This window comes from Macrosteles quadrilineatus, unplaced genomic scaffold, assembly GCF_028750875.1.
Source record: "Macrosteles quadrilineatus isolate MER2022 unplaced genomic scaffold, UCM_ALF_1.0 Scaffold_2__2_contigs__length_208266976, whole genome shotgun sequence".
NCBI classification, from domain to species: domain Eukaryota; kingdom Metazoa; phylum Arthropoda; class Insecta; order Hemiptera; family Cicadellidae; genus Macrosteles; species Macrosteles quadrilineatus.
In genome coordinates this window covers 41526947-41599035 of record NW_026542595.1, presented here as the reverse complement: position 1 = coordinate 41599035, position 72089 = coordinate 41526947, and positions in this window count along the sequence as shown.

The following is a 72089-nucleotide window of genomic DNA, read 5'->3' as shown; positions in this document are numbered from 1 at the left end:
GTCAAGACCCCCCCATCTAATATTTTTCCAAGTAAATATACAGAGATATCCTTTTGGGGGTCGTGCAATCTTAACAGGAAGTTTCATTTTATGATTTTGAAATTTTTGAGTCTCCCCCCAAAAGGGGGGATTTGGGGGGTAACTAAAATATTTTAAATGTAAACCCCCTTCAAGTGACACCTCATTTTAAAGTGTTTACAAAAACTTAAAGAATGGTGAAAACCAGAGTTCGCTATCTCTTCTCTATCCAAAATGGTAGCCCGTCAAATGTTGTGGAAAATCAATGGTAAAATTGGTTCGTAATTGTAATATTGGCTACCATTTTGGATAGAGAAGAGATAGCGAACTCTGGTTTTCACCATTCTTTAAGTTTTTGTAAACACTTCAAAATGAGGTGTCACTTGATAGGGTTTTACATGAAAAAGTTTTTAGTTGCCCACCCAATCCCCCCTTTTGAGGGGACACTCAAAAATTTTAAACGTAAACCCCCCTTTAGTGACACCTCATTTTGAAGTGTTTACAAAAACTTAAAGAATGGTGAAAACCAGAGTTCGCTATCTCTTCTCTATCCAAAATGGTAGCCAATATTACAATTACGAACCAATTTTACCATTGATTTTCCAAAACATTTGACGGGCTACCATTTTGGATAGAGAAGAGATAGCGAACTCTGGTTTTCACCATTCATTAAGTTGTTGTAAACACTTTAAAATGAGGTGTCACTTGAAGGGGGTTTACATTTAAAATATTTGAGTTACCCCCCAAATCCCCCCTTTTGGGGGGACACTCAAAAATTTCCAAATCATAAAAAGAAACTTCCTGCTAAGATTGCACGACCCCCATAAGGATATCTCTGTATATTTACTTGGAAAAATATTAGATAGGGGGGTCTTGACTTTTTATTCACCCTGTATGTAAATAATTTACGGGTGCGACTGCCCTCTTTACTAAATGGTAGTTTGTTAACTAAATATACATGCAAATATCATAGCAAAATGTTTGTTTAATGGTTTCTAAATAAATACTTAGCTGCCTTTTTTAGTTACATTTTGATGAGCAATAAAGTGTTTAACGACTTAAAAATAGACTTTAAATTTAAATTTACTAATTAATATGACCGTAAATTACAAGAATATGAGGTTCTTAAGAAATCACTGTGATCGTCTCCAAATATTTAATTGGGACTGGTCTGCTTTTGGAACATTTAAACTGTACATGCACATTTTGGAATTTGTAGTTGTCTATTAATCACAAATTGTTTGGCGTTTATCGTTTTGCAAACATGATTGTTTTAAGGGAATAAAAATACTTTGCTAAAGAAATGGTGAAACTTTAATTAATTACGTAGGGACTGTGTTCAATATGATATCATATTTACATTATTATTATGACTAAAATATTATAGTAAAGTACACTAACTAAACCTTGCGTGACACCTCACCCTCGTCACATAAATCACTCACCAGAGTGTTGACTCACTCAAGTCGTGCATGTTTGAACGTGTCATCTGCAAACCTGGCACATCTCACGAGATTACATCACCAAACAGCACTCAATATCTACATTCTCTACAGCACTTGCATGTAAATTATTTGTTTATAGCATCGATAATTAACACAATCTAGAGCCTAGTTTACGGGGGGTTAATTACTCTTATAAGGTTTGGAAAACATATGCAACGGTAAACTGTAAACTAATTTAATAATAAACAAACTAAAAACATTAATAACACATTATAATAGTAAATTGATTAATTAAAAACATTAAATATTCGAAGAAGGTCCTTAATGCTCTGTTTTTCTTTAAAATTGCGTTTTATTTACATTAAAATATTGTAAAATAATAGGCTTGAAAATTATACACATCATAAGGTTTATCATTGTTGTCGTTGCTTCTGTCGTATTGTTTTGTAGACTATAATGGAAGTTCCATTTACCATTTACCATTAACTATATTTTGGATGAGATCTGAAAAAAAGATACAGTTTTACCCTGAGTTAATGATGGGGTTCTTGTCACCGGAAATCGAGATCGTGTCACAGTTGGTCCAGCAGATCCACTATAGCTTCTATTGCAGCCATGCTGGGTCAACATGTTCAGAGTTCTTACTTAAAACTTTTAAACAATGTGACGAGATATGGCATAGAAACAAATTACATATCATATTTTTTATATCAATATTAATAATTAAATATAACATGTTGATGTTTGACGTGAAAAGTGTTGTCTCACAACCTTCCACAATAAACTCTTGTTTTGGGCTGTTAGTGATATCATTAGTCTCTCTCCCACTAACACCTCGCAATCTATTAGTATTGTTTGTTACTGTTAAGTGGGTCTTACTGCTCCATGCCGTAGAATAAACTTTTAATGATTTTCAAGTGATTCGTACAAAGTGTTTTTCACTCACTGTACTTCCAATACTAAATAAATTACAACATTTCATTCCTAATACTTTAGTGGATAATACCTTTCTCTTTGTAAAAAAAAAAACAAACAAGAAAAGATACATTTGTAAGAGCAATTTGATGTTTATAATGTGCTAAACCACGGTATGTATTTGCACCATTTCAAAATCTAAGGTATACCTACAGATGTAGTATTTTTCTATATAAACAGTTTATACCATTCGTGCATATATTTATATGGAAGCAAATGTATAAATTCGTTAAACATTTACGAATTTGCTCAGTACCAAAAATGCTATCCTCTGATTACTAGACGAGTGTTATAACCAATCGGCAGCTCATTTAGTTATAAAAGATTTGCTGATGATCCTAGAATATTGACCATCTTACTTGTAGAAATTTGTGTAAATCAGTAAAAAAGTCAGAGAAACGACACTCACAATAGCTTGCTTACATCAGATGTAATCACACAATTACAAACGATGTCACCATTCTCCACCACTAATTGCATGTTGTCAAAGGCCTCTAAAGATCATTGTTACACCTATGGGGGGTGATTGGCAACGATCAGGACATTGAACCCTGCTCTTCTTGTCCTGAATTGATATTATATTCGGTAGAGTATATTCATAGTAGATAAACACTTGTACATGGCTTTTATTCTTTTTTACAGCATGGGTTTGTTTATTTATGTCTTTTTAAGAGCTACTTTAATCTCTTTCCGATGATTGTATAAGGTCACACTAACAGAACCACCAACCTTTTTTTGTGTGTTGCAATTCTTGTGCGGTTTTGTTCTCTGTTGGTCAGTCTCTTTGTATATCTTGTCTGGTAATTAAGTATATCCACTATCTCTCCTGTAAAAATTGCGTTCACCTCATGTATCAAAAACTTCACGAATTTAATTTTAAATATTTAAATTAACCACTAATTCTTATTTATTACGGATATTTATAAACACCGTAGTTACTTTGTTGATTATAGTAAAAAACATGAGTGATTATTGCATCTAATTTGATATTTTTTAACGTTATTTCAAGATTATTTTTTTTTTTCATTTTGTGCAAATTGACCCTTAAGAAGTGTCTAAAATAAAATTACGTACTTAACAAATTTATGATTTATTAAAACAAAATCTATTTACTTAAACATAATCTACTAAATTTAGAGAGCCTAAAATAAAACAAAATTTACATATTCCTTTATTGTTTAATACCTTTCAAAAAGTTAATAAACTAAATACGGCTAATTTATGGGGCACTTCAAACGATTCCTGCTTCAGACTTGAGTCTACTCATTGAGTAGGCTGCAGAATTAACCCCAGGATGTCTTGACACCTCACATCATACACTTGAACAGACCCACGTGGAAGCAGCTCCCTTATATACAAGTTAGTTCACTTCTGGAACCTTCCATCCCTACCCCGGCCAGCACTTGCTCTGGACCAGGTGATAAGGAAGCTTCCAGACCATTCTTATCAACACGTCTTGTTCTTGCAGGCTACTCATAGTTATTCCGAATCTAATACTTAATTTCAATTCATTGAACCAAAATAAAATAATTTAATTTTCTCAAATTTTTATATCTAAAACGTAAACCATGTAACAATATAAATATGGCGATATTTTTTAAATTTTGATTTAGAATGTTGAGTTATGACGAGTTAGTTATTGAAAGTAAAACTAAGCGTTCAAGTAGTCATAAATAATCGCTACTTGTTAACTAAATTTATTGATAAGGTTTTGATATTTCTATGTTTTTTATCATATTTAAAAATTAAATCAATAAAGTTATTTACTGGTTATTGTAACGGTTCACAAAAAGCATTGTCAATTGCAAAAGCGGTGATGTTTATGAATATGGCGAATATCGTTAAAACTAATCCAAGCCATGCAATGTACTTTAGTTTTATTTGGTAAGTTTCCTGATAACACCATATAACCAAATATCTATATATATATGTAAACAAAGTATTGGTTGGTAATGCTTTGTTACATGCGGTATACAGGATATGGTTTCAGTCTAAACATACTGTGTCTGATACAGATCGTTTTGCTAAACATTATAATTGCCATATTGTTTGTTTATATGTACAGAATTTACCACAGTACAAAAATATTTATTTAATATTCTTTAATAGTGTTGTCAATAGTTATTGACTTTATCTATCAACTATAAGGCTGTTCATTTTATTTTTTCCAGACAAGACTAATTAAATATGAGACATTCGTCTAACTAGCAATCCAATTAATTTTGAGTGAGCAAAGGTTCCATATTCAACAATTAACTTGAAAAATTGTATGTGTTGTTCTGTAATAAGGCTAGTTTGTGTTGTAAACCTATCTATGCACATCACATAGCGTAAAAATCATATACATGGTTGACAAAAAATATGGCCATTTAAAAAAGGAATTACTCAATAACTAAACATAATTTAATATTACAAATTACACCAAAATATTTACACTGTATTGCTATTTTTACGTCAACATTGGCCTCTAATCTTTTCTGCATACTTGCTGTAATAGTTCACAACATTGTCTGAGGAATCGCAGCGATCACGTTCCTTATGCACTGCTCCAGTTCGACAATACTCTGGGCTTGAAAACAAAGACTTTACTATTCAGATAGCCGCACATCCAACAGTCACAAGAGGTCAAGTTCGGGGATCGCACTTTGAAAAATCACCATATCGGGTAATCAAATGTCCTAGGAAGAGTTGACGTAAAAAGGCCAACGACTCATCTGATGTGTGACATGTAGCACCATCCTGCTGAAACCAAACGGAGCGTCGGTTGGTTCCTAACTGACGAAATTGTGGTTTCATAAAATCTCTGAGCATGGATATATAGCGTTCTGTGTTAACAGTAACAGCCATTTGTCTATCGTTCTAAAGTAAAGCATGGACCAATAATACCAAACCTTAGTTGCCATTGGCTGTATGGGCTATTAATTAACAGAGGTCTGAGGAACATGTCGGGCTTATTCACTAACAAGACTACAAGATCGCACCACTCATCCTGCACTCATCCTTCATTTTTAGGTTAAAATACGCACATAGTGGCGTGCCCATCTTAAAATAATTGATCACATTAGATTGATTAAAACCGCACAACTCCACACCAAAGACTTACTCTTTGTAGATGAAGTGGTCGTAGGGATTTCGTAAAGGATGTGGATTTCTCTAGGATCTTCGGCAGAACAATACCAGAAATTGTGCTTATTAACTTTACCACAGAGTTCAAAATGAGCCTCGTCAAGACCATAATCAAGACTTGAAGCAGATTCCACAATATACAATAGTCTTTCACACATGGTAAGGCGTGCATAAAAATCCCTCTCATTAAGTTTCTGAGCCATTACTAATTTATAGGGATGCAAATTTAAATTTAAATGCAATATTCTGCAAACGGATGATTTCGACACTAAACCCATTGACTGTCTTCGAGCTGACCACTCAGGACTACGCAGCACACTCGAGCTAACGTTTAAACGTTTTCGGGTGTTCGAACAGTCCGAGGTCTCCACTATGTTTGATTTTAAATGCAGAAGCCGTGTTCCGGAGATGACCCCATCTTACCCATCTTTGATGTGTGACATCTTTGAATAGTTTTTCGGTTTTGGGTGACGGCCGCCATGACAGCCAACGTTGAAGTGAACTCGAAACTAGCGTTGGGTAAAAAAAGTAAAATGATTACTCTTATAAAAAGTCTCTATGACAAAGGCACGATGTTTGGTGTAACCATTGATGATCCATTCTAACTATACACCAAATGGCATCAAATACACATTCATTTACCGCAACAATGAACTCTCCAGCTGTTAAAACAGATAAGTAATAAATTTTTTTTAAATTCTCCCTGTTTTTTTGGCCACCCCGTATGTAACACTGTCAAATAGTGTTTTATTGATTATTTCCCTGCGTAACAGATATTACCTTAAAAAGTACAATTTTATATTATCAACATATCTCTAAAAAACAAAAACTAATTAAAAAACATAAACTGAAGGCAAATCAATCAATTGCTATTAGTATTGTAATCAATCGATTGCATTGCTTCCAGACAGTCATTAAAACAAGCATTGTTATGGGGTTGTTATCCAGTTAAGCCAATTAAATCTGTACGAGAATTATGAAATGTTTGCCTGTTTAATGGTAACAGCTGAAGAGCATTTTATATACAATTAAATGCTTTTAGCGATATTTCATGAACATGAACAATTAATTAACAATGATTGTTCCTAGAAAAGTTCATTGTAATTTCTCAATTTCTCCACATTTAATTGGTTGAAAACCAATATATTGTAGAAAATATGGATAAGTAACACATTATTTTTACAATTATAATATGTTAAATGAAAATAAACAATTATGTTTATGTACGTCATGAATTACAATACCCCCGCCGCAGCAAACCTGCAGACTAAGCGAATTTCCATTTGCCTGATTGGATTTACACTAAAATGTCTCCTTAAAAATATCACATTCCTTATTTAAATAGAATCAGTTTAACACATACTTAGGTTTGCTGCAACAGGGAGGGTAAAAGTGATTTTTTTATGTAAAATGTTAATAGTTAGTAAGAAATAAAAACATTTTCCAAATTTGGGCAAAATATGTTAATAAACAAGCAAACTACAACAGTTTAATTATTATCCATAAGAATAACATGGGAATTTTAAATTTAATTTTTTTTGGAATTTTCTCCGTAACCATTAGGTGCATTATAACGCTTCAATATACTAAATTATTTGTTTTTTTTTAAGCTCTACAAAATAGTTTGGAAAGAAATTGCAAAACGTTATGTATTTTGTGTCAAAAATGGGAAAACCGCATTTTTACCCCATAAAACCCCCCATAAACCCCAGTTCCCATGGTCCGATCATGCTGGTTCGCGAACTCGTTCGAATAAACTAATTCGAGATTGCACTAGGTTTACACGTTTGTACCAAATTTCATCAAAATCGGATCGTATATATATATATATATATGAATGGATGGTGTTTTTGGCCTCTAGGGACCTCAAAACGGAAAAAAAATCGGTCCCGGGTCCAGATCTTACCATGAGTACTACGGTAATAGCTTATTCCCTATATGGGAAATTCGCTAAAACGTAATGATTAAACGGTTTTACATCGTTCTATAAGTAGCAATATTTACTTAAGTATAAAAGAACAAAAAATCATACTTCGTTTTATCTGCCAATGACCAAATATGGCTGAGAAATTTTGAAATTTTGTGTGTTTCTTTGAAGCACCTAGTTTTTATTGATAAATTATTTAGCAAGGAAACCCTGCCTTTAGTAATAATGTAGCCTAATTCATATTACTATTATTCTAAATAAAAGTCCAGTTTTTTTAGTATTATTTACACTGGTCTCTTTGTAAAGAAATAAAATATAGCAAAATATACAGTTTAGACTGTTATGTAAAAAATATTATTAATCAAACGTTAATTTTGAGCGCATTTTAAATACGAGTATTATTGCTTCACTAAATTTTTGATGCTATTATTTTTTGTATTAAGTACTTTGGCACATACATTCTTAAACCTTTGTGTAGGCCTGACTCACCAAACGATTTAGTTTAAACGAGGGTCGAGGAGACAACAAATGGCTCTGCTCCGAGGTCTGTCTCGTTAGTGTCTTGTAGGGTTAGTGATTGCATTGTTGCGCAGTTAAATAATATTCGCTTCACTCGCCCTTTAGATTTGTAATAATAAATCGATATATGCATGACATACCATTGTTATTAAATACTGCTATCATTTTACTTTAAATAAATTCATTTCATATTAAAATGTATTCAATCAGAAAGATTAAAAAAGCATAAACACTATACAAGTTCAATGATAACCGTGTTGATATATTGATATATATAAAACTTGAAATAGACACTTATTTGGTATTTATTTTAAAATTGATATCCAAAGAATATTTAATTTTAGCCCCTTTTTTACCAGCTAAATCTAACGTGGGTACTTCACTCTTAAAAAAAAATTGCTTAGCCCTATCCTTGGTTAGACCATAACCATGTTATAATGTTATATTCATTAATGTTATATTACTTCAATATTGTTTAAAATATATGGATATATTCAAGAAAACGTGTTGAAATCTTCAATAACCGAAGAAATCTTGAGATAAATAAACACTTGAATATTTTGTAGTAAACCTAAACTGCCTGTATATAAAAATATACTGAAAATATCCCACTAATATTTGATTTGGAGTTTCAGTTATAGATCCTGTATTGCTTGGAATGTTTAATATTACTTAAAAATGAATAAGTAGAATGATGCTAAGGCTACGAACTGATACTTAATCTAAATTGAAACGTTCTATGATTCTCCATGAATCAGCTGAGTTAGAGTTTGGCCGGTAATTAGTTTCTATCAACTCCCACCACTTAGGGGAAACATTGAAAGCTAGGCTGTGTAGGACGGCTATAAACGGTTGGAAACTTAGTTTCAGCATAACAATGTATTGAGCATGTTCTTGCCTTTGAATGTTTTACGTAACCTATAACTGCATCTCAATTATTATTCCTTGAGGTAATAAACTGTACATTATTAACACACTTTGGATTAATTATACAGGGTGGCGCAGATGGATCGGGTGGTTTTAAAATACTTGTCAAACTGTCAATTTTAAAGGTATTGGATTGAAATAAAGTGCAAAACGTGAACTTACAATGGAAGTTTATTGCCAAAAAATTTGTAAAGTTCGTTTTTAAAAATTACATCCATCAAATGCCTGCCTTCTCGAGCGACGCATTCTTGGAGTCGGTCCTTGAGGTTCCGCATTGCTCGCTCAAGCACATCACCAGGAATTGATGTGATTTCGTTGTGAATTGCAGCCTTCAGATCCTGAATGGTCCGGGGTTTGTTCATGTAGACCCTTGCTTCAGGAGTTGAAGGCTACAATTCACAACGAAATCACATCAATTCCTGGTGATGTGCTTGAGCGAGCAATGCGGAACCTCAAGGACCGACTCCAAGAATGCGTCGCTCGAGAAGGAAGGCATTTGATGGATGTAATTTTTAAAAACGAACTTTACAAATTTTTGGCAATAAACTTCCATTGTAAGTACACGTTTTGCACTTTATTTCAATCCAATACCTTTAAAATTGACAGTTTGACAAGTATTTTAAAACCACCCGATCCATCTGCGCCACCCTGTATATATATATACAGTGTGTAAATTAAGTATGGAAACAAATCTGTATTTTTTAAACCAAAATAGATAGAAATATTGGGTTTGTGGCATTGACTGTTAACCAAGGTTCCGCAATTTTTTGCATCAGAAAAAAATTTTCACCCCCTCAGGGGGGGTAGGGGTAGGGGGTAACTTAATTTTTTTAAATAGCAACCCCTATTGAGTGACCTCTCATTTTGAAGGGTTTGTCAAAAGAAATACAATGCCGTAAACCCGAGGTCGATATCTTACCCCTAACCAGAATGGCGGCCATTTTAAATTTCGAGATGGGCAAACGAAATCCAGTGTGGATACCCATAATTTACCTTTTAAATGGGTTACATTGGGTAAGCCGAACTCCAGATACCATTATTAGATTGAAAAGTGGATGTTTTTATCGTATTCAAAATTTTGCCCCAGCCCCCAAAATAGAGGATTTTGGGGGCAGCCCCAAATTTTTAAACGCAACCCCCTATTGAGTGACCCCTCGTTTTGAAGGGTTTGTCAAGACAAAAGCAGTGGCACAAATCTTAGGTCGATATGTCATCCCTAGACGAAATGGCAGGCATTCAACATTTTTAATTGGTGAAATGGGCGCTTTTTTACCCAATCAAGTTTTTGAATGCCTGCCATTTCGTCTAGGGATGACATATCGACCTAAGATTTGTGCCACTGCTTTTGTCTTGACAAACCCTTCAAAACGAGGGGTCACTCAATAGGGGGTTGCGTTTAAAAATTTGGGGCTGCCTCCAAAATCCCCTATTTTGGGGGCTGGGGCAAAATTTTGTATACGATAAAAACATCCACTTTTCAATCTAATAATGGTATCTGGAGTTCGGCTTACCCAATGTAACCCATTTAAAAGGTAAATTATGGGTATCCACACAGGATTTCGTTTGCCCATCTCGAAATTTAAAATGGCCGCCATTCTGGTTAGGGGTAAGATATCGACCTCGGGTTTACGGCATTGTATTTCTTTTGACAAACCCTTCAAAATGAGAGGTCACTCAATAGGGGTTGCTATTTAAAAAAATTAAGTTACCCCCTACCCCTACCCCCCCTGAGGGGGTGAAAAATTTTTTCTGATGCAAAAAATTGCGGAACCTTGGTTAACAGTCAATGCCACAAACCCAATATTTCTATCTATTTTGGTTTAAAAAATACAGATTTGTTTCCATACTTAATTTACACACTGTATATATATATATATATTAACCAAGAATTAAATCTTTCTTCCAGTCTCCTACTTATCCAATGAGACATGAGACAATACATTGGCGTGTCTCTTATTATGTGTTGCTTTGCTAATGAAATGTGTTCCGTGGCAAAGGAAAATCCAAGAATGAATAAGTGTTTTTGACAGACACTTCATGCAACACTTTGAACACGAATATAGGGATTTGCCTTGCACACAGCATCAACCTCAACTACACGTCACCATTTTCCTTGAATTTTAAAAAGTGGTCTTAAGACGTGTTGGTATAAGTCACATTAGCAAATGCTATCAATCAATTCATCATACAGCATTCATAATAAAAATGCTTAATGTTTGTTTTCCTTCTCCTACACATGATTGGAGTAAATTTCATATTAAATGTTTGGACACATTATGCTGTGGAATATAACTCCGACTAGTATGAGATTCGAAATCCATCAAAGGAGACAGTCACAAATAGCATGTTTTGAAACGCTTCAGTGGGTCTGTTTATTTTTCCTACTCGGAACAGAAAGGCCTTACTCCAACATCATCTGATAAATCCTCTTAAACTGCCTTTCTTTTAACGGATGAGTCGACTTTTCCTCTCGTATAGCCTGTCTGGATTTCCAACACTCAACGGAGTTAGTATCGTTCTAAGTTAAAATAAAATAAATAATACTGTGATACAACATAATTAGGAAGTTTTTTTTTTATAATTTGTGTTTAATATAGTTCACAAAATGTAGCTGAAACATGCAACAATTCAATGCTACGTATAGCTTTGACTTTTATGTACTCCTCATTATTTATTCGATAACTCAATACAATTTCTAATATGAAGTTTTCAGAACTTCCATATCCTTTATTTTTTGAGTGTATAGTAAAAACCTATTTAAACCGCCCAGAAATTATTGATCTTGAATTGGTAAAACATACTTCGTAGAAACACATAATCCTAACAACTCAATTGACATTGTTCTAACGGCTTTTTAAATATAAATCAAATTAAATTAATTAAATATAAATAAATTAACGTCGAATTCAACACGAATGTAAGAGCACCATTATTTAACATAAACCCTCGTTGAAAAATTCTGCCTTTTTATATTTTTGTTCGTTATCAATGACGTTAAATATCGGATAACCTTTTGTACAGATTTTACTTTAAAAAATAATATTTTATTATCTATTGCAAGCGAAAATGTTTATTGCAATGCAAAATACACCTACATTACTGACCTTTTACATGTTCAAAGGGGGTGCCAATATTCCACATATGAGGAAATTGACTCACTAATAATATCAGTATACTCAACTGATAGGAACAAATTGTATTACAATCGTGTTTTATAGCCCCAATTTAAATTTCAAATTAGTTGATTTTGCTACCCACATAATTATAAATTACTAGTGGTCATCCAGTGGTCGAAAACTCGACCAAAAATGTGTAATGCACAAGCTTCTCAATTTTCACCCCGCGCTATAAATAGAACATGTGATTGTAATTTCTTCTATTTGTTTTGATTTTCTGTTTATATTTTGTTGTTATTCGTCGCCAGAATTACACCCATATACCCATTAGGTCCATGTAATTTTTTTTTATTTCATTTCATTTGTGTGCTTATTCTTGAGCCTATTTTAGTTCATAAAGGGATTCTGCACATCTACAGGAAAATATATTTCTAAGATTATGCGTAGATTTTCCCTGCGATGCACACGAGCTGAGAAAAAAGGTTTAAAAGAAACATGCTAGCCTATTAATATATAGATCAAAGAAGAAAATTAGATTGACTGAAACTGTTCGATCTGGTCAACAGGTAAAAGCACTGAAGCAAAATGAAATATGTCAGAGTTGTCGATTACAGTCTTTCAATATCTGATATCTAAGTATAAAAACATTAAGTTTTTATTACACAAAATTGTACGGATGGTTTTCAGAATTAAGACAAAACGTTACATTAAGTTTATGCATTTATGAAATATATATATGAATATAATGATATATTATATATACATCACATATAAGCCCTAGAGTGCTACACACTGCTATAACCACATGTTTAAATATGTGTGTTTATTTAAATTTGGTTAAATCTTACAAGTTATCGTGTCCAAATATATTGCATATATTAAATTACATTATTGTTTATTTACAAAAAATAAGGGGGTTTTCAATGATGTTTATAAAATGTTAAGATAGGAAGGATTTAAAAATATAACGTTTACCCCATAATTAAACAATGTTAAAAGTAATTTATTCACAACTAATATGTAAAATACATTTCTATAAAAAATGGATTCTTCAGTATTACCAACAATACATCTAAACGTACCTGGAATGTTAAGATCCCAATCTAATGGGACGGTGTACCACAGCCGATCCACTTTAACAGTTAAGTGTATGGATGATATTTTCATTGAAGAGTTAAGCTCATTTGTTATGGTTTAAAAAACCAATCGGTATCAATGCAGTTTATAAGATCCTATCTTCAGGGTATCTGTTTTTAAGCAGGATGAAAGGTTCGTCCTGTCCGTAAAAAAAAACACCTTCTTCTGGTATGTGGAAAGTCAATTTGTATCCTTGTCACCAATAAACTGCTAAACATGTTTTATTTTATATGTTTTCTAGCTTGTATTTAAAAAGACTATGTATAGTTTTATTTTTTTCGTATTATAGTGAAGAGTATCCGTATACGACGAATGAAATGCTCGAAGTAAACTTACGTGTTTGCTTGTGAAGGAGAAGGTGAAGAGGTCGGGGAAGTTGTTAGCAGTTAAGATATCGACTTGTCTTTTGTCTTCAAAACATGAGGACTCTCTGTAGATTAAAGACGCCTTGATGTGATTCATACAAAATCTGCAGCAGCTTTACAAAAGATACTTTTATCGTATTCTCAACACTTCTGTTATAAACCTATCATAAAAACGTGATGTGGGAGGCAGTTGAATTATAAAAGTTTTCAAAGAGTTGTTTCACATGTAATTAGAAACACAAATCTTCAAAGTTTTTTTTTGCATTGTATTAATTAACACTTTATTAGTCCAGGCAGGTGTAGCTGCAGTAAGTATTGCAATACATTTAAATTAAGGTTCAGGTGTATTCTTGTCAAATAAAAGTGTTACAATGATACTAGTTTCGAGCACACAACCAACATACTTTACTGTGTCTTTGTCCAAGTCATCCATCACGAGATTTACACGTCCATGTGTGACATGAGTCTCACAAGACGACCTTATCTATGTCAATCATAACTTCAGATACAACACACTTGATACAATCAATGCTAAGCTATTGTGTAACAAAAAATAAATAAATAAATAAATGTGTCAAGCAACATTGTATAGGAGTAAATGTGAGGATGCTCTTTCCCATATTAATAGAAATAATACCTTTAAATACACAAAAGCTATACATCATGATATGTAATCCTCAAATAAACATATTCATACAGTTACAAAACATCATAGTGCTGAATTGGTAGTGTTTGATCAATGCACGCATTAAAAGATTAATCATATCCAATTATACATTATCTATCAAGTAATGACCCGTTTCAGTCCTTTGATTGCAGCTCGTAATTAGTGTAATGTTGCCGTTCATAAGCCATTTAAAGCTTTGATAATGTGAATGTTTAATTTCACAAGGAGAATTTAAAGCACATAACAGTAAAGAAAAAATTTCATTAAACAAACAGCTAGCACGATATGTCTTAACACTCTTGTAAACCTAATTATATGACAGCGTCCAGTAACAGTTACAAACTTGTCAATCACACTGGGTAGAAGAATTGCAAGGTGACTTTTTAAATGGATGTTAGGTAGATTAAAACGGTAATTTTGGGGTTTCTGGTCAGTTAAAATAATAAATTGTCTGATTCAGCAGTATTATATGAAAAACTAAGTTTCGTCGAATGAGAGTTTTGGAGATCGTTGTTTGAAAGCTGTCCAATTTAAATAGTGAAAATTTTAATTTGTTAAATATCCTTCGACTGAATGTCCTACTTTATAAAGTAGGACATATAGTAGAAGGAATGGAAGAGGTAGAAATAATGACAACATAAAAACGCCGAATCTTTGGCCATTTTATAACCTATTTTTTTCAAGCGATAGGAATAGGAATATGTTAGGTTTAGTACCAGGATAGTCAGTCTGGTGTCGTGGGTTTTATCTTGTATGTAATTTTGTGGTGTGAAATATAGATTCATCCTATTAAGTCCAATCCTCATCCTTATGATATTGATTATTTCCCATCTGTACGAGTCTGTACTGTGGTACCATGGAGCTAGTGTGCTGCTATTTTGTATGGATTTATACGCCTACTGGTATAAATTTACTTGGGTGAAGTTTTTAAGGTATTATTTCTTTGTTTCCATGTCCCCATCCTTTTGAAATGATCTCAAATCATTTATTGGTAAAGTTATGTTTTTTGTGTCATTTCCAGTTGATATTGCTTCCTTTGCTGCGATGTCGACTTTTTCATTACCTCTTAGTCCTACATGGCTGGGTACCCATTGAAGACAGACCATATTTTTGGAATCCATACGATTTTTCAAGATTGCTAAGCTCATACGGTTGGCATCATTTGATGTTCTGTTACATAGGTTTTTGATGGATAAAATTGTGGCAGGTGAATCACTACATACAGTATCAATACTTCATTGCTAGGAAATTCAGCCAGATTTTGAGTACACGTGAGTAGTGCAAACAATTCCACTGAATAAATTGATGTGTGCTTAGGTAGCTCATATTTTTTTTCTATTTTAAGTTGTGGGATGATGTATGCTGCTCCGGGTTTTTAATGGTTTTGGATCCATCAATAAATATTTTGTATGATTTCCTGTATGTTGTCTCTAATATTGTTTCCAACTGATGAAAAAAATTGGGTTTGATTGCTTTGATAAAAAAAAGGTTATTGCTGGCATGAATTTAAGGTGTCATTGATGTGAAACGTGTGTGTGAAATGTGGGTTAGTATTGGTGGTTTGTCCCAATCAGTGGTTCTTACTCTTTCCAGTTTATTCTCTAATAGGTTAGGTTAAAAGATTTCTATCGTTGATTTGTCTTCAATATATGGAGGGATTTTGTTTGTGTCTCCAGTACGGGTTTATTTTTGTTAAAAAATCAAGATAAAGGATTTTGTGTCTATTTCTATTATTATGGTCGGTGAGTTTTTTAAAGCAATTCTTTCCATGACATTTTGCGTGAGTTATTTCACTTGCTGCTTCGTTCTAGGGAGGGTAGCACCTATAGCACTTGCTGCGAATGACCGGTGGCTGACAGACCGCGACATGAAAGTTCGCCGCGGCGGGAAATTCAAACCAGCTTAGGCGCCAACCATTTCATTCATGGCAGTATTGAAACTGATTTAATTTGATCTGCTTATGTTTGAAATATAAATTATATAATGGTGATTTAAAAATAAGTCAGCTGTATACGTATTACTTTGCACTGTTAATATAATGTTAATGTTAATATATAATCATAATTATAATGTCAATCACCAATCACTGAGATATGGACGCCTCCTATGTGTGTATTTTAACCAAATTTTTTTTTTTTATAAAATTGTTTATTATTTTTCAACAGGGGATATGAACCAGCATGTCAAAATACAGAACGACATCCTCGTCCAGTTGAAATCTCTTAGTGGAGCCAGAAATGTCCTTCACCAACTGCAGATCACTATGGAAGACGTTGTCTCCCAACTTCAGACGGTCGTGCAAAGGCTAGATCAGGTGTCAAGAAGCCAGGTGCCTCGTCGTCCAGAAGATGGGCGAAGACAGCCACAGTGGAGGCCTTGCTGACTCGTTCAAAAATATTCCTTTGAGTGAGCTGGATGTGTTCAACAATTTTGAAGAAGAACTCTGCGACTGCAGCATAGCAAAACTGTTGATAGGTGTTCAGAATAGATCTAATGACACTAAAACTATATTATAACCATGGGATGTTCACGCTTAGGCTACCTATTAATCGATTGTCCATCACCCTTCAAAGTATTACACTATGTTAAAAACCACAAAAAACTTCCATTACATAATAAATAAAATAGCTGAAGAACGAAGACACTACAGCGTATAGAAATATTTTAAGACTTACAAGTGTTCAGTTTGATTACCTACTGGTAATGGTAGACATAAATTTGTCAAAGCAGAACACGACCATGAGGATGTCAATCCCAGTAACAACAAAATTAGAAATAACATTACGCAATTTAGCGACTGGTGATTCTTTTAAATCTTTATCAGCTTTGAATTGTCACTTTAGATTTGAACCAGAGTTTAGTGTAATATTACCCACAATGCACTTCCATTACGCTTACATTGGCTTGAAATTACAGCTTTTAAGTATCACGTTGGATTCGAATTGGAGTCGAGTGTAAGTTACCCATGAAGGTGATGAAATTATCAACGTGTGTTCTAATAGGCTGGTAGATGAGAGTCACATGGTACCCCCCAAGAAGCCAGTATCCGTCTCTTAAAAAGTTCCTGAAGAACAACGCAACACCAGGAAGTTCATGGGCAAAATATCCAGTGTCAATAATGTCATACTGTGTGTGTGTGAATTTAAAATGTGTGAATTTAAAATTCCTATGTTATTTTATGATGAGTAAATTAACTTTACTATTGTATGAAAGGTAAAGCAAGGCAAAAGTCTGGTGTAGATCTGTAACGTATTTTGCTTGGGGACGATAATATTTATTTATAATAAGAGCCAGCTTTCATTGGCATATTAGTTTTTCAGATACTTTTGAGAAAGCTGAAGAAAAACTGAGGAAGGCGTGCGAAACCTCCGATTTGGAGAATTCAGATAAAGAGGAGGCAAGAAGATATAGATGCATCAGAAAGAGGAAAAATCTCTCTAAAGACTTCGATTTTCTGTTCGGCTCTTCAGGAGAAGATGGTCCTCCAGCGAAAAAGATTTTAACACACATTGCCCTTCTTGACAGCCCACCTTATCCATCCCTTTCTTCATTCTCTTCCTCGGCCCTCTTAAGCCCAGTGACATCCTATCCCCCAATATCCCATCTTCTCCCGCCCTAGTACCTAGTAATTCTAAACCAACAACCCCAGCAACCCCTACTACCTCTTTTTCCTCCATAAATAAAGACCGAATACAGACCCCAGTTCATGGTAGGTTCTTGTTTAACTTTTGTTCAAGTTATGATTTAGTGAACTTAGTACTAGGTTGTCCTTGACATTTGAAATCTTTTAAGAGCTACCATTCATGTTAAATCATTTAACATTTTCACAATGTAGTGCCTCTGATTGGGTACATTACAAAAGCACAAAAGATGGTTTTTGTGTGTTAGAGTTCTTTCTGTACTACAAAGAAGCACTAGTTGCACTAAAGTTCACTGGGTTTTAGAAGTACTCTTTTGACTGTTACTGTTTATGTTTTTGTTGTTTATTTTCTTTAATTACAGGTTGCAGTTAGGTCGATTTCGAGCATCAGGTTATTTAGTTTAAAGTAACTCAGTTTTTAAATTTGAACATTGGCCATCTAAAAAATGACGACGTAAATGTAAACAAAAAAAGAATCATAGCATATGTTTAAAATCAAGGCAATGGTATGACCTAAACACAGTACTAAGTATAAACATTCGGATGATGAGCACTGATCAAATAATACAGAGAAAGTATTAAATGCCGTTTGGTAACTACCACTGATCGAATAAGTTAAGTATTTCACAGATTTTATTTCCATAATCTGAAATAGGTTTTAACAAATAATATTTATCTTGTGTGAGTGATAATTAAAACAGCTACATGAATCATCAATTTTAAATAACTAGGTATTATCATAGATAAAACATACTCCCTTAGTAGATTTCCCATCCTTATGGAACAGCTGAAGCCAATTTTATTGTTAGTTCTGTCCGGTTTTCTGTAGAGGTCGTGTTTTGTTTACAATTTGTTTCCCGTTATTACAGCCATTTAAAACCACGTTTAACCAAATAATTTGATCTAATTATAAACAATAACTTGTCCCCTAGTTATATAACCAAACAGTAAAGCACAAATCAAGAAATTAACCCTAAAACAATAGAAACAAAGTTTCGTCGACACTAGTGCCTTTGTGTCACGTACATGAACTAGACACGAAAAACGAGCTTCAAAATTTACAATGGGATGAGAAGTCTACTTGTGTTGGTTAGTCTATGGTATTATCAAATTATTATTCTTTCTCCTATTTAGAATAGGCTATTAGAATAGAATAGAATAGAATAGAAAAGTGCTTTATTGAATACAGTACATACTATGTACAGTAGGATACATGAAATGGGTGCGATAATTTATACATGCACATACAACAATGGTCATACGACCGTCTGCTGGGTTGGCATTAATGTCCATTCAATATTAATGAAATAAAATTGTCCCACCTAAATCAACATACTGAACACTAAAACAAAATAAAATAACACTTCTTTATGCACACATATACATAGATATATACACATACACATGTATGCATATATACACATATATTTATACTCTAAACATATTGCAATACAAAATTTTAAAAATTAAATTCCCTAACTAGCTCCCATCTACGTTTCCATGCAATTTTTAAAAAACTTCGAAGGCCCCGCCAATCCTTCCCATTCAAATAATCCACAAACTCCTCATATTGTATTTTTTGTATTATGAAGATGCGGTCTTATTATTCCTTTCAACAGTGCAAGTAAACCTTTTATCCTATAGTGAGATTTAATGTGGAAACGTTCATGCCGACTAAACATAACAACAAGTGTTTGATAGCAAAGATATGATATTGATCTTATGTAAATAAGAGTTTAATAAACACTTTTAATAATAAGTGTTATTTTGTAGTAAAGCATATTGTTACATTATTGATTATGTAAGGCGGCTATTATCAACAAAACATGCGGTCTACCACTGAGTTTAAACAACGTATTCTTATTTCCCATCCTATTGTAAAATTTGAAATACTTTTAATGTTTATATTATAGAATAACCAACACAAGGAGAATATTTTATCTATGATAGTATCGTGTTGGCAACATTGATCGTTGTTCTGTTTGGATGTTGGTTTGGATGTTGGATGTTGGCAACCAAGCGAGGTGTATACAGTAAAAGGTGTATCTTAGTTGGCAACGCTTGGGGTATAAAATTGTCCAACTAAGTAAGCCGAAAGTATAAGTCAAATGTAAAAAAAAACATATAAGATATGGTGAAAATGATTCGTGAAATTCTCTCGAGCAGGCAAGTCTTTATAAATTACGTCTGCTAATCATATGGATCCATACAGGATTATTTCCGCCTGATATGCCAAATCTGATCAAGATGGGAAGATGTCGATTGGTCGTTTTCAACCAGATGACATTACCAAGCAAACATATAACAATTACCGATACAAAGGATATGTATGTTATGTCCACATCTTTACAAACAAAACTTGTTATAGGTGATGTTGATAGTTCTGTAAAAAAAGATAAATAACATTCATGAAATCATTGTTTTATATTTATAAACATGGTTTGAATTTATTGCTCTAATAAAAAAAAAAATTTGAAAAGTGATCGCTCCGCTCAACATGCTTTCACTGCTATGAAAGCAATCCTAGTAATTTTATTGTAAGCATATAAATATGACGACTACACCGATGTCTAATTCTGTTTAACAATAAACAATGTTTTCATAAATTACTGTAAAATCATAGTGAAGAATGATTTATAATCATTTGACAAAAATGCACCTTTGACCTGAACAATACACAGTTCTATCAGAAGACTTAAGTCTGCCTCATATGTCTTTGATAGGCAGTAATTCGTCAAGGGTAAAATAGCTGCCTCTCGTACTGACTGTTTTCTGTGAAAATCCACTGCTGAACATCTGAGGAATTTTTCAGCTTCTGTGTTGCCCAAATGTATTGTCATGTGATGTCCATCCCGAGCCAAGACCAGCAGCTTGAACTTGAACGTCAACATGCCTTTTAACACCTGTTCTAAAGCAATCAGGACAAGAAGGCACATTGAAGCTGCCTTATTTGCTACAATGTATTGCAGAATACAAAGTAAACCTCTTACAACAGTCGCTGCAATGACCACTGATCATATCTATAGAACATTTTGGTAAGTTAGGTTTAACTTCGAGCAACAAAGCTTGGATCCTATACTTATTTGAATATGAGAGATTGGTCTTATTAGTCCTGGGAAGAGAAACAAATTCGTAAACAGCTTCATCTTCCTTGGTAAGATCCTCTTGAGGGCTAACCAAAGAGAGCCCGTCAAACCAGCTTTCAACCTTGTTATTACAATCATTAGCCATTATGCTGAGTGTAGATTGACATGCTGATTCTGTTAAGCTACTATTTAAGCCCAAACAAATAGCAGAAATAGCAAATAGTAGTCTTCTACTGTTTTCACTTGGTCAGTAACTATTTTAACTGTGTATTCTGCAATACATTGTAGCAAGTAAGGCAGCTTCAATGTGCCTACAAGTTCAAGATGCTGGTCTTGGCTCGGGATGGACATCACATGACAATACATTTGTGCCACACAGAAGCTGAAAAATTCCTCAGATGTTCAGCAGTGGATTTCCTCAGAAAACAGTCAGTACGAGAGGCAGCTATTTTACCCTTGACGAATTACTCCGTATCAAAGACATATGAGGCAAATTTAGTCTGCTGATAGAACTGTGTATAGTTCCGGCCATAGGTGTATTCTTTGACAAATGATTATAAATCATTCTTCATTATGATTTCACAATTTATAAAAACATTGTTTATTGTTAAACAGAATTATACATCGGTGTAGTCGTCATACTTATATGCTTACAATAAAATAACTAGGATTTCTTTTATAGCAGTGAAATCAAGTTAAGCGGAGCGATCGCGTTTCATGGTTTTTTTTTTATTAGAGCAATAAATTAAAACAATATTTATAAATATAATCAAACGATTTCATGAATTTAATTTTTTTTTATTTAACTATCAACATCACCTATAACAAGTTTCATTTGTAAAGATATTGACATTACATACATATCCTTTGTATTGGTATTTTTTATATGTTTGCTTGGTAATGCCATCTGGTTGAACCCGACCAATCGACATTTTCCCATCTTGACCAGATTTTAAACCCAATATCCTAGGCCTAGAAAATAGATAAGAAATATATATTTACAGCTAAGCCCAAATACATTAACAACTTTTAAAACTTACTACAGAGGCATTTTAGTGAATGCAAAAACATAAATATGATAAAGAAAATTGAGTTGTTCAACACTTTGATATGCAATTTTGCAGTAATGAATTCTTATTTTGGGCAAATTGATGCCGTGGATTGCTCAAAAAAGGCGCAATCTTGGAATCCAAAATCAACCCTGGTTTTTGGACTGATATTTTCAGTAATGGTAATAACTTAGAGATTAGCCTATTAGATTTAACGACGTTAATGTAAAATTAATTTAGTTTCAGAAAGATTCGCTCCCTTAAAGTGCCACACCGGTTTGGTTACCATAAATGTATTGTTTTAATAATATTTACGAGGTGTTAGCCCGTCCTACGTACGGGAATTCAGTAGTCAGTTAAAACCGTGTACAATTTATTCAGATCAGCTAGTTTAAAAAAGACAAAGTTTCTTGCAGTTTTAATGTGAAAAATCATCTTTAAACAAATGTTGTGCGACCAAATATGTTTTATGCATTTTAAATCTGATAATTTTACAATAAAACAGCAATTCTGCAATTTTTACGATGTGAAAAGCGTTGAAGTGAGATTTGCAGCCGATTCGCACAGACGCACACTGATTATAAGTAGCATACAGTAGAGAGAGTAATAGCTTTGACTATTAATACAACACTTCTTTATCTTATACAACTTCTGTATCCAATAGTCAAAGGTCAATTGAGAAGTGTATAGACCTAGTCAACGATACTACCTTCCATAGCATACCTGCCTCTTCCATAATTATTATCACCACAATACAACTAACTTACTATACACAATTTCCAGTAGGTCTGAATAGAAACGACCTAAAATAAAACGATAATATCCAATAAAAATCACCGTACACATAATTTAACTTTGGTGTCCTAACATCAAAACTAATCGTCACACCTATCCTTTGTATAAATTTCACTGCATTATTACTAAAAAAATAAGTCTAAACAAAGAAAAATAAAAACAATAACAATTTGTTTTGAAACAGCTGTTTGGTTCAAATAACATTCATTTGAAAAAAAGAACTGGTCACATGTAGCAGGAATATAAAAAGTAAACACGCTAGTAAAGCTAATGACGTAATTGTCAATGTTTATTATCCATACCGTTAGCAGTTCTATCCTTGATAATTACCCACCCTCATTGAATAAATGTACATCGTAATTTACCATATTAGTTAATTTAAACAACAATATATTCATAGTTTAAATAAAAGTGATATTTTCAAGTTTGGGGGCGCTGATATAGGCACCCCCAAACGTAACCACAACTGAACACGATTTCATAAAACATGTAAACATTGTTATTTTTCTATTCTTTCCTTGAAAAGTGCAGCAGTAAAATAGTTTGCATTTATCCTTTTTTATTAAGACTCGTGTACAGAGCCTCGATTTGTACTGTGGTTTAATTAATTTTGGTCCAAACTATTTTAAACTGTGGTCTAATTATTTCTACTAATCTGACTTATTTCCTATAATCAATGACAAAATAAGAGTAAATAAAATAACCTCATAGTTCCATAATTTATATTTAACCAGCTGTTAGTTAAAACAAATTGTATGGCTCTAAAACAAATCAAAGATTACAAAGATTGCTTTAAAAAATATTTTGAACATCCTAGTATTTTACTATGTATATTTAATTAATCTGTCATCCTCTTACAGAAGAATTGATCGTATCAATGATAGCATTACACATAGTATAAATAAGTCAACGCTAAGTATGTCTTTACATTTTTATCCAAATGCTGAGTTTGTGACACAAAAGCTGAATGTTTACAGCTGTTATGTTAAGCAAATTATTTTACGCCGAAAGCTAGTTTAGAATCTTAGCGTCGGCTGCTAGACTTTTTAAAAATTAAAACTTAATTTCTAAAAAACTGGGACCCAAAACTAAAATTATGGCTTCGACATTCCCTAGTTCTCAAAATTATCTTTCTTTCAACACAAAAATCATGTAAATCCGTCGAGTGGTTGATTCAGAATCGTGAAATAAAAAAACACTGTTTCGTTTTAATATTATAGATTATGAACTTTCAGTTTTGTGTAAAAATATTTTAAACTAATTTCAACGTGTTTTAGGCATTGCAAGTAATTTATTGTGAAAATCAAAGTCAATGAGCCTTAAATTAACATTTTATTACCAACATGACACTTAAATAAATACAATATGGGTCTTTAAAAGCCTATTGCAATATTAGACGCGCTTTAAAATTTCTTTACGTAAAATATATGCAACTAATATTTCAGTGGTGAAGGATGAGGTGACAAGCCATGCTTTATTGGGTCATTAATTATGTCACAAGATTAAATCTCGTATTGATCCCAATGTAGAATGTCACTCACAAGCTCTTGTTTGGGGAAAACCTATATTTCTACTTTTATAAAGCATATACTTTTAATTGTGTGAACTCTAACGTTTTTATTACGCCTTAAAACCACTTTGTATCGCTTCAAAAATGTATAATGTTGTCGGTAACCTATTTAACACCTAAAATACTTTCCATATATACAAACAAGTATTTGTTTAAGTTGTTAAATTAAAAGATGAGAAAGAGGATTCGTTAAATAGTTACTGCAGCTCAAGACAAAACTTTAAGTTAGTATTTTATTTATAGGAAATGTTAAGCCACGCCAACACCGAACACGATTTTGAGAATCATCAAAGTCCCTGAACGACGTAATTAACGCACATAGCGTTGTTATCTCGAGATGTAGGCGTAAGAGCGGTGCTTAGGCTCAAACACAAAACACTATTGTGCTTCGACGCGTATCAAAATCGTCAATCAGATTCTGAGAAAAGCTTTCACATTAACTTAATTGACGGATTACTCATAGCAAGAAATGTTTTCAAAATTTTATAGAAATCCATACAAATCTGGACATTGGTGTTAATATCCCCCTCCCCTTATGTGTAAAGAGAAAGTATTGTTGTCCTGAACTCATAAAGTTAAACTAACGTTTTTCAAAATAATATGCACACACTGCTGATTTGCTGTTTGACCGATGGCGAAGTTATTTTTTTTTACTTAAACGTTAAATTAAATCTTTATTTTTATGTATTAATATGTAATGATATCTTGAATTCATATTATTTCACTAGTAAAAATCTCTACACCGTAACTAACTTTGAACCATAATTTAATTTCCTAGTCATGAAGATCAATCATAGTATATTCAATGATAAACCATGCAAAACATTAATTTTACCATTATATAGTTAATGTATAAATAGTTAATGTTTTTGCCACATAACCTCAAATTGTTTGAATATTACATACATCTATGGCTCGGGAAAAAGAATTAATACAATATAACTAATTTTCATTGTATATACCTTGTGGCTTACTTGTTGGGGCTGAGCTATTTTCTTGATTATAGATATTCATAATTCTGAAGCAGCTATTTATAATTTAAACAATTCGATAATGGACGAAGAAAACTTGGAAGTTTAATGAAGTATTTTCTTCCGGACAATAGCTCAACAATTACAAATTGTAACGATTTTTTTCCAATAGAACAACTATGACCTCTTTTCTAAACCGGAACCTAGTATACTTTTTGCTTTGGTTAAAATACATTTTTAATTATTTCAAATTAATGGCTTGCATGTCATTTTTATTTGACAAAATAGGGAGCAATAATTTTTTATAAAAAAATCATAGCTTCAAATCTATGTTACGATTACAGAATTCTCGTTTGATGTAGACGACGCTTTGCAGTAATTTGTTCGTCTTTGAAAGCTTGGATCCAAAATTTCATTCATTGATAGTATTGAATACTTTTAAGATTTTCTTTACTGTATTTTATATGTATGTACCATAAAATACAAAATTAAGAGCAAAAACCGAAATTAATTATTATTTAATATTCTTGAAAGAATACAACTAATGAGTTTACCAAGGAACAATATTATTTAAAAAAAAATCAAGCTAACTATATCATTGTTGAGTCTCTTTAATGTTTTAGTAAAAAAACTGCTTACAATAAACTGCGAATATTAAAAATTCCCATTGTCCATAGTAGAAATTTGAGTGTTATATATTACTATTTTGCATTTTTTAAACTTGAAATAGACACATGTTTTGTATTTATTTTTTTATTGATATCCAAATTAGATTTAATTTTTAGCCCCATTTTATACCAAGCTAAATCTAACGTGGGTACTTCACTCTTTGGGGAAAATGTGCTTAGACCAATTCTTGATTTGACAATAACCATGTTAAAATGTTATATTCATTAACGTAGCTTTACATTAAATTCTTTGAAATATATGAAGATATTCAAGAAAACGTGTTGAAATCTTCAATAACCGAAGAAATGTTGAGATAAATAAACACTTGAATATTTTGTAAAAAACCTAAACTACCTGTATATATAAATATACTGAAAATATCCCACTAATATTTTATTTGGAGCTTCGGTTATAGATCCTGTATTGCTTGGAATGTTTAATATTACTTAAAAATGAATAAGTAGAATGATGCTAAGGCTACAAACTAATACTTAAACTAAATTGAACCGTTCCATGAATCAGCTGAGTTAAGAGTTTGGCCGGTAATTAGTTTCTATCAACTCCCACCACTTAGGGGAAACATTGAAAGCTAGGCTGTGTAGGACGGCTATGAACGGTTTGGAAACTTAGTTTCAGCATAACAATGTATTGAGCATGTTCTTGCCTTTGAGTGTTTTACGTAACCTATAACTGCATCACAATTATTATTCCTTGAGGTAATAAACTGTACATTATTAACACACTTTGGATGAATTATATATATATATATATATATATATATATATATATTTTAACCAAGAATGAAATCTTTCTTCAAGTCTCCTACTTATCCAATGAGACATGAGGCAATACATTGGCGTGTCTCTTATTATGTGTTGCTTTGCTAATGAAATGTGTTCCGTGGCAAAGGAAAATCCGAGTTTGAATAAGTGTTTTTGACACACTTCATGCAACACTTTGAACACGTTTATAGGGATTTGCCTTGCACAAAGCATCAACTTCAACTACACGTCACCATTTTCCTTGTTTTTTCAAAAGTGGTCTTAGGACGTGTTGGTATAAGTCACATTGGCAATCAATCAATTCATCATACAGCATTCATAATAAAAATGCTTAATGTTTGTTTTCCTTCTCCTACACCTGATTGGAGTAAATTTCATATTAAATGTTTGGACACATTCTGCTGTGGAATATAACTCCGACTAGTATGAGATTTGAAAACCATCAAAGGAGACAGTCACAAATAGCATGTTTTGAAACGCTTCAGTGGGTCTGTTTATTTTTCCTACTCGGAACAGAAAGGCCTTACTCCAACATCATCTGATAAATCCTCTTAAACTGCCTTTCTTTTAACGGATGAGCCGACTTTTCCTCTCGTATAGTCTGTTTGGATATCCAACACTCAACGGAGTTAGTATCGTTCTAAGTTTAAATAAAATAAATAATACTGTGATACAACCTAATTAGAAAGTTTTTTTTTATAATTTGTGTTTTATATAGTTCACAAAATGTAGTTGAAACATGCAACGATTCAATGCTACTTATAGCTTTAACTTTTAAGTACTCCTCATTATATATTTGATAACTCAATGCAATTTCTAATACGTAGTTTTCAGAACGTCCATATCCTTTATTTTTTGAGTGTATAGTAAAAACCTATTTAAACATCCCAGAAATTAATGATCTTGAATTGGTAAAACATACTTCGCAGAAAAACAAAATCCTAACAACTCAATTGCCATCGTTCTAACAGGTTTTTTAATATAAATCAAATTAAATTAATTGAATACAAATAAAATAACGTCGAATTCAAAACGAATGTAAGACCACCATTATTTAACATAAACCCTCGTTGAAAAAATCTGCCTTTTTATATTTTTGTTCGTTATCAATGACGTTAAATATCGGATAACCTTTTTTACAGATTTTACTTTAAAAAATAATATTTTATTATCTATTGCAAGCGAAAATGTTTATTGCAATGCAAAATACACCTACATTACTGACCTTTTACATGTTCAAAGGGGGTGCCAATATTCCACATATGAGGAAATTGACTCACTAATAATATCAGTATACTCAACTGATAGGAACAAATTGTATTACAATCGTGTTTTATAGCCCCAATTTAAATTTCAAATTAGTTGATTTTGCTACCCACATAATTATAAATTACTAGTGGTCATCCAGTGGTCGAAAACTCGACCAAAAATGTGTAATGCACAAGCTTCTCAATTTTCACCCCGCGCTATAAATAGAACATGTGATTGTAATTTCTTCTATTTGTTTTGATTTTCTGTTTATATTTTGTTGTTATTCGTCGCCAGAATTACACCCATATACCCATTAGGTCCATGTAATTTTTTTTTATTTCATTTCATTTGTGTGCTTATTCTTGAGCCTATTTTAGTTCATAAAGGGATTCTGCACATCTACAGGAAAATATATTTCTAAGATTATGCGTAGATTTTCCCTGCGATGCACAAGAGCTGAGAAAAAAGGTTTAAAAGAAACATGCTAGCCTATTAATATAGAGATCAAAGAAGAAAATTAGATTGACTGAAACTGTTCGATCTGGTCAACAGGTAAAAGCACTGAAGCAAAATGAAACGACAAGTTATCGTGTCCAAATATATTGCATATCTTAAATTACATTATTGTTTATTTACAAAAAATAAGGGGGTTTTCAATGATGTTTATAAAATGTTAAGAGAGGAAGGATTTAAAAATATAACGTTTACCCCATAATTAAACAATGTTAAAAGTAATTTAACTATAACAAATATGTAAAATACATTTCTATAAAAAATGGATTCTTCAGTATTACCAACAATACATCTAAACGTACCTGGAATGTTAAGATCCCAATCTAATGGGACGGTGTACCACAGCCGATCCACTTTAACAGTTAAGTGTATGGATGATATTTTCATTGAAGAGTTAAGCTAATTTGTTATGGTTTAAAAAACCAATCGGTATCAATGCAGTTTATAAGATCCTATCTTCAGGGTAACTGTTTTTAAGCAGGATGAAAGGTTCGTCCTGTCCGTAAAAAAAACACCTTCTTCTGGTATGTGGAAAGTCAATTTGTATCCTTGTCACCAATAAACTGCTAAACATGTTTTATTTTATATGTTTTCTAGCTTGTATTTAAAAAGACTATGTATAGTTTTATTTTTTTCGTATTATAGTGAAGAGTATCCGTATACGACGAATGAAATGCTCGAAGTAAACTTACGTGTTTGCTTGTGAAGGAGAAGGTGAAGAGATCGGGGAAGTTGTTAGCAGTTAAGATATCGACTTGTCTTTTGTCTTCAAAACATGAGGACTCTCTGTAGGTTAAAGACGTCTTGATGTGATTCATACAAAATCTGCAGCAGCTTTACAAAAGATACTTTTATCATATTCTCAACACTTCTGTTATAAACCATCATAAAAACGTGATGTGGGAGGCAGTTGAATTATAAAAGTTTTCAAAGAGTTGTTTCAAATGTAATTAGAAACACAAATCTTCAAAGTTTTTTTTTGCATTGTATTAATTAACACTTTATTAGTCCAGGCAGGTGTAGCTGCAGTAAGTATTGCAATACATTTAAATTAAGGTTCAGGTGTATTCTTGTCAAATAAAAGTGTTACAATGATACTAGTTTCGAGCACACAACCAACATACTTTACTGTGTCTTTGTCCAAGTCATCCATCACGAGATTTACACGTCCATGTGTTACATGAGTCTCACAAGACAACCTTATCTATGTCAATCATAACTTCAGATACAACACACTTGATACAATCAATGCTAAGCTATTGTGTAACAAAAAATAAATAAATAAATAAATAAATAAATGTGTCAAGCAACATTGTATAAGAGTAAATGTGAGAATGCTCTTTCCCATATTAATAGAAATAATACCTTTAAATACACAAAAGCTATACATCATGATATGTAATCCTCAAATAAACATATTCATACAGTTACAAAACATCATAGTGCTGAATTGGTAGTGTTTGATCAATGCACGCATTAAAAGATTAATCATATCCAATTATACATTATCTATCAAGTAATGCACCGTTTCAGTCCTTTGATTGCAGCTCGTAATTAGTGTAATGTTGCCGTTCATAAGCCATTTAAAGCTTTGATAATGTGAATGTTTAATTTCACAAGGAGAATTTAAAGCACATAACAGTAAAGAAAAAATTTCATTAAACAAACAGCTAGCACGATATGTCTTAACACTCTTGTAAACCTAATTATATGACAGCGTCCAGTAACAGTTACAAACTTGTCAATCACACTGGGTAGAAGAATTGCAAGGTGACTTTTTAAATGGATGTTAGGTAGATTAAAACGGTAATTTTGGGGTTTCTGGTCAGTTAAAATAATAAATTGTCTGATTCAGCAGTATTATATGAAAAACTAGGTTTCGTCGAATGAGAGTTTTGGAGATCGTTGTTTGAAAGCTGTCCAATTTAAATAGTTAAAATTTTAATTTGTTAAATATCCTTCTACTGAATGTCCTACTTTATAAAGTAGGACATATAGTAGAAGGAATGGAAGAGGTAGAAATAATGACAACATAAAAACGCCGAATCTTTGGCCATTTTATAACCTATTTTTTTCAAGCGATAGGAATAGGAATATGTTAGGTTTTGTACCAGGACAGTCAGTCTGTTGTCGTGGGTTTTATCTTGCATGTAATTTTGTGGTGTGAAATATAGATTCATCCTTTAAGTCCAATCCTCATCCTTATGATATTGATTATTTCCCATCTGTACGAGTCTGTACTGTGGTACCATGGAGCTAGTGTGCTGCTATTTTGTATGGATTTATACCAGTAGGCCTTGGGTGAAGTTTTTAAGGTATTATTTCTTTGTTTCCATGTCCCATATCCTTTTGAAATGATCTCAAATCATTTATTGGTAAAGTTATGTTTTTTGTGTCATTTCCAGTTGTTATTGCTTCCTTTGCTGCGATGTCGTCTTTTTCATTACCTCTTAGTCCTACATGGCTGGGTACCCATTGAAGATAGACCATATTTTTGGAATCCATACGATTTTTCAAGATTGCTAAGCTCATACGGTTGGCATCATTTGATGTTCTGTTACATAGGTTTTTGATGGATAAAATTGTGGCAGGTGAATCACTACATACAGTATCAATACTTCATTGCTAGGAAATTCAGCCAGATTTTGAGTACACGTGAGTAGTGCAAACAATTCCACTGAATAAATTGATGTGTGCTTAGGTAGCTCATATTTTTTTTCTATTTTAAGTTGTGGGATGATGTATGCTGCTCCGGTTTTTTAATGGTTTTGGATCCATCAATAAATATTTTGTATGATTTCCTGTATGTTGTCTCTAATATTGTTTCCAACTGATGAAAAAAATTGGGTTTGATTGCTTTGATAAAAAAAAGGTTATTGCTGGCATGAATTTAAGGTGTCATTGATGTGAAACGTGTGTGTGAAATGTGGGTTAGTATTGGTGGTTTGTCCCAATCAGTGGTTCTTACTCTTTCCAGTTTATTCTCTAATAGGTTAGGTTAAAAGATTTCTATCGTTGATTTGTCTTCAATATATGGAGGGATTTTGTTTGTGTCTCCAGTACGGGTTTATTTTTGTTAAAAAATCAAGATAAAGGATTTTGTGTCTATTTCTATTATTATGGTCGGTGAGTGTTTTAAAGACAATTCTTTCCGTGACATTTTGCGTGAGTTAATTCACTTGCTGCTTCGTTCTAGGGAGGGTAGCACCTGTAGCACTTACTGCGAATGACCGGTGGCTGACAGGCCGCGACATGAAAGTTCGCCGCGGCAGGAAATTCAAACCAACCTACGCGCCAACCATTTCATTCATGGCAGTATTGGAATTGATTAAATTTGATCTTCTTATGTTTGAAATATAAATTATATAATGGTGATTTAAAAATAAGTCAGCTGTATACGTATTACTTTGCACTGTTAATATAATGTTAATGTTAATATATAATCATAATTATAATGTCAATCACCAATCACTGAGATAGGGACGCCTCCTATGTGTGTATTTTAACCAAATTTTTTTTATTAAATTTTTTATTAGTTTTCAACAGGGGATATGAACCAGCATGTCAAAATACAGAACGACATCCTCGTCCAGTTGAAATCTCTTAGTGGAGCCAGAAATGTCCTTCACCAACTGCAGATCACTATGGAAGACGTTGTCTCCCAACTTCAGACGGTCGTGCAAAGGCTAGATCAGGTGTCAAGAAGCCAGGTGCCTCGTCGTCCAGAAGATGGGCGAAGACAGCCACAGTGGAGGCCGAGTCAGCCAGCCTTGCTGACTCGTTCAAAAATCTTCCCATGAGTGAGCTGGATGTGTTCAACAATTTTGAAGAAGAACTCAACGACTGCAACATAGCAAAACTGTTGATAGGTGTTCAGAATAGATCTAATGACACTAAAACTATATTATAACCATGGGATGTTCACGCTTAGGCTACCTATTAATCGATTGTCCATCACCCTTCAAAGTATTACACTATGTTAAAAACCACAAAAAACTTCCATTACATAATAAATAAAATAGCTGAAGAACGAAGACACTACAGCGTATAGAAATATTTTAAGACTTACAAGTGTTCAGTTTGATGACCTACTTGTAATGGTAGACATAAATTTGTCAAAGCAGAACACGACCATGAGGATGTCAATCCCAGTAACAACAAAATTAGAAATAACATTACGCAATTTAGCGACTGGTGATTCTTTTAAATCTTTATCAGCTTTGAATTGTCACTTTAGATTTGAACCAGAGTTTAGTGTAATATTACCCACAATGCACTTCCATTACGCTTACATTGGCTTGAAATTACAGCTTTTAAGTATCACGTTGGATTCGAATTGGAGTCGAGTGTAAGTTACCCATGAAGGTGATGAAATTATCAACGTGTGTTCTAATAGGCTGGTAGATTAGAGTCACATGGTACCCCCCAAGAAGCCAGTATCCGTCTCTTAAAAAGTTCCTGAAGAACAACGCAACACCAGGAAGTTCATGGGCAAAATATCCAGTGTCAATAATGTCATACTGTGTGTGTGTGAATTTAAAATGTGTGAATTTAAAATTCCTATGTTATTTTATGATGAGTAAATTAACTTTACTATTGTATGAAAGGTAAAGCAAGGCAAAAGTCTGATGTAGATCTGCAACGTATTCCGCTTGGGAACTATAATATTTATTTATCCTAAGAGCCAGCTTTCATTGGCATATTGGTGTTTCAGATACTTTTGAGAAAGCTGAAGAAAAACTGAGGAAGGCGTGCGAAACCTCCGATTTGGAGAGTTCAGATGAAGAGGAGGCAAGAAGATACATCAGAAAGAGGAAAAATCTCTCTAAAGACTTCGATTTTCTGTTCGGCTCTTCAGGAGAAGAAGATGGTCCTCCAGCGAAAAAGATTTTAACACACATTGCCCTCTTGACAGCCCACCCTATCCATCCCTTTCTTCATTCTCTTCCTCGGCCCTCTTAAACCCAGTGACATCCTATCCCCCAATATCCCATCTTCTCCCGCCCTAGTACCTAGTAATTCTAAACCAACAACCCCAGCAACCCCTACTACCTCTTTTTCCTCCATAAATAAAGACCGAATACAGACCCCAGTTCATGGTAGGTTCTTGTTTAACTTTTGTTCAAGTTATGATTTAGTGAACTTAGTACTAGGTTGTCCTTGACATTTGAAATCTTTTAAGAGCTACCGATCATGTTAAATCATTTAACATTTTCACAATGTAGTGCCTCTGATTGGGTACATTACAAAAGCACAAAAGATGGTTTTTGTGTGTTAGAGTTCTTTCTGTACTACAAAGAAGCACTAGTTGCACTAAAGTTCACTGGGTTTTAGAAGTACTCTTTTGACTGTTACTGTTTATGTTTTTGTTGTTTATATCTTTAATTACAGGTTGCAGTTAGGTCGATTTCGAGCATCAGGTTATTTAGTTTAAAGTAACTCAGTTTTTAAATTTGAACATTGGCCATCTAAAAAATGACGACGTAAATGTAAACAAAAAAAAGAATCATAGCATATGTTTAAAATCAAGGCAATGGTATGACCTAAACACAGTACTAAGTATAAACATTCGGATGATGAGCACTGATCAAATAATACAGCGAAAGTATTAAATGCCGTTTGGTAACTACCACTGATCGAATAAGTTAAGTATTTCACAGATTTTATTTCCATAATCTGAAATAGGTTTTAACAAATAATATTTATCTTGTGTGAGTGATAATTAAAACAGCTACATGAATCATCAATTTTAAATGGAGTGGAGTGGATCAATTAGAGTGGAGTGGAGTGAGATAAAGTTGCATGACGTGTCCGATTTCGGTTGCCAGTATTTTTAATATTTTAGTGGGTTTATTCCAATTTTTGCACAAATAAGTTGCTGGATATGGTATTATAAAGCAAGAAGATCATTTTTGGAAACATTCAGATCATTTCGAAGTGGGTGAGTGGCAAATATCTATGCTGGAAGTGTGCACGAGAGAGCTATGGATGAAACTAGCGCACCATGTGCTGTTTGTGACGTCACGATTCCTAGTGATGGCGAGGGACTGTATTGTGATGGATTTTGTCACTCATGGTACCATCCCAGTTGTATGAATGGAAATAAAGACTCATATAAATGGATCAACAAGATGTCCAAAAATGTTAAATGGTTCTGTGATAAATGCTACATTCAAGTAGATAGGCTAATTAAGGGCACGAATAACATTGACGATTACATATCTTTGCATGAATCTTTTAATAAGTTATTGATTTTGGTTACTAGTATTGCTAGCAATAATGAAAAAACAGACATTCGACTAGATGAAGTCGAGAAATCTATTAAGACTATGACAAATCAAGCTGCTGCTAGCAGCCAAAGTAATAGTAATAGTAAGCAGACGACGCATGACGCTACTACTTGGAGTAAAATTGTAAAGGGGAACAAAGGAAATGGTTCAAAGGCAGAGGGGGACAGAGTGAAACGGAATGATGAATCTGCACAAAAATTGGACAGGCAGAGACAGGAAAATCAAAGTGGTAGTGGAAGTGAAGAGGAAGAGTTTGACAACGGCTTAAACCTAAGCAAAGCAAATGACGAATCTGGAAAGATGATGAAAAATGGAGAGTATGTTTCAAGTGAAATAAGAAGTGTTTCAGACGATGATCAAACTGTGATTGAAAATGAAAACTGGACGGAATATAGAAACAGACGACATAGGAGGCCTAATTACAACAATCATGGGAAGGACCAATCCACGTATAGGCCTAGTAATGGTGACGGTCATTCAAGTAGGCCTAGGCCTAGGCTGGATCACGTACAGAAAACTAGAAGCAACAAAGCCATTTATGGAAAAGCTAAAATTAGTGATGGGTTGGAAGTGGCCGAGAAATACTTATGGCTCTTTATATCAAGATTGAAGGCCACTGTAGATGTGGAATCTGTGAGCCTACATGCAAAAAGTGTGTGTAATGGTGAAGTTGAGGTCATCTGTGAGAAGCTGCCGACTAAGTACAATAGCTATTCATCATTTAAGGTAGGCTGTAAATCTAGTTATATTAATAAGCTACTTGATGCAGAAGTATGGCCAGAGGGGGTGATTGTCTGTCAGTATGTGCCAGCAAGAGGAAGTAGACAGTCTGACCTGGGTAGACCTAGGCCTAGGATTGGGAACTCTCAGCACTCAGAAAAAAACATGCCCTAGACTCTAACAAGTATATGGCGTTAGAGTCTAATGTAAATAGTTTAATTAAGGACTGTAATAAATGTAGGTTAAGTTTTTTAAATATTAGATCAGTAAATAAAAAAATGGATGAACTGGAGGTAGAATTAGAACAATTGTCACCGGAAATCGTTGCTTTTGCAGAAACATGGCTGAATCCTACAAAAAATCAACATTTTAAAATAGCTGGATACAAAGTAATCAACAACTCGTTCAGAACAAAATCGACTGGAGGAGGTGTTGCCATAATGATTAAAAATAATATAAGTTTTAAAGCTAAGCCTCTGGCTTTTGAAAACTCGATGGCCGAGGGAGTATTTGAGTCCAGTGCATGTGTTTTATCCCTAAATAACAATATTAGTTTTATGTTGTTGGTTGTGTATCGACCGCCATACGATAATAATTTTAATAAATTTATTGAATATCTAGAAAATGCATTGAACAAACTAACAGATTTCAACCTGCCCATAATTTTTTGTGGGGATATAAATATTGATGGGAAAACTGACTCACTTCAAAAACTTTATTTGTTTGATGTTCTCAGCTCACATAAATTAATAAATGTAGTTACCGATGACACAAGGGTGACTGACACCACTGCCAAACAAATTGACTATATTGCAGTCAACGAGGACATAAAGTTCACAGACCACGGAGTAATGGCAACACCTATGTCTGATCACCGGTGGCTTTTTGTAGATTTGACCTTAGATATTAAGAAGAATGTTAACTTAAAAATAGAAAAGCATAAATTTAACAAATCAAATATGAAGGAGTTTATTTTTAGATTGAACCAAGAAGAATGGATCAAGGAAAATGATGATAGGCCTAATAATTGTGACTTAGCTTTTAAGGATTTTTACGATAGTTTTATGTACTGCTTTATGGTTAGCTTCCCCTAAAAGGTAGTTAGGTTAAAAAATGAAAAGGACACAGCTAGGATAGATGATGAAGTGGTTGATTCCCGAGAGAATCTTGTAAATATTTATTGGCAAAGTAGGATAACACAGGATACTACAGTAAAAATGGAATATAGTAAAGCTAAGAAATTGCACACTCAACTTGTAGCAAATAGCAAGAAAAAGTTTTTAATAATAAAATAATTAATTAATCCAATGTGAGTAAAGAATCCTGGAAAATTGTGCATAGCCTAACAAAAGAAGTTGTAACTCATGATAACCTAACAATTAAATCCAATAACTTAGTTCAAGAAAACCCTATTGTGGTAGCTAACCTGTTTAATAATTATTTTTACGAAGAAGTAGACAAATTGGTTGGAGCCAATTCAGGTGGGCCTATATCCTCGGACCTTCCAAACTTCAATTTGGTAGATTTACCCAATCATGAAATATTAGAACTAAAACATACAAATGAAAAAGAAATAGTGGAAATTGTACAAAAAGTATGTCGTAAATCTAGTTCAGGTGTGGATGGGGTTCCGTGCAAGGTACTGTTGGCTTGCGTTGATGTAATCGCAAAACCATTATCTGTGATCATTAATAAGTCTTTTGACGAAGGAAAATTTCCAGACATAATCAAAACTTCAAAAATCGTTCCTATACACAAGAAGAATAGTAAAGAGGAGGTAAGCAATTATAGGCCAGTGGCCATACAGTCAGTTTTTTCAAAAATTTTTGAAGTGGCATATTTAAATAGATTAATACCATACTTGGAAAAAAAATGACATTTTAAATTCTAATCAATATGGATTCCGTAAAAATAAGTCAACAATTGATGCTGTGTTCTCGCTGATTAACCATGTACATGAAAAGGTAGATTGCTCGGAAGAAGTACTTGGACTATTTTATGATATGACTAAGGCTTTTGATTGCCTAAATCACTCGATCCTAAGATTAAAACTACAAAAATTGGGTATAGTAAATGCACCTTTAAATTGGATTATGTCATTTCTTGGAAATAGATCTCAGTTAGTAGCCGTAAATAACTTAGGTGCTGATAATGTCATAAGGCAATACAGATCAAAAATTCAGAATAACATCAACACTGGAGTCCCGCAGGGCTCAAATATGGGACCTGTGCTGTATTTGCTATATGTCAATGATTTACAAGAGACAATAGAAGAGGGAGCTCTTTGGCTTTTTGCGGATGATGTTTGCCATATAGTTAATAATAAAAACTCTGAGGAAACAATACGCAAGTCCCAGATAGGCGTTCATCAGATGGAAGAATGGTGCAACGACAACAAATTAGTACTAAATGAAAACAAAACATCAGTTTTAAATTTTTTCAACACAAAGGCACTTGACCATAGCCCTCTCTTAAAATTAAAAAATCAAAACTTAAAAATAAATGATAACGTAAACTATCTTGGAATCAAAATAAGCAATAACCTTAGATGGAATATCCACATTGATCATATAACCTCAAGACTTGTGGTAGTATGTTGTCTTATGCGCAGACTACAAAACATAGTGGATCATCATATCCTGATGAAAGTTTATTATGGCTGCTTTCATAGCGTATTGAGTTATGGCATCGTACTTTGGGGCAACAGCAGTGAAGCAAACAGAGTCTTTCTACTACAGGAGAGAATTATTAGAATAATTTGTAAAACCCATTTTTTAGAACATTGCAGACCACTTTTTATTAATCTTAAAGTTCCCACCCTTACCTCCGTTTATATATTGGAATCAGCTATGATGATATGGAAATTTCCGGATGTCTTCAAACGCAACCACGAAGTACATAATTACAACACCAGGCAACAAAACCATATACACCTGAATTGTCACCGAACATCATTAGTGACAGCTGGACCACATCACACTGCAAGTAAGATATATAATAAATTGCCGGAAGAAATAAGAAGCTGCCAAGACAAAAATTTATTCAAGAAAAACCTCAAAAATTATTTAATAGAAAAGGCCTATTACAAGCTGGAAGAATTTTTGGAAGATTAAGAGAAGATAGGCCCTACCTGAAAATTAAACAACTTTGACGACCACGGCTGGAAAGCTACTAGTGGGATCAACACAAGTATACAAGTATACAAGTAAGTAAGTAAAAAACTAGGTATTATCAAATTATTATTCTTTCTCCTATTTAGAATAGGCTATTATGAAGATGCGGTCTTCAACCTTTCAACAGTCCTTTCAACAGTGCAAGTAAACCTTTTATCCTATAGTGAGATTTAATGTGGAAACGTTAATGCCGACTAAACATAACAAATGTTTGATAGCAAAGATATAATATTGATCTTTTGTAAATGAGAGTTTAACTAACACTTTTAATAAGAAGTTTTATTTTCTAATAAAGCGTAATGTTACATTATTGATTATGTAAGGCGGCTATTATCAACAAAACATGCGGTCTACCACTGAGTTTAAACAACGTATTCTTATTTCCCATCCTATTGTAAAATTTGAAATATTTTTGATGTTTATATTATAGAATAACCAACACAAGGAGAATATTTTATCTATGATAGTATCGTGTTGGCAACATTGATCGTTGTTCTGTTTGGATGGGTTTAGATGTTGGTTTAGATGTTGGATGTTGGCAACCAAACGAGGTGTATACAGTAAAAGGTGTATCTTAGTTGGCAACGCTTGGGGTATAAAATTGTCCAACTAAGTAAGCCGAAAGTATAAGTCAAATGTAAAAAAAGCATATAAGGTATGGTGAAAATGATTCGTGAAATTCTCTCGAGCAGGCAAGTCTTTATAAATTACGTCTGCTAATCATATGGATCCATACAGGATTATTTCCGCCTGATATGCCAAATCTGGTCAAGATGGGAAGATGTCGATTGGTCGTTTTCAACCAGATGACATTACCAAGCAAACATATAACAATTACCGATACAAAGGATATGTATGTTATGTCCACATCTTTACAAACAAAACTTGTTATAGGTGATGTTGATAGTTCTGTAAAAAAGATAAATAAAATTCATGAAATCATTGTTTTATATTTATAAACATGGTTTGAATTTATTGCTCTAATAAAAAAAAAAACTTGAAACGTGATCGCTCCGCTCAACTTGCTTTCACTGCTATGAAAGCAATCCTAGTAATTTTATTGTAAGCATATAAATATGACGACTACACCGATGTCTAATTCTGTTTAACAATAAACAATGTTTTCATAAATTACTGTAAAATCATAGTGAAGAATGATTTATAATCATTTGACAAAAATGCACCTTTGACCTGAACAATACACAGTTCTATCAGAAGACTCAAGCCTGCCTCATATGTCTTTGATAGGGAGTAATTCGTCAAGGGTAAAATAGCTGCCTCTCGTACTGACCGTTTTCTGAGAAAATCCACTGCTGAACATTTGAGAAATTTTTCAGCTTCTGTGTGGCCCAAATGTATTGTCATGTGATGTCCATCCCGAGCCAAGACCAGCAGCTTGAACTTGAACGTCAAAATGCCTTTTAACACCTGTTCTAAAGCAATCAGGACAAGAAGGCACATTGAAGCTGCCTTATTTGCTACAATGTATTGCAGAATACAAAGTAAACCTCTTACAACAGTCGCTGCAATGACCACTGATCATATCTATAGAACATTTTGGTAAGTTAGATTTAACTTCGAGCAACAAAGCTTGGATCCTATACTTATTTGAATATGAGAGATTGGTCTTATTAGTCCTGGGAAGAGAAACAAATTCGTAAACAGCTTCATCTTCCTTGGTAAGATCCTCTTGAGGGCTAACCAAAGAGAGCCCGTCAAACCAGCTTTCAACCTTGTTATTATAATCATTAGCCATTATGCTGAGTGTAGATTGACATGCTGATTCTGTTTAGCTACTATTTTAGCCCAAACAAATAGCAGAAATAGCAAATAGTAGTCTTCTACTGTTTTCACTTTGTCAGTAACTATTTTAACTGTGTATTCTGCAATACATTGTAGCAAGTAAGGCAGCTTCAATGTGCCTACAAGTGCATGATGCTGGTCTTGGCTCGGGATGGACATCACATGACAATACATTTGTGCCACACAGAAGCTGAAAAATTCCTCAGATGTTCAGCAGTGGATTTTCTCAGAAAACAGTCAGTATGGGAGGCAGCTATTTTACCCTTGACGAATTACTCCCTATCAAAGACATATGAGGCAGGCTTGAGTCTTCTGATAGAACTGTGTATTGTTCAGGTCAAAGGTGCATTTTTGTCAAATGATTGTAAATCATTCTTCACTATGATTTTACAGTAATTTATGAAAACATTGTTTATTGTTAAACAGAATTAGACATCGGTGTAGTCGTCATATTTATATGCTTACAATAAAATTACTAGGATTGCTTTCATAGCAGTGAAAGCATGTTGAGCGGAGCGATCACGTTTCAAGTTTTTTTTTATTAGAGCAATAAATTAAAACAATGTTTATAAATATAACACAATGATTTCATAAATTTTATTTATCTTTTTTACAGAACTATCAACATTGCCTATTATAACAAGTTTCATTTGTAAAGATATGGACATTACATACATATCCTTTGTATCAGTATTTTTCATATGTTTGCTTGGTAATGCCATCCGTTTGAACCCGACCAATCGACATTTTCCCTTCTTGACCAGATTTTAAACCCACTATCCTACGCCTAGAAAATAGATAAAATAAATATATTTACAGCTAAGCCCAAATACATTAACAACTTTTAAAATTTACTACAGAGGTATTTTAGTAAAGCAAAAACATAAATATGATAAAGAAAACAAAGTTTTTCAACACTTTGATATGCAATTTTAGTAGTAATTCTTATTTTGGGCAAATTGATGCCGTGGAATACTCAAATAAAGCACAACCTTGGAGTCCAAAATCAACCCAGGACTGATATTTTCAGTAATGGTAATAAGTTAGAGATTATCCTATTAGATTTAACGACGTTAATGTAAAATTGATTTAGTTTCAGAAATATTCGCTCCCATAACGTGCCACACCGGTTTGGTGACCATAAATGTATTGTTTTATTAATATTTTTAACCATTCAGTTTTGTGAAAAAAATATTTTAAACTGATTTCAACTTGCTTTAAACCTTGCAAGTAATTTGTTGTGAAGATCAACTATAATGAGCTTTAAATTAACATTGTATTACCAACATAGCACTTAAATAACTAAATCTGGGTCTTTAGAAGCCTATATCACATTATTAGACGCCGTTCAAAATTTCTTTATGTAAAACATTTGCAAGTAATATTTCAGTGGTCATGAATTATGTCACAAGATTAAATCTCGTTTTGATCCCAATGAAGAATGTCACTCACAAGCTCTGGTTTTGTGAAAAACTTTATTTCTACTTTCATAAAGCATACTTTTAATTGTGTGAACTCTAACGTTTTTATTACGCCTTAAAACCGCTTTGTATCGCTTATCACTCAAAGATACATATGTACTGATGTATATTTAATTGATACAATAATATAGCGTTAGTATTATAAATTAATCTTAATTATTATTAGTGTTGTTAATTTGTGTTAGAAAACCAAGTATTCTAACATACAAGAAAGCAGCTGTAAGCTTAGAAGATTGGGTTTACACTATTTTATCGACCACCTTTTTTACTTTTTCTTGTTAAATTAAAATAGGGGAATGAGGATACGTTACATCGTAATATGTATAGTATGCATTTGCCAATAATCTCCGGATAGTTATAACCATTGAAATTTAAAAAAAATGGAAAAAAAACAGATTTAAAAAGAAATATTTTAATTTAAAGTAATCTTTTTCTGCAGCTCAAGGCAAAATTTAATGTTACCATTTACTTTATAGAAAATGTTAAGCCACGCCAACACCGAACACGATTTTGAGAATCATCAAAGTCCCTGAACGACGTACATTAACGCACATAGCGTTGTTATCTCGAGATGTAGGCGTAAGAGCGGTGCTTAGGCTCAAACACAAAACACTATTGTGCTTCGACGCGTATCAAAATCGTCAATCAGATTCTGAGAAAAGCTTTCACATTAACTTGTTTGACGGATTACTCATAGCAAGAAATGTTTTCAAAATTTTATAGAAATCCATACAAATCTGGACATTGGTGTTAATATCCCCCTCCCCTTATGTGTAAAGAGAAAGTATTGTTGTCTTAGCCAAAACTCTTTGCTTTTAGTTTTGAATCGTAAATGCAATTTTGTATCCCCCTGAAATTATAAAGTTAAACTAACGTTTCTCAAAATAATATGCACACACTGCTGATTTGCTGTTTGATCGATGGTGAAGTTATTTTTTTACTTAAACAGTAAATTTAATCTGTACTTTTATGTATTAATTGTAATGTTATCTTGAATCTATATAATTAATACGCTACATGAAACTTTGTCGGTTAAACTCCTCCGTCATTTCATAACCAATTTTATCCACTGACGTCTCATTGGAAAGAGTGTGTCGCGAAGATTTGCAAACTGACCTAACATTTTTGAAAAATAGCTCTGCCCCAGTGGCTGTTAAAGTTCCTATGTTATCCTTATGAAGAACATAATTGTTTACACTTTGATCAGCTGTAAAATGTAATTGCTGTTATTTATTTTTCAATTCAATAAAACGCATTGGGTACATTTACTGATTTTGTTGAATTAAATATTTTATATTTTAATTAACATTCGTACATATTGCAACGTAAAAAATCGATGAAGCCTGGACAATTTTATATATGTTACCAAATAAGAAAAATGAATTGACATAGAACGCCCCCAAGTAGAAGAAATAGAAATTTTAAAAGAATTACCATCGTTATCAACCTATATAATGAAGAACACCTACAGCTACAATATGAAGATTCCCACAAACAATGAACAAGGATGTTAGCCGAAGTGCTACTATTTTGTAGGGAACATGGACTTAACTTTATGATGATTGGTAAGTCTGAATTAAACTGGTACAGCAAGGACATTAATCATTAAATACTATAAGTTTTCATAAAAGTCAAGTGATTTTAAAAGAATGTGACACAACAACATCCAAGAAACCTTAATAAAACTTTCATTGAAGGATTTGTATTATTACAATTTAAGGGAAACAAAAAACCATTTGAACAGCATTAGGCCTTTCAATTCTGCAGTTTTGCAGGTTAATATAATTTACGATATAACAGTAACTAGCCAAATAAATGCCAATTGATACAAATAAAATTGCGACAGAAAGGTTATGCAGAAAATCAGGTAGTTTCTGGGTAGTTCTTAGTCATGTAAACAAAATGTTACCGCTATAAAAAATTGACCGAAATTTTTAAACGTACTGGCGACAATGGGTAGTACCATGCTGACTACATTATCATTAACGAAGATCAACACGGACAACCTAATATGGCTATAAGTGGGATACGTTTAAAAAACCAGATCAGCATTTGAGAAATGATCAAATATTTAAAGAAATTTTGATTATATGGAACTGTTAGGTACGTAATCTAAGAGTTGAGTCTTTTAAGCTCATCGGAAATTATGATGATTTTTTTTTTTTTTTAAATAACTAATTTACTTCTTTGCAATTGCTCGATTTCGAGCAACGTGTTTACTAGTTCATATTATTTCACTAATAAAAATCTCTACACCCTAACTTACTTTTAATCATGATTTAATTTCCTAGTCATGAAGATCAATCATAGTACACCGTGTCCCAAAAAAAACTGAACAATTTTAAATTGTTATATAATACGTCCAGGCATATCTAGTCTACTTTGAAGGTGATCATATGATAACTGAGCTCATGAAGTTTTGTTCAATATCAATTGTAACTATCAGCTGATTCATTGTTGTCGCTTGAAACTTGAAATTTAAAAATATTGCCCTGTCATTAAGCAGGCACCATGAACGCACGAGAGAAAGCGCAATGCGTTGAGTGGTACATTCAAAGTAAGTCAGATATTGCAGTGCAAAGAACATTTAGAAGACGCTATATGGTCGACGTCCTCCATCACGGAACAGCATTCGAGCCTGGTATGACAAATTTATATTAACTGGAAGCTTACAACATTTAAAAGGTAAAGGTAGGCCGAAAATCCAAAATAAATTGATTGAAAACGTGCAACAATTATTTCTTCACGACCTTCGAAAGTCTATTCGCTGTGCAGCATGTGAGTTTAAATTTCAAATTTGTCAAAATTATAAGTTTATAAGACAGAAGTTTCCGATGTCCGAGAATTGAGGCAAAGAATAAATGCAGCAACATTACTGACGAAATGCGCCATAGAGTGTGGGCTGAATTGGACAGCGTATTGACTTTTTTTTTGCCAACAATGGCAACCATGTTGAAATTCACTAACACATATGATACCAAACAAAACTTAGGAATATTTGTGTCAGTTAAAATGTAATTAGGTTATCGTGTGATTGTTAATAAACATTTTATAAGTAAATAAAATTGTTCAGTTTTTTTTGGGACACGGTGTATATTCAATGATAAACTATGAAAAACATCAAATTTACCATTATATAGTTAACGTAGATATAGTTAAGGTTTTTGCCACATAACCTCAAATTGTTTGAATATTACATAAATTATGGACCGGGAAAAATAATTAATACAATATAACTAATTTTCATTGTATATACCTTGTGGCTTACTTTTTGGTGCTGAGCACTTTTCCTGATTATAGATATTCAAAATTCTAAAGCAGCTATTTATAATTTAGAACATTTAGATATTATGCTATGGTTAAAATACATGTTTAATTATTTCAAATCAATGGCTGCATGTCATGTTTATTTGAAAAAATAGGGAGCAATATTTTTTTAATAAAAAATCATAGCTTCAAATCTATGTTACGATTACAGAATTCTCGTTTGATGTAGGAGACGCTTTGCAGTAATTCGTTCGTCTTTGAACGTTTGGATCCAAAGTTTCATTCATTGATAGTATTGAATACTTTTAAGATTTTCTTTACTGTATTTTATCTGTATGTACCATAAAATACAAAATTAAGAGCAAAAAACGAAATTAATTATTATTTAATATTCTTGAAAGAATACAACTAATGAGTTTACCAAGGAACAATATTATTAAACAAAAAATTCAAGCTAACTATATCATTGTTGAGTCTCTTTAATGTTTTAGTAAAAAAAACTGCTTACAATAAACTGCGAAAATTTAAAATTCCCATTTTCCATAATAGAAATTTGAGTGTTATAATATATTACTATTTAGCATTTTGAGTAACTTGAAATAGACAGATGTTTTGTATTTATTTTTTTATTGATGTCCAAATAAAATTTAATTTTTAGCCCCATTTTATACCAAGCTAAATCTAACGTGGGAACTTCACTCTTTGGGGAAAATGTGCTTAGACCTATCCTTGATTAGACCATAACCATGTTAAAATGTTATCTATATATTAATTTGAAACTGTTTTTCTTTGTGACAGCTAATTTGAGAGAACGGCTGGGCGTAGAAACTCAGTAGGGGTGTCTAAAGAAAGGTCTTGGTCTGTAGATGAGCCATCAAACGAGAAACGTGGTAAATTCCCACGAGGCTCTGCCCCAGTGGCTTTTAAATTCCCATCCCATGTTATTCTTATGGAGGAAAACCGGGGTTTTTGTCACAGCTAATTTGAGAGAACGGCTGAGTGTAGTAACTTGGTAGGGGTGACTAAAGAAAGGTATTGGTCTGTATGTGAGCCCTCAAAAGAGAAACGAGGTAAATTTCCTTGGGGCTCTGCCCCAGAGGCCTTTAAAGTTTACTCAGCAGTTTTGTTTACATTATGACCATATAGATAATTACACTACTTTTAATGAACCAGCTGTTAATATTAAAATTGTATTCAAAGGTATACTGAAACTGTCAAAATTAAATGTGTACATTATTATTTATGATTTTAAATAGATTCTCCACCGCATGGCAAGTTTTTCATAGTTTCAACAAAATAATGAATATATGATACGTTTTAAATGTTTTGTTCAAAAATCTATGCTTTATTGCTCTAAGAAAATTTTAAATTATGAAATAAGTGTGACATATCAATTTCAAAGGAACATATAACTATTTCTTATCGGGTTAGCTTATATATTGTAATGTTGGCACTTCTTTTTTTCCTACTTTCAATCACCATTTATTTTTAAATTCAAGAAAGAACACCTGAGATTCATTTATTGGTAAAAAAGTTTTTGATAATCGGGTTGAAAATTGTGTCATAGGTGAGTACTTTGAGGATGAGAGCTGTGTTCAAGTTTTGGAATAGACTAACTACGGAGTCTATGGTTTTGGTAAAGAAGGTGAACTAATGTCAAATCAGGTATTTAAAAAAAAATGTGTACACAGTTTTTACTTTGATGTACACATGTATCTAGGTCGAACAACGCATCTAAACCTCACTACATACAAAACATTCGGAAACACAACAGTGTCATCACATCTCATCGCATTTTCATAATTTGTTACCAAGGCTGGACTAGGTTATGGATTTGGTTCCGCAAATGTTCAAGATTTGTGATAAAATTTCCTACAATTATGGTTCATTCCAATCCACGAAATACATGCACAGCTTTATGTGATCTATATGGCCAAGGCAAAACTACCCCATAAGTTAATGAATTATCAAGTAAGAACAGGATGATTAAATACATGGGTCGATGTGGCAAGAGAAGGAATTAAAATTGCTGACATCGAAGTATGAATGTTACTGCTTTCTGGAGAATCAAATATTTTTATCAAACAAAAAAAAAACTTATGTAATATGCTGATAGAATTTTGTATTTTTATGACCAAAGATGAATATTACTTATAAATCCGGATACAATCTGAATGATTTTCCTAAAGCAGATGGAATTGGTGGTTAGTAATAAATATTGACTCTTTCCGTAACATGGTAGACTAATTATATGAACTCATTCTCCCATATAGTGAAAGTGGCTTTGGTATGAAAGAAACTCATGAACAAACAATTATAAGACTCCTAAAAACCTTTTGGGCAACCTAAAGCCGATAAAAAGGTAGGAAATATTGTGGTAAACGAATTCATCAATCACGTTTTTAGGGACCACAATCGTCATACTTATTATTGCTTATCTTCTCTTCATTTAACTAAGATTTTAACGACTTCACTCTATCCATCGCAGTTAGCTGAATTTACATAAAACCTCAAGATTAACCGTCGATTTCGACGGGGTTCCACTAGTACTCATTAATGTGGCTTTACATTAATATTGTTTAAAGTATATGATTATATTCAAGAAAACGTGTTGAAATCTTCAATAACCGAAGAAATGTTGAGATAAATAAACACTTGAATATTTTGTAAAAACCTAAACTACCTGTATATATAAATATATTGAAAATATCCCACTAATATTTTATTTGGAGCTTCGGTTATGGATCCTGTATTGCTTAGAATGTTTAATATTACTTAAAAATGAATAAGTAGAATGATGCTAAGGCTACAAACTAATACTTAAACTAAATTGAACCGTTCCATGATTCTCCATGAATCAGCTGAGTTAGAGTTTGGCCGGTAATTAGTTTCTATCAACTCCCACCACTTAGGGGAAACATTGAAAGCTAGGCTGTGTAGGACGGCTATAAACAGTTGGAAACTTAGTTTCAGCATAACAATGTATTGAGCATGTTCTTGCCTTTGAATGTTTTACAAACAAATTTTAAACAAATTATAAAACCTCAACATCTTAATGCATGGGAATCTTATTTTATAGAAAATACCCCCGCCGCAGCAAACCTACAGACTAAGCGAATTTCCATTTGACTGATTGGATTTACACTGAAATGTCTACTTAAAAATAAAACATTTATTCCCTATTTAAATAGAATTAGTTTAACAAGTACTTAGGTTTGCTGCATCAGGGAGGGTAAAACTGTTTGTTTGTTTTTTTTTTTTTTTTTGTAAAATGTTAATAGTTAGTAGGGAATAAAAACATTTTCCAAATTTGATCAAAATATGTTCATAAACAAGCAAACTACAACAGTTTACTTATTCTCCATAAGAATAACATGGGAATTTTAAATTTACAATTTTTTTGGAATTTTCTCCGTAACCATAAGGCACATAGTAACGCTTCAATATACTAAATTATTTGTTTTTTTAAGCTCTACAAAATGGTTTGGAAAGAAATTGCAAAATTTTATGTTTTTTGGGTCAAAAATGGGAAAACCCCATTTTTACCCCATAAAACCCCCCGTAAACCCCCGTTCCCATGGTCCGATCACGCTGGATTGCGAACTCGTTCGAATAAATGTAGGTTTACACGTTTGTACCAAATTTCATCAAAATCGGATCATTTTTGCTCGAGTTATCGTGCTAACGGACACATATATATATATATATATATATATATATATATATATATATCAACATTCAAGGAGAAGGAGGAGGAGAAAGAGAGCACGGAAAATTTGTGAATTTTCAAACTAGTTTTTCTTGGCTCAAACACAACCGTTTGTTAAATTCTTTTTTTTTTTTTGAGAATGAGTGCCCCTATCCAGTAGATGAATAATTATTTTAATAGCTTTTGTTACTTCAGAGCTATAGACGAGTAAAAAAGCCACTTTGTCACGTCACGTGTATATACACTGCAGCAGCTGTGTACCACTGGGGTACTTGGCGGGGCGGAACGCTGCCGCGTTCCTTAATAAAAATATACAAATATATATATATATATATATGAATTTTAACGGATGGTGTTTTTGGCCTCTAGGGACCTCAAAACGAAAAAAAAATAGGTCCCGCGTCCAGGTCTTACCATGAGTACTACGGTAATAGCTTATTCCCTATATGGGATACATTGGCGTGTCTCTTATTATGTGTTGCTTTGCTAATGAAATGTGTTCCGGGGCAAAGGAAAATCCAAGTTTGAATAAGTGTTTTTGACACACTTCATGCAACACTTTGAACACGTATATAGGGATTTGCCTTGCACAAAGCATCAACCTCAACTACACGTCACCATTTTCCTTGTATTTTAAAAAGTGGTCTTAGGACGTGTTGGTATAAGTCACATTAGCAAATGCTATCAATCAATTCATCATACGGTATTCATAATAAAAATTTTAATGTTTGTTTTCCTTCTCCTACACCTGATTGGAGTAAATTTCATATTAAATGTTTTGGCACATTCTGCTGTGGAATATAACTCCGACTAGTATGGAAATCTATCAAAGGAGACAGTCACAAATAGTATGTTTTGAAACGCTTCAGTCTGTTTATTTTTCCTACTGGGAATAGAAAGGCCTTACTCCAACATCATCTGATAAATCCTCTTAAACTGCCTTTCTTTTAAAGGATGAGCCGACTTTTCCTCTTGTATAGTCTGCCTGGATTTCCAACACGGAATTAGTTTCGTTCCAAGCTTAAATAAAATAAATAATTTTGAGATAAAACCTAATTTAAAAAAAATTACCTAATTAAAAAACCGGCGTTTGTTCGGAAAATCTGTGTTTAATATAGATGTAGCTAAGACATAAAACGGTTCAAAGCTACGTATAACCATGTATAACTTTGTCTTTTAAGTACTCCTCATTATCTATTTTATAGCTTAATACTATTTCTAATATAAAGTTGTCAGAACGCCCTCATCATTTATTTGCAAAATATGTAGTAAAAAACTAGTTAAGTCACCCAGAAATTGATGATCTTGAATTAGTAAAACATACTTCATAGAAAAACATAATCCTATCAACTCAAATGCCATTGTTCTATCCATTTTTAAATATTAATCAAATTAAATTAATTTAATATAAATTAATTAACGTTGAATTAAAAATAAATGTAAGGGCGCCATTATTTAACATAAGAACTCTTTGAAAGAATCTGCCTTTTTATATTTTTCTTCATTAAATGATGTCAAATATACATTTTTATGATTTTCACATTAACAAATAATTGTAATTATAATTTATTATCTATTGCAAGTGAAAATGTTTATTTCCATGCAAAACACACCTACATGCCTGACCTTTTATATGTTTAAAAGGGGTGCCAATATTTCACATATGAGAAAATTAACACACTAATAACATCAGTAGTCAACTGATAGGAAGAGATTTTATTAAAATATTGTATTTTATAGCACCGATTTGAATTTTAAATTAGTTGATTTTGCTGCCTACAAAATTATAAATTATTGAAGAAGAAAAATAGATTGATTGAAACTGTTCGATCTGGTCAACAGGTAAAAACACTAGAGCAAAATGAAATATATCAGAGTTGTCAATTACAGACTTTCCAAATCTAACGTCTAAGAATGAAAACATTAAGTCAGTAATACACAAAATTGTACGGATGGTATTTAGACTTGAGAAAAAACGTTACTTTAAGTTTGTCGTGTATTTATGAAATATGTACATTTCTAATTAAATTTGGTTATACCTTTCAAGTTTTTGTGTACAAATATATTGCATATTTAAAATTACATTATCCATATTATTTATAAAAACAAAAGTTTTTTTAATGATTTTTTTTAGTTTTAGGTTTAGGAAGGATCTAAAAATATAACATTTACCCCACAGTTAAGCAATGTTAAAAGTAATTTAACTGTAACAAATATGTAGAATACATTTCCATAAAGAATTGATTCTTTAATATTACCACCAATGCATCTAAACGTACCTGGATTGTTAAGATTCCAATCTAATCGGATGGTGTACCACAGCCGATCTACTATAACAGTTAAGTGTTGCGGATGATATTTTCATTGAGCTTTGCTTTTGTTATGGTTTTAAAATCTGAACGGTATCAATGCAGTTTATAATATGTGATCTTCAGGATAACTGTTTTTAAGCCGAATGAAAGGTTCGTTCTGTCCAAAAAATACACACCTTCTTCTGATTTGTTACAAGTCAAATTTTATCCTTGTCATTAAATAAATTGCTAAACATGTTTTATTTGGTAACTGTTTTCTGGCTTGTATCTAAAAAAGACTATATATAATTTTATTTTGTTCGTATTATAGTTAAGAGTATCCGTATACGACGAATAAAAACTCGAAGTACGTGTTTTCTTGTAAAGGAGAAGGGAAGAGGTCGGGGAAGTTGTTAGCAGTTAAGATATCGACTTGTCTTTTGTCTTCAAAACATGAGGACTCTCTGTAGGTTACAGTGGTCTTGATGTGATTCATACCAAGTCTGCTGCAGCTTTACACAAGATCCTTTTTTTCGAATTCTCAACACTTCTTTCATAATCTTAAACCTATCATAAGTTCGTGATGTGGAAGGTTGTTTAGTAGTAAAAGTTTTGAAAGAGTTGTTTCACATTTAAGTAGAAATAAAAATCTTCCTAGATCTTTCCAGTTTTTTTCTGGGTTGAATAAAGTGTTAATTAATGCGTTAACACTTTATTAGTTCAGGCATTTGGTATAGTTGCAGTACATATTGTAATACGTTTAAATTAAGGCTCAAGTGTGTTATTGTCAAATAAAAACGTTACAATGATACTAGTTTCGAGCACACAACCAACAAACTTTACTGTGTCTTTGTCCAAGTCATCCATCACGAGATTTACACGTCCATGTGTGACATGAGTCTCACAAGACGACCTTATCTATGTCAATCATAACTTCAGATACAACACACTTGATACAATCAATGCTAAGCTATTGTGTAACAAAAAAAATAAATAAATGTGACAAGCAACATTGTATAGGAGTAAATGTGAGAATGTTCTTTCCCATATTAATAGAAATAATACCTTTAAATACACAAAAGCTATACATCATGATATGTAATCCTCAAATAAACAAATTCATACAGTTACAAAACATCATAGTGCTGAATTGGTAGTGTTTGATCAATGCACGCATTAAAAGATTAATCATATCCAATTATACATTATCTATCAAGTAATGCACCGTTTCAGTCCTTTGATTGCAGCTAGTAATTAGTGTAATGTTGCCGTTCATAAGCCATTTAAAGCTCTGGTAATGTGTATGTTTAATTTCACAAGGAGAATTTAAAGCACATAACAGTAAAGCAAAAATTTGATTAAACAAACAGCTAGCACGATATGTCTTAACACTCTTGTGAACCTAATTATATGACAGCGTCCAGTAACGGTTACGAACTTGTCAATCAAACTGGGTAGAAGAATTGCTAGGTGACTTTTTAGGTGGATGTTAGGTAGATAAAAACGGTAATTTTGGGGTTTCTGGTCAGTGTGAATAATACATTGTCTGATTCAGCAGTATTATATGAAAAACAAGGTTTCGTCGAATGAGAGTTTTGGAGATCGTTGTTTGAAAGCTGTCCAATTTAACAAATTTTATCCTTCACTATAAAGTAGGACATATAGTAGAAGGAATGGAAGAGGTAGAAGGAATGACAACATAAAAACGCCGAATCTTTGGCCATTTTATAACCTATTTTTTCAAGCGATAGGAATATAAATATGTTAGGTTTAGTACCAGGACAGTCAGTCTGGTGTCGTGGGTTTTATCTTGTATGTAATTTTGTGGTGTGAAATATAGATTCATCCTATTAAGTGTTTTATTTAACATGGTGTGACCAATCCTCATCCTTATGATATTGATTATTTCCCATCTGTACGAGTCTGTACTGTGGTACCATGGAGCTAGTGTGCTGCTATTTTGTATGGATTTATACCAGTAGGCCTTGGGTAAAGTTTTTAAGGTATTATTTCTTTGTTTCCATGTCCCATATCCTTTTGAAATGATCTCAAATGATTTATTGGTAAAATTATGTTTTTTGTGTCATTTCCAGTTGTTATTGCTTCCTTTGCTGCGATGTCGACTTTTTCATTACCTCTTAATCCTACATGGCTGGGTACCCATTGAGGATAGACCATATTTTTGGAATCCATACGATTTTTCAAGATTGCTAAGCTCATACGGTTTGCATTATTTGATGTTCTGTTACATAGGTTTTTGATGGATAAAATTGTGGCAGGTGAATCACTACATACAGTATCAATACTTCATTGCTAGAAAATTCAGCCAGAATTTGAGTACACGTGAGTAGTGCAAACAATTCCACTGAATAAATTGATGTGTGCTTAGGTAGCTCATATCTTTTTTCTATTTTAAGTTGTGGGATGATGTATGCTGCTCCGGTTTTTTAATGGTTTTGGATCCATCAATAAATATTTTGTATGATTTCCTGTATGTTGTCTCTAATATTTCATTTGCCAACTGATGAAATAAATTGGGTTTGATTGCTTTGATAAAAAAAAAGGTTATTGCTGGCATGAATTTAAGGTGTCATTGATGTGAAACGTGTGTGTGAAATGTGGGTTAGTATTGGTGGTTTGTCCCAATCAGTGGTTCTTACTCTTTCCAGTTTATTCTCTAATAGGTTAGGTTAAAAGATTTCTATCGTTGATTTGTCTTCAATATATGGAGGGATTTTTTTTTGTGTCTCCAGTACGGGTTTATTTTTGTTAGAAGATCAAGATAAAGGATTTTGAGTCTATTTCTATTATTATGGTCGGTGAGTTTTTTAAAGACAATTCTTTCCATGACATTTTGCGTGAGTTATTTCACTTGCTGCTTCGTTCTAGGGAGGGTAGCACCTGTAGCACTTACTGCGAATGACCGGTGGCTGACAGGCCGCGACATGAAAGTTCGCCGCGGCGGGAAATTCAAACCAACTTACGCGCCAACCATTTCATTCATGGCAGTATTGGAATTGATTAAATTTGATCTGCTTATGTTTGAAATATAAATTATATTATGGTGATTTAAAAATAAGTCAGCTGTATACGTATTACTTTGCACTGTAAATATAATGTTAATGTTAATATATAATCATAATTATAATGTTAATATAATGTCTATCGCCAATCACTGAGATGCCGACGCCTCCTATGTGTGTATTTTAACCAAACATTTTTTTTAAATAAAATTGTTTATTAGTTTTCAGCAGGGGATATGAACCAGCATGTCAAAATACTGAACGACATCCTCGTCCAGTTGAAATCTCTTGGTGGAGACAGAAATGTCCTCCACCAACTGCAGATCACCATGGGAGACGTTGTCTCCCAACTTCAGACGGTCGTTCAAACGCTAGACCAGGTGTCAAGAAGCCAGGTGCCTCGTCGTCCATAAGATGGGCGAAGACAGCCACAGTGGAGGCCGAGTCAGCCAGCCTTGCTGACTCGTTCAAAAATATTCCCACGAGTGAGCTGGATGTGTTGAACAATTTTGAAGAAGAACTCGGCGACTGCAGCATAGCAAAACAGTTGGTAGGTGTTCAGAGTAGATCTAATGACACTAAAAACTATACTATAACCATGGGATGTTCACGCTTAGGCTACCTATCCCTATTAATCGATTTTCCACCACCCTTCAAAGTATTACCCTATGTTAAAAACCACAAAAAACTTTCATTACATAATAAATAAAAGAGCTGAAGAACGAAGACACTACAGCGTATAGAAATATTTTAAGACTTACAAGTGTTCAGTTTGATGACCAACTGGTAAAGGTAGACATAAAATTATCAAAGCAGAACACGACCATGAGGATGTCAATCCCAGTAACAACAAAATTAGAAATAACATTACGCTATTAAGCGACTGGTGATTCTTTTAAATCTTTATCAGCTTTGAATTGTCACTTTAGATTCAAACTCGAGTCAAGTGTCAACTTCGTGTAACACACTTGAATTACGCTTACAGTGGATTGAATTAACAGCTTTAAAATATCACATTAGATTCGAACCAGAGTTTAGTGTAATATTACCCACAATTCAATTCCATTGAGCTTACGTTGGCGTGAAATTACAGCTTTTAAGTATCACGTTGGATTCGAATTGGAGTCGAGTGTAAGTTACCCAATTCCGAGCGGGAACAACGCTCAACGGTGGGACCGGCAATTGGAGACGCCATCGGCCATATTGCTTTGTCTTTGTGTATTTAAGAATGAAGTACGGATAAGAGGGAGTCTACTGTATTTTTCACTCTAGCAGGCCTGTGCCATTAACAGTTATTCATTTGTATTTTGGCTTTGGCCTTACGACTTCACTATGAATAAAAACAATGTTCCTAATTCAACCTATTTTTAATATCATTCATGAACCTAATGTTAAAAATTATTTCTATCAGCTTTCTATTGAAAAAATATCCCATTACTTATATTCAATTTTGGATTGGTTTGTAAATTTTGTTACAAACCAATGTGTTAGGGTGAACTTGATATAATAACATATAAAGTTATTTTTTCAGATGACGAATGAATATGCAATTTGCTAGTTACCAGAAGAAGGTGATGAAATTATCAACGTGTGTTCTAATTAGCTGGTAGATAAGAGTCACATGGTACCCCCCAAGAAGCCAGTATCCGTCTCTTAAAAAGTTCCTGAAGAACAACGCAACACCAGGAAGTTCATAGGCAAAATATCCAGTGTCAATAATGTCATACTATGGTAAGTATCTTTTGTGTGGAGATTAAAAATTTTGCTCAGTACTTAATATTTGGTTTTATTCTCACAGATGTTTATAAAAGTTTAAATTCAGTTGTTTCGAAGCATGTTTCAAGTTTTGATCAAATAAAGGGAATCAGCTATCATTGTTGGTCTCATGGTAGGACGTAGACTCGGAACTTTCGTTTTTATATCACCTGAGTTTAAAAAAACATCTGTTCAAATATTTATTTATACATAAAAATGTGTGTGTGTGAATTTAAAATTTATATCTTATTTTATGATGAGTAAATTAACTTTATTATTGTATGAAAGGTAAAGAAAGGCAAAATTGTGATGTAGATCTGTAACGTATTCCGCTTGGGGACGATAATATTTATTTATAACTAGCAGAGTACTTGTCCTTTGTACGGGGTTGGCATGTAAGTATAAAGTGACATTAGCGTATGGTTTGACAGCTCCATTTAAGTAATGTTAAATAATGTTTACATTCAGGATAGTGACATCATTATTTTAAATATGATCCTTACCCTCTCTGTTCTAATATTCATGCAGTATTTAAATGAATGTTTGAACCAGCTGTATGGAATTGTGAAATCAAAATTAATTTGACAGTTAGTACTGCTTGTTTACATTTTTAAATTTTGTAGGTTTGTTCTTTGTTGTCATGGATACCATCAATCAAAATTTACTTTGAAATCTCTCACCTCCGATTTTTGAAAGCCCACGGGGCAGAGCCCTAGGACAATATTGATGCGGGAATAGTTCTATATGTATCCTCGGAACTGTAGCTTCATGTGTGTGCAATTTGAGCCCAATAGGTTCAGTAGTTTTTAAGATTAGCCCATACAAACACACACACACACACACAGACACCACCTCTTCTTTATAATAGTATAGATAAGAGCCGGCTTTCATTGGCATATTAGTTTTTCAGATACTTTTGAGAAAGCTGAAGAAAAACTGAGGAAGGCGTACGAAACCTCCGATTTGGAGAGTTCTGATGAAGAGGAGGCAAGAAGATCTAGAAACATCAGAAAGAGGAAAAATCTCATATGAACATATGAAGTTATATTTTCAGATGACGAATGAATATGCAATTTGCTAGTTACCAGAAGAAGGTGATGAAATAATCAACGTGTGTTCTAATTAGCTGGTAGATGAGAGTCACATGGTACCCCCCAAGAAGCCAGTATCCGTCTCTTAAAAAGTTCCTGAAGAACAACGCAACACCAGGAAGTTCATGGGCAAAATATCCAGTGTCAATAATGTCATACTATGGTAGGTATCTTTTGTGTGGAGATTTAAAATGTTGCTCAGTACTTAATATTTGATTTTATTCTCACAGATGTTTATAAAAGTTTCAATTCAGTTGTTTCGAAGCATGTTTCAAGTTTTGATCATATTCCTCTTAAAGGGAATCAGCTATCATTGTAGGCCTCATGGTAGGACGTAGTCTCGGAACTTTTCGTTTTTATATCACCTGAGTTTAAAAAACTATCTGTTCAAATATTTATTTATACATAAAAATGTGTGTGTGTGAATTTTAAATTCCTATGTTATTTTATGATGAGTAAATTAACTTTACTATTGTATGAAAGGTAAAGCAAGGCAAAAGTGTGATGTAGATCTGTAACGTATTTTGCTTAGGGACGATAATATTTATTTATAATAAGAGCCAGCTTTCATTGGCATATTAGTTTTCAAGATACTTTTGAGAACGCTGAAGAAAAACTGAGGACGGCTTGCGAAACCTCCGATTTGGAGAGTTCAGATGAAGAGGAGGCAAGAAGATACATCAGAAAGAGGAAAAATCTCTCTAAAGACTTTGATTTTCTGTTCGGCTCTTCAGGAGAAGATGGTCCTCCAGCGAAAAAGATTTTAACACACATTGCCCTCTTGACAGCCCACCCTATCCATCCCTTTCTTCTTTCTCTTTCTCGGCCCTCTTAAACCCAGTGACCATCCTATCCCCCAATATCCCATCTTCTCTCGCCCTAGTACCTAGTAATTCTAAACCAACCCCAGCAACTCCTACTACCTCTTTTTCCTCTATAAATAAAGACCAAATATAGACCCCAGTTCAAGGTAGGTTCTTGTTTAACTTTTGTTCAAGTTATGATTTAGTGAACTTAGTACTAGGTTGTCCTTGACATTTGAAATCTTTTAAGAGCTATCATTCATGTTAAATCATTTAACATTTTAACAATGTAGTGCCTCTGATTGGGCACCAAAGATGGGTTTTGTGTGTTAGAGTTCTTTCTGGACTACATAGAAGCACTACTTTGCACTAAATCTTGTTCAAGTTCACTAGGTTTTAGAAGTACTCTTTTGACTGTTACATATGAATATAACTCTGTTTATCAATCACCAATCACTGGGATGGGGACGCCTCTTATGTGGGTATTTTAACCATTTTTTTTAACATTGTTTATTAGTTTTCAGCAGGGGATATGAACCAGCATGTCAAAATACTGAACGACATCCTCGTCCAGTTGAAATCTCTTGGTGGAGACAGAAATGTCCTCCACCAACTGTAGATCACCATGGGAGACGTTGTCTCCCAATTTCAGACGGTCGTGCAAAGGCTAGACCAGGTGTCATGAAGCCAGGTGCCTCGTCGTCCAGAAGATGGGCGAAGACAGCCACAGTGGAGGCCGAGTCAGCCTTGCTGACTCGTTCAAAAATCTTCCCATGAGTGAACTAGATGTGTTCAACAATTTTGAAGAAGAACTCAGCGACTGCAGTAAAACAGTTAGGTGTTCAGAGTAGATCTAATGACACTAAAAACAATATTATAACCTGTAATATATTGGAATGAGCTGATAAATTGGATGTTTATTTTGAAATTGTAAACAAACAATGTTATGTTTTCTTCTGTGATTAAACTCATTTAATCCCTCAAAAAGGTATCTAACTTTATTTTACCTAGGAAAATTTATAAAATACCAATGACTGAACTGCTTGATACATTTCAGTGCGTTTTTAAACCTAGTAAAACGATCTTTGCAGCGAGACTAGACTTCGAAAAATGTGTGAGTGGAAATTATGAGTTTTTCAAATTTCGTTTTACGTTTAAAAGAGTTAGCCTCCTACTGCAAATACGACAGGTATTTTGAGGAAAGAGTAAGGGATAGATTTGCTTGTGGCGTCAACGTTCCACAGTTTGAAGTTGAAATCAGGCAAAGGTGGCCACAAGGCATAAATAAAAATGGTTCACGTTTAACTTTAAATGAGTTGGTAGATTTAGCTGAAGCGATGGATAGAGCGGGAAATGAATATTTTAGAAGAAGCTATGCCTGTAATTAACAAGGTACATAACTATGATAAGAAAAATATATCTTTGGCAAAGGAAACATACGGCCATTCTACAAAAGATTGTAATCAGTGCGGACTAGTACACAGTGGAGAATTTTGTCCAGATCAAAATGTGATGAGTTTCAGTTAGTTTTTGATTTTATTTCATAACCATAGGATGTTCAAGCTTATGCTACCTATACCTATGACTTATTGTCATATTAAACGATTTTACATCACCATTCATACTATTCTATGTTAAAAACCACAAAAAACTTTCATTACATAATAAATTACAAAAACACACGCTAAAAGATATTGCACTAACTGTTGAGTCACTCTGACTAAATATGACACCATAGTATTACCTTAATACAATCTTTAAATTCATAGAGGTTTTGTTTGAGATTAATTATTGAGTTTTTATGCGAATTAAGACCACGTGTAGGATGATAATGAAGAATTTGAGTATGAATGAAGAAATAGCAGTATTAGCTTTTGTACAAATAAATTCATCATAATATCGTCATGCAAGTACTAAGTCATAAGTTATAAGTTATTATCGTCATAAGTTATTTATGCCTAGTCCTATGTAAAAAATATAAATAAATTAATAAAACAAATAAATTCTTTACAGCACTTGAGTTTAATTTGTTTGTTTCTACATTTCTTATCTAAGGAAGTATGTACAAAAACAATTATTTACAATAAGCTCAACTGACATTCCTTTTGCTCTTTGACACCGACGCCTCCTTGTTGGTTTGTCAACTCTGTCCTTTCTCCCTTTATTCAGGCCTTCAACCGAAGATAAATCTTAAACAAATCTAAATCTTTGGCCTACAGTAAATTACTTTGAGATCTTTCAATAAAAAACACTCACTTAGAAAAGTCAATAAGGACGAGTGTTCGAAAAACCTAAGAATATTGAATTATCTCTCGTGAGAAACTACAAACTCTGAATTGACTATTGTAGTTTTTTATTTGTTTAGATTTAAAATGAGCATCTGAGTAAAATCTACCTTGAAAGTTTAATGTAAGGGATTTTGCAACTTAAAGAGAATTTATATATCACCATTGATTGTAAATCTAAAATTAGTTGCTACCTCTAAAACTTTGTATCTAAAATTTTTAAGTCTGTCTAGACCCCTGGAACTTATCTTTACCAAGATAAAACCCACAACACCAGACTGACTATCCTGGTACTAAACCTAAGTTATTCCTATTCCTATCGCTCGAAAAAATAGGTTATATAACCAATTTTATTCTTCACAATAAAAAAGGGCACAATAGTAGAAGAAATGGAAGGGGTAGGAGGAATGAAAACATAAACATGCCGTCTCTTTATACCTGCGGTTCATATAGGAATATTACTAGTGCACTTTAAATACATATACAGGGTTAGCAAAAAGTGTGGAGACCCCCTGTTATATTTTTAACAGCCCATACTAGAAAAACTAAACTCGGCACACCTTTATGGAATTACAAGAAGTATTTTTTGGGCATAACCGCCACTTGGTGTACATCCCCAAAATGGGGGATTTTGGGGGAAACTCACAAAATTTAAATTTTAATGGAAATACCCCTTATTTTGAAGGCCCTGGTAATAGAAAACCAACAACGCAAATTAGAGGTCTCTATCTCAATCCAGTAAAACATGGCGGCCAATTGAAATTCTCAGAAGTTAAATTTAACTTACAGCTTTCCAAGTCAGGAGGCCCCCTGTACATTTCTTAACGGCTCACACTAGGAAAACTAAACTCTACACACTTTTTTGGCATGTTATGAAGTACTTTTTAAGCCTAATAGCCAAGCCTCTAGTTTGCGTTGTTAGTTTTCTTTTTCCATTTACAATTTTTGAGTTTCCCTCAAAACACCCCATTTTGGGGATGTACACCAAGTGGCGGTTACGCCCAAAAAGTACTTCATATAATTCCATAAAGGTGTGCGGAGTATAGTTTTTCTAGTATGGGCCGCTAAAAAATAACAGGGGGTCTCCAAACTTTTTACTAAACCTGTATGATAATTAATAAGGTAATAAAGGAAATTTATCAGGTAATTCACTCACCCAGAGCACAATTTTTTTTATGATAAAGGATGTTTCAGTTTTGTGTTTGTTATCATATGTGATAATTGGTACATCCAGTTAGTGCATGAATGATTTGTAAGTGCTTTGATTTACATAATCTTGTAAATTTGTAAAAAAGAATTTAAAATATGTAAATGAAAGACATGACGTATTATATAAAAAATGAGAAGGCAATTGACAACTTTCAACACGTACACATCCACAGTTAAACATTAATAAAATCAGAGACAACATATGAAGTTTGGCCTATGCAGGTATTGTGGTCCGTGTTTGATAGTTTACTTGCACTTGAAGGGCAAAGTTCGATCAACAACGACCACTCAAATTCAGAGCCGATGTCAAGAACCTGCATCTTGTATGGAAGCAGTTTACCACTTGACTTTGAGACTAAAGAGATGAGAGGTACTACAAGACCCTGTATATATGTTATGTCATTGTTACTCTCTAAAATTATTATTTAATCAATGCCAGGTTTCGTCAGTAAATCTGATAACAAACTAATTGTAAGGTTTGCCCTATTTGGAGGTTGTATTGGCACACCATACAAATACAATCACTTGTACGTCAGGCTTTAACCAAAGAACACAGTCAACCAGTTCAATTAATAATTGTATTTTTATTACTTATAATTTTCGTTAAGCGTATCTCTTAACCTTATACATAGATATTTATATATGACAAAGCACTTTTGTACAATTAATGCAGATCAGACTTGAATTATGAAACATAATATGATTATATTTGTTAAACAGAATTTGAGCCCCTCTCTGTTGTTGAAATTGGTTTGGTTTTGGGAATGTTGGTAGGGAAACAATCAACAAACCGCATGTCAATAAAAACATATTGGGTTGTTTATCACGATATAACAAACAACTGATGTTAAAGCCGAACAAATATGTATTATATTTATCAGTGGTTGGTTTTGTCCTTTATGTCCACCTCGTTAATATCTACGAATAATAAATGCACATAGCAGTGACATTATGCACTTTAAAATGCCAACGAAGAATTCTTTTTACAAAATCATTTTGAGTTGTGTTTTAAAACTTGATAGGATATACTTATTACAACAAGTAATTATTAAAAGGACGCCGATATCATACCTACAATTAATAAGTAACACTAAATAGTTGTTCACATGTAAATTCAATTGTTAAATAATTGGTATTAAATCTAGAAAATTTGTTATGTATACACCCAGTGAAAAAATCGATCCTAGATACTTTTATATTTATTAACAGGTTGTACCAAAACACTATACTGCTACGAACTATACTATTTTGGTGACTTAAATAATACAAGTCTGAAATTCGAGAACTGTTTGTATTTGAAGCAAGTTTTTAGGACGCGTCATTGTTTTATCGTGGCTGGCGGGATGCCTGGCAAGCGGGATTTATAACCACGTATGCCATTTTTGTTCCCATAAAACTGTGGAGATGTAGGGTAAAAATTTTCATATTATATTAACTGATGCATAGTTATGAAAACATTTACTTCAACATTTTTATAAAAGTTTCAATTCAGTTGTTTAGAAGCATATTTCCAGTTTTGCTCAAATTCCTCTTAAAGGGAATCAGCTATAATTGTAGGCCTCATGGTAGGACGTAGACTCGGAACTTTTCGTTTTTATATCACCTGAGTTTAAAAAACCATCTGTTCAAATATTTATCTTTCTAATATATAAAATTCTCGTGTCACAGTGTTTGTCTGCAAACTCCTCCGGAACGACTTCCCCGATCGTTATGAAATTTAGTGTGTAAATTCTGTAGGTATGCGAATCGGACGTAAACTATTTCCCGTTTCGAAATTCTTAAAAGGGCTCCGCCCCAGTGGCTCTGGAGTTTCCCATGTTAACCTTATGAGAAATGGAATTAATGAATCTTAACAGCTTTTTTAATTAAACAAGTTGGTTCTGTTCTATGATGTTCAATAGCATTAAAGTTACAAGGATTACCAACAGGGTTCAGTATTTCTTTTACATTTATGACAACAGCTAATTTGCAACCAAAAGGTGAGTGAGCGTAGCGAACCTATAACTTAGGCGATACGAAGTTCGCCGGGTCAGCTAGCACGAGGTAATTATAGCTGACCCGGCCAACTTGGATGGAAAGAAAGTACCGTTACGTTTAATTTTCAAGATGATCTCGTTCGAATCGCTCAATCACGTCCTGGTTGAAGTTCGTTCGCTACGCTCAATCACCTTTGGGTTGGAGCTCGTTCGCTACGCTCACTCACCTTTAGGTTGGAGCTCGTTCGCTGCGCTCACTTGCCTTCAGGTTAGCTCGTTCACTACGCTAACTCGCCTCCAGGTTGAAGAGTTTAAAAAACCATCTGTTCAAATATTTATTTATACATAAAAATGTGAGTGTGTGAATTTAAAATGTGCGAATTTAAAATTCCTATGTTATTTTATGATGAGTAAATTAACTTTATAAATTGTATGAAAGGTAAAGCAAGGCAAAAGTGTGATGTAGATCTGTAACGTATTTTGCTTGGGGTCGATATTATTTATTTATAATAAGAGCCAGCTTTCATTGGCATATTAGTTTTTCAGATACTTTTGAGAAAGCTGAAGAAAAACTGAGGAAGGCGTGCGAAACCTCCGATTTGGAGAGTTCAGATGAAGAGGAGGTAAGAAGATCTAGATACATCAGAAAGAGGAAAAATCTCTCTAAAGGCTTCGATTTTCTGTTCGGCTCTTCAGGAGAAGATGGTCCTCCAGCGAAAAAGATTTTAACACACCTTGCCCTCTTGACAGCCCACCCTATCAATCCCTTTCTTCTTTCTCTTCTTCGGCGCTCTTAAACCCAGTGACCATCCTATCCCCCAATATCCCATCTTCTCCCGCCCTAGTACCTAGTAATTCTAAACCAACCCCAGCAACTCCTACTACCTCTTTTTCCTCCATAAATAAAGACCAAATATAGACCCCAGTTCAAGGTAGGTTCTTGTGTCACTTTTGTTCAAGTTATGATTTAGTGAACTTAGTACTAGGTTTTCCTTGACATTTAAAATCTTTTAAGAGCTACCATTCATGTTAAATTTAACATTTTCACCATATAGTGCCTCTGATTGCGTACACAAGCACCAAATATGGTTTTTGTGTTATAGGGTTCTTTCTGTACTACAAAGAAGCACTAGTTGCACTAAATCTTGTTCAAGTTCACTAGGTGTTAGAAGTACTCTTTTTACTGTTACATATGAATATAACTCTGTTAATCAATCGCCAATCACTGAGATGGGCCTCTTATGTGGGTATTTTAACCAATTTTTTTTATAACATTGTTTATTAGTTTTCAGCAGGGGATATGAACCAGCATGTCAAAATACTGAACGACATCCTCGTCCAGTTGAAATCTCTTGGTGAAGACAGGAATTTACTCCACCAACTGCTGATCACTATGGGAGACGTTGTCTCCCAACTTCAGACGGTCGTGCAAAGGCTAGACCAGGTGTCAAGAAGCCAGGTGCCTCGTCGTCCAGAAGATGGGCGAAGACAGCCACAGTGGAGGCCGAGTCAGCCAGCCTTGCTGACTCGTTCAAAAATTTTCCCATGAGTGAGCTGGATGTGTTCAACTATTTTGAAGAAGAACTCGGCGACTGCAGTAAAACAGTTGGTAGGTGTTCAGAGTAGATCTAATGACACTATAACCTATATTATAACCATGGGATGTTCACGCTTAGGCTACCTATCCCTATTAATCGTTTTTCCATTACCCTTCAAAGTATTGCCCAATGTTAAAAACCACAAAAACTTTCATTACATAATAAATAAAAGAGCTGAAGAACGAAGATACTACAGCGTATAGAAATATTTTAAGACTTACAAGTGTTCAGTTTGATGACCTACTGGTAATGGTAGACATAAATTTGTCAAAGCAGAACACGACCATGAGGATGTCAATCCCAGTAACAACAAAATTAGAAATAACATTACGCAATTTAGCGACTGGTGATTCTTTTAAATCTTTATCAGCTTTGAATTGTCACTTTAGATTTGAACCAGAGTTTAGTGTAATATTACCCACAATGCACTTCCATTACGCTTACATTGGCTTGAAATTACAGCTTTTAAGTATCACGTTGGATTCGAATTGGAGTCGAGTGTAAAGTTACCCATGAAGGTGATGAAATTATCAACGTGTGTTCTAATAGGCTGGTAGATGAGAGTCACATGGTACCCCCCAAGAAGCCAGTATCCGTCTCTTAAAAAGTTCCTGAAGAACAACGCAACACCAGGAAGTTCATGGGCAAAATATTCAGTGTCAATAATGTCATACTATGGTAGGTATCTTTTGTGTGGATTTAAAATTTTGCTCATTACTTAATATTTGGTTTTATTCTCACAGATTTTTATAAAAGTTTCAATTCAGTTGTTTCTAAGCATGTTTCCAGTTTTGATCAAATTCCTCTTAAAGGGAATCAGCTATCATTGTAGGCCTCATGGTAGGACGTAGACTCGGAACTTTTATATCACTTTTATATCGGTTTTTATATCCCCTGAGTTTAAAAACCATCTGTTCAAATATTTATTTATACATAAAAATGTGTGTGTGTGAATTTAAAATTCCTATGTTATTTTATGATGAGTAAATTAACTTTACTATTGTATAAAAGTTAAAGCAAGGCAAAAGTCTGATGTAGATCTGTAACGTATTCCGCTTGGGAACTATAATATTTATTTATCCCAAGAGCCAGCTTTCATTGGCATATTATTTTTTCAGATACTTTTGAGAAAGCTAAAGAAAAGCTGAGGAAGGCGTGCGAAACCTCTGATTTGGAGAGTTCAGATGAAGAGGAGGCAAGAAGATCTAAAAACATCAGAAAGAGGATAAATCTCTCTAAAGACTTTGAATTTCTGTTCGGCTCTTCAGGAGAAGATGGTCCTCCAGTGAAGAAGTTTTTAACACACCTTGCCCTCTTGACAGCCCACCTTATCCATCCCTTTTTTTCTTTCTCTTCCTCAGCCCTCTTAAACCCAGTGACCATCCTATCCCCCAATATCCCATCTTCTCCTGCCTTAGTACCTAGTAATTCTAAACCAACAACCCCAGCAACCCCTACTACCTCTTTTTCCTCCATAAATAAAAACCAAATATAGACCCCAGTTCATGGTAGGTTCTTGTTTAACTTTTGTTCAAGTTATGATTTAGTGAACTTAGTACTAGGTTGTCCTTGACTTTTGAAATCTTATAAGAGCTATCATTCATGTTAAATCATTTAACATTTTAACAATGTAGTGCCTCTGATTGGGTACAAAGATGGGTTTTGTGTGATAAGAGTTCTTTCTGTACTACAAAGAAGCACTAGTTGCACTAAATCTTGTTCAAGTTCACTAGGTTTTAGAAGTACTCTTTTTACTGTTACATATGAATATAACTCTGTTTATCAATCACCAATCACTGAGATGGGCCTCTTATGTGGGTATTTTAACAAATTTCTTTATAACATTGTTTATTAGTTTTCAGCAGGGGATATGAACCAGCATGTCAAAATACTGAACGACATCCTCGTCCAGTTGAAATCTCTTGGTGAAGACAGGAATTTCCTACACCAACTGCTGATCACAATGGGAGACGTTGTCTCCCAACTTCAGACGGTTGTGCAAAGGCTAGACCAGGTGTCAAGGAGCCAGGTGCCTCGTCGTCCATAAGATGGGCGAAGACAGCCACAGTACAGGCCGAATCAACCTTGCTGACTCGTTCAAAAATATTCCCATGAGTGAGCTGGATGTGTTCAACAATTTTGAAGAAGAACTCGGCGACTGCAGCATAGCAAAAAAGTTGGTAGGTGTTCAGAGTAGATCTAATGACACTATAACCTATATTATAACCATGGCATGTTCACGCTTAGACTACCTATCCCTATGACTATTTGTCATATTAAACGATTTTCTATCACCCTTCAAAGTATTAATCTATGTTAAAAACCACAAATCACTTTCATTACATAATAAATATAAAAAAAATAAATAAAGACACTAAAAGATATTGCACTAACTGTTGAGTCACTCTGACTAAATATAACACCATAGTATTACCTTAATACAATCTTTCAATTTTATGGAGGTTTTTTTTTAGATTAATTATTGCGTTTTTATGCGAATTAAGACCACATATAGGATGATAATGAAGAATTTCAGTATGAATGAAGAAATAGCAGTATTAGCTTTTGTACAAATAAATTTATTATAATATCGTCATGCAAGTACTAAGTTATAAGTTATTATTATCGTCATAAGTTATTTATGCCTAGTCTTATGTAAAAAATAAATAAATAAATTCTTTACAGCACTTGAGTTTAATTTCTTTGTTTCTATATTTCTTATCGAAGGAAGTATGTACAAAAAAACAATTATTTACAATCTCGTGAGAAACTACAAACTCTGAATCGACTATTATAGTTTTGATTTTTTTCGATTTAAAATGAGCATCTGAGTAAAATTTACCTTGAAAGTTTAATGTAAGGGATTCTGCAACTTAAAGAGAATTTAAATATCACCATTGATTGTAAATCTGAAATTAGCTGCTACCTCTAAAACTTTGTATCTAAAATCTTTAAGTCTATCTAGACCCCTGGAACTATCCAAGATAAAACCCACGACACCAGACTGACTATCCTGGTACTAAACCTAAGTTATTCATATTCCTATTGCTCGAAAAAATAGGTTATATAACCAACTTTAGCCTTCACAATAAGGAAGGGCATATAGTAGAAGAAATGGAAGGGGTAGGAGGAATGACAACATAAAATGGTGGTTGGATGCAAAAGCTTTGGAAATCCTTTTTATTGTGCGTCTAGCGTGTACGTTTTGTGTGTAAGATTCGTGTTCCTACTTTTGATAGTTTTGAGGAGCTATAATCAGAGAATTTTGGGTTTTTACTTTTATTCAGGGAGTAGGCCTATACGAACTCCCCGTGCATGAGTTACGTCCCGTACCTCACTAGCAAAACAATGGGGAAATATTAAAACATAATAATATCACTGAATATGGTCCCGCAAGCTAATTTTAACAATATGTGATCGATATATTAGTCACAACCCGTTAAAATATTTTTATTTAGTATTTATTTTTTGTAAATTTACACTTTTAAAAAACATTTCGGACAAAACATTCAACAGTTCAACATAACTCTTTACCATTAAACAATATAATACAAATGAAATAGCGGTTTACAAAGTTACTTAATTAATAAAGGTTGTTATATTACATGACACTTAATTGATAGTGTGAGTTAAGTGATTAGTTGATAACTAACTACGCTAATCTACCCATCAACAAATTTACAAGCAACTTCACAATATTCCTGTTTGCACTTTAAATAACAATAAGCATATTCAATTAATTGTAATATTGTATATAATAATTATTGATAACATAATTTGAATTATTTAGTCATTTAAGGACATCCATGTTCTCTTAGTTTTAATTGTTAGTGTAACGTCGTTCCATGGAATAAAATCCTTACAATGTACAATTAACGCTGATCAGACTGGAATTATGAAACATAACATGATTATATTTGTTAAACAGAATTTGAGCCCCTCTCTGTTATTGAAATTGGTTTGGTTATGAGAATGTTGGTAGGGAAACAATCAACAAACCACATGTCAATAAAAACATATTGGGTTGTTTATCACGATATAACAAACAACTGATGTTAAAGCCGAACAAATATGTATTATATTTATCAGTGGTTGGTTTTGTCTTTTATGTCCACCTCGTTAATATCTACGAATAATAAATGCACATTGCAGTGACAGTTTGAACTTTAAAACGTCAACTAAGAATTCTTTTTACAAAGTCATTTTGAATTGTGTTTTAAAACTTGGTAGGATATACTTATTACGCCAAGTAATTATTCAAATCACATCGGAATAATGCCTTTGATATAAATAGTAACTCTTTATATTTGGTCAAATGTAAATTTAATTGTTTTATATTTGGTATTAAATCTAAAATTTTAGAGTCCTATTTCAGTAAACACCCAGTAAAAAAATTACCCTAGGTACTTTTATGATTATTAACACGTTGTAACAAAACACTATACTATTATACTATTATAACACTATACTATACCATTATAACTATACAATTTTGGTGACTTAAATTAGTCAGAAATTCAAGAACTGTCTGTTTTTCAAGCAAGTTTTTAGGACGCGTCATTGTTTTATCGTGGCTGGCGGGATGCCTGGCAAGCGGGATTTATAACCACGTATGCCATTTTTGTTCCCATAAAACTGTGGAGATGTGGAGTAAAGATTTTCATATTATATTAACTGATGCATAGTTATGAAAACATTTACTACAACATATAATTATGTTGTGTATTATTCTCCTTAACGCTGGAAATGCGACTAAAGTTTCTGTTATTTAGTATTCTGAACTGTACCTGAATATAATGTGTGCTTGTCATTAGAGAGTAACGCTAAGTAGGTATTCAAAATATATTTGAATTTTTTTTATTACATTTATTATTTATTTGTTTTTACCGTGTGGTTGAAATGATGTACTAAGAACCGCTGATATTTGATTCACATTTATGGTTGGCTTAAAATGTAAATTTTGTTCTGTAACCCTATGCTGCTGTGTTCAAAATGCAAGACCTAATAGGTCTTCTACGAATCTCTGCTTTCATTGTTTTTCTCTATGATGATTAACGATTTTATTAAAACTATTTTAGTTATTTTAAAATTATATATAATATTTATCAATATAAATTACAAACGTAAAAATCTACCATCTAATCATAAATAGCTCATAAATTACCAAAATGTAAACGTTATATACGTGAAAAGTATCACAAGTTAAAAAATGTATAAGTGCAGTAAAAATTTTAAGTAAAACTTTAAAATAAAAAAGTAAAATATTTAATGGATGTACGAATTGCGAAATGAAATAGAAGTGCATATACCATGTGTAGAGTAAGTCTTAAATAAATAGATGTATTAAGCAATAGTGAGGTTTCATCGTGATTTAAAAGTCTGACCAGGCAGATGTTTCAAGCTGCGATCAACCGATGTGGGCTTGTAGCATTAAAAAATAACATAGTGAATTAATTGCACATTATAACCACACAACAATACCAACTGTTCAATACCAACAATTCACATTACATATTCGTTGATACAATCAACTTTGAATGCAGTTGGCTGCCATAAATCCGTCTGTGAAGCATCCTATTTGATAAGTTGTGTTAAATGAAGCAAAAGTGACGAGGGTTCACTATGATTTCGTCTATGTCTCTAAGAATGAAGAGTTGCATATTTTAACCAGGTATTCATTGGAACGCCATACACCATAGTAACATTATTGTTACATTACACGAAAATAAAAATTATGATTATACTGCATTTTATAATACTTGTATGAGAAATAAATTCATTAATCCATGTTATCCGTACCGGTAAGGTATTCTAGCACAATGATCTCACATTTGTATGTTAACCTCCTAACTAGTCTAAAAGGATTTAAAAAAATTGTATTGCACAAATTGTTTAAGTTTCCTTGACTATTAGGAAATAAACACAGCTAAAACTAGAGTTGCAACATAAAAGGTAATACTGAAATTTATAAGAAACACAGGTCGCTTATCGAGCTGATTCTAACAAGAAACATTTCTTCTGAAATTGAGAATTATTGCAATTATGACAAATGTTTTTCCATTGTAGAAGAAATACATTAGAAGTATAGGTAATGAAATTAATAAACTATTTAAAGAGATGCATTCAGTTAACCTCTCTGATACGTAACTAAACGTAACTAACTCTAACTTACTAGGCAAAGCCGATGACGGAAATACTCTCTTTGACGAAAATTGGGGTAAACTCTCTTTCAGTATAAGTTATGCGCGACACTCTCCAATAAATGTAAAAATACTCACACACAGAATAAAAATCCTCAGTAAAGTTAAACTACTATAATTCTTAATAGCTGTGTGACAGTAGGAAAACGTAAATTTAGAGCAAGGGAAATGCTGCTGATCTTTTCCTTTTGGTATAAACTTTTACCGAAAAAGCAACTTTATCCATGTAGTGATTATAAAATCTTTCCTGAAAGCAACCAAATATTGTATACAATATCTAACCTGTATGTAATAATACACAAAAGACGTTAAACAAAAAAGTGATTGATGTACAAAATCTGTTAGCAACTTGATGTACGTTATTTGCATTGGCTTTATAAAGATTGAATAACAACAGTATCAAGACATTGAATGAGTATGTTTTGGTATGTTTATTGAATGAGATCCAACAGAAGTGTAAGTGAGAGACGCTTCTCGGAGCAATCAATTAACTAGTAGCCTCTTACATAGCATGAGAGAACGCTCAATTGTGCCCAGCAGCATAGTGACGCTAATCTAATCTTGGTAGTATATGTATACATTATATCAAAACACATTTACAATGGCACAAAATATAAAATTTTCTTTAACGGTTTTTATATTTAATTTTTTTATGCCCTACCGATGTTTTTTTCATTATTATTATTTTAAATTCAAGTAAAATAAACAAATCATAAAAAAACTTAATATCATTAATAATTGATTGTAACTGTTTTATGATTTCCAAAATATTCTTTTTCATCTTTGATTTAATCCTTATCTAGTCAATATTCTTTGCTTTAATGTAATTCCATCTTAATAAAAAGCTGGCTATTCAACGATTTCTAT